At 44.7% G+C, this 72,089-nt stretch overlaps 3 protein-coding genes and 1 non-coding gene across 6 annotated transcripts in view; 3 read left to right on the forward strand and 1 right to left on the reverse strand.

Annotated features, from left to right (window-relative positions):
* LOC138980074 (phospholipid-transporting ATPase ABCA3-like) overlaps positions 1-9,509 on the reverse strand; it is a 13,750-nt gene extending 4,241 nt beyond the window's left edge. Inside the window, exons 1-2 of the mRNA XM_070352875.1 lie at positions 3,713-9,509; positions 3,050-3,329 (exon numbers count right to left, since the gene is read on the reverse strand). Of these exons, the coding sequence (XP_070208976.1) occupies positions 3,050-3,329; positions 3,713-8,448 (5,016 nt within the window). The 5' untranslated portion in view covers positions 8,449-9,509. The remainder of the gene's footprint in view (positions 1-3,049; positions 3,330-3,712) is intronic.
* Positions 9,510-18,933: 9,424 nt separating this feature from the next.
* Positions 18,934-58,520, forward strand: LOC138980075 (exocyst complex component 3-like). Of its 2 annotated transcripts, none has more exons than XM_070352876.1 (24): positions 18,934-19,015; positions 19,930-20,088; positions 20,490-20,546; positions 21,973-22,085; positions 23,036-23,126; positions 24,461-24,567; positions 25,703-25,784; positions 27,767-27,915; positions 29,379-29,492; positions 30,892-30,997; positions 32,680-32,763; positions 33,148-33,221; positions 34,905-35,000; positions 36,642-36,708; positions 45,463-45,555; positions 46,132-46,225; positions 46,679-46,749; positions 47,645-47,817; positions 49,303-49,380; positions 49,932-50,084; positions 50,745-50,850; positions 53,217-53,300; positions 54,932-55,024; positions 55,595-58,520. In XM_070352876.1, the coding sequence occupies exons 2-24, from the start codon at positions 19,963-19,965 to the stop codon at positions 55,667-55,669; spliced, it is 2,286 nt and encodes a 761-aa protein (XP_070208977.1). In that variant the 5' UTR covers positions 18,934-19,015; positions 19,930-19,962; the 3' UTR covers positions 55,670-58,520. The 2 variants fall into 2 exon arrangements, with proteins under 2 accessions (XP_070208977.1, XP_070208978.1); XM_070352877.1 differs by having other exon boundaries at positions 18,940-19,015; positions 19,924-20,088.
* LOC138980961 (5S ribosomal RNA) lies at positions 38,109-38,227 on the forward strand. The gene has a single exon (XR_011460527.1). It is a non-coding gene; the product is annotated as a 5S ribosomal RNA (ribosomal RNA).
* A 9,887-nt stretch (positions 58,521-68,407) lies between the features above and the next one.
* LOC138980076 (uncharacterized protein DDB_G0283697-like) overlaps positions 68,408-72,089 on the forward strand; it is a 17,252-nt gene continuing 13,570 nt past the window's right edge. The window contains exons 1-2 of one of the 2 annotated variants that reach the window (XR_011460232.1): positions 68,408-68,642; positions 69,817-70,432. The gene's annotated coding sequence lies outside the window, so the exon portion shown is untranslated. Of the gene's footprint in view, positions 68,643-69,816; positions 70,433-72,089 lie in introns of those variants that run through there. The other variant, XM_070352879.1, reaches the window with a different exon arrangement.

The raw sequence follows: 72,089 nt of genomic DNA on the forward strand, positions 1-72,089 counted from the left end.
TGCGTGCGTGCGTGCGTGCGTGCGTGCGTGCGTGCGTGCGTGCGTGCGTGCGTGCGTATGTATGTATGTATGTCTGTGGTAGAAACTTTAAAGCCATATGTACTCGATGACTATACACGCTAATTGCTTTACCAACAGCTGGAGACATGCTAAATTAAATTCCCTGCAAAATATTGTGGTCTAGGACCCCTTCAATGTTGAGATATGTTAATTTTCATTTTGATCTGGATCGTCCTATTTATAGATTTGGCAACACATGTAACGTTGATGCAAGGGAGCTAACACCGCGGCTTTGTTGACATCCTCACTTTTTCAGAGGCTAGAACAAGCTGTAATGCATGTATTATGGTCCGCGCATGGTGACATATCGTCATTATATGGTCTTATGGTGCGTTTGACATCGATTATGGGCAAACTACACTTTGTAAACACGGGAGTGCGTTAGTATGCCTTTAACATTTGAAGACGTCACAACATTTGAAGACGTCACATTATGACGTAAGAGGGTTAGACGTCACGCGAAGGAATTACTGAAAGTCTCGGTCAGTTATTGTGAGCGGGCCGAGACTATTTTTTCTTCGAAATCGGCCATTCAGATTTAGATCTAGTGTCTCGCTTTCTTGCACAGTGTCACCTACTATGCTTACTGTGTGTGTGTGTGTGTGTATGTGTGTGTGTGTGTGTGTGTATGTGTGACGGAGTGATTGAGTTTGTGTTACTGTTTGTCGATTTCTTACGTGAGCCTTGAAGGCTTCGCCTCTTGTTTTTTATAGCTTGTATTTCAGTCAAGACCCAGCGGGAATATCATCGGGATCCATATGATATTCATCCGCTGGGTCTTGGCTGAAATACAAGCCGAATAAAAATAAAACCAGTGTTGTAAGCTGTATATCCCATGCGTTCACCAAAGACAACGTGGACCACAACAAAGCACTGTAGTTGTCTGTGGTGTGTAAAATAGGGGAGCCAGCGAGGTGTGTTCCTCTTCACTACCCCATGCTAAAGCCACGTCGCTGAAGAAATAAAGTGCAAACAAGTGCATCCGTAAATGTGTGTTAAATCTACATTCAAACCACTGTTCGATTTGCTTTTGAATGCATCTTAGTAAAGAAAGCACTCACAATGAAAGTTTTCATTGAATCAAAGACAGTTTCGATTTAGGTTCTGAGTCCGTCCAAGGTCACAGTTCCAGGCTACGATTGCCAAAACCGGTTTGGTTAACTCGGATCCCAATTCTAGTTTAATTTTTGTGTTGGAGTGTAGAATTACGAAAATAAACTAACATTTTACTGAATAACTTTCTTTAGATTTAACCCGTAATTTCATGTACGTGAAATATATCTCTGAGTTAATTTGTTCGATCGTGCTTACGTTAATCAACCCATACTGGTAGCGTCAATTCTGTCTAAAACGATGTAATGGCCGCTCCTTGAAACTGCGTGTTGAATACCGTTTGGACTGATTTTACTCCATCAGGATGAAATACACGTTTGCTGAGCTCTTGGATACTTTCATATAACCATGAACTTACGTCAGTGTAAAGCAAAACAGTTGGACATGCTCGAAAAATGGATGAAACAGCCTGTGCTGGATGACGAAACGAAAAAGGTACACTCGTAACACTGACGCAGTGCATCTTTGCTTGTTGAACACACAGAGAGACACGAACACACACAGACACCCACCCGTACGCACACACACGAGGGAATTGCTTAGCTAGGTTGAATGTCAGATTAAAAAGATCTGAAACAACGTATTTGATTTTGAGCATACATCATGTGTTTAAATTGTTAACTTTGCAGAAGTTAGTCTCAGTTTGTTTGTTTGTTCGTTCATGGGCTGAAACTCCCACGGCTTTTACGTGTATGACCGTTTTTTCCCCGCCATTTAGGCAGCCATACGCCGCTTTCGGAGGAAGCATGCTGGGTATTTTCGTGTTTCTATAACCCACCGAACTCTGACATGGATTACAGGATCTTTTCCGTGCGCACTTGGTCTTGTGCTTGCGTGTACACACGGGGGTGTTCGGACACCGAGGAGAGTCTGCACACAAATTTGACTATGAGAAATAAATCTCTCGCCGAACGTGGGGACGAACTCACGCAGACAACGGCCAACTGGATACAAATCCCGCGCTACCGACTGAGCTACATCCCCGCCGTTAGTCTCAGTGTTCTGGCTGCAGATCTAAAGTCTGATCAAGCTTCAAGGTAATCCTGTCAGTGCTTCCCCTTTGCCTTTGGGTAACACCGACCGTGCCCGTGCCATTGAACGCTCAGAAATAACTTGCACACACACACACACACACACACACCACACACCACACACACCTTTTGGGAGGTTGAGGAATCTGTGTTGAATAATGGTAAGCTTACTCTGTCTGCTGTTGATTGTAGCTGTGGAGCTTGCTTTATTGTGTGGAAAAGATATTGATGCTGTATAGTTGGATAGTGGGCCTTTTAAAGAAAAAAGGAATGGAAGTGCTTGCTGCAGACTTCTTGAGTTCTGCACTGAGGTTGTTGCTATTGATGGGTGAATCATGATTGAATGTTTGCACCATGTTGTTTGTTTACATGGTTCAATCATTGTTTAATTGAGTGTCTCTGAATTTACCGAAGGTTGCAATGTAGATTTAAAATCAGTGCTGTTGACATTTGTATGAGCGCGTTTTAACTGCAGACGCTGCTCGCTACACAAGGAAAGCTTATTTACCTTGTAATTGTTCTGGCAATAATCCAGAGGAAAGTAGAAATCCAGTTTCCTCGAGGGGAAACTGGAATGCTACTTTCCCCTGGGGGAATCTCATATTCCTCTGGATTCCACTTTCCACTGTGGCGGTCAGGATTTATGAAAGTCGCTTCGTCATTTCAATGCTTGTTATTATCACAGGTGCCAGGAGAAAGGTTCCGTATAACTCTCGCTTACTCCATTACACATGTCGTATGCAAATAGAGCGCTTACTTCCCTTTGGTTATTTGATCTCATAAAACATTGTCTACACTTGAGATTTAAAAAGGTTTTAAAAAGGATTAGCAGGTGTGCACTTTACCTGAAAAAGGTCAGCCACGGACAACGAGGGGTCCGGCACCTGCAGGTCAAGAGAGAGGTTGTCGGAATCGAAGACGAGGGCCGAGGGAAAGCGCTGCTGGACGAAGGTTAAGAGGGGACCGGTGGGTGCAGGCTGACCGTCCTCCTGAAGCCCCATCCTGACCACCAGCGTGTAGCCCTGAGCGAACTTGGCCTTGAGGCGCTGGACGCTGCCCAGACACAGGAGTCTCCCGTTGCCCATGATGGCAACACGTGTGCACAGCGCTTCACACTCCTCCACACTGTCAATGAACACAATGTGAACACCATGTGAACATTATGTGAACACCATGTGAACATTATGTGAACACCATGTGAACACAACACCATGTGAACACCATGTGAAGACACATCCCTTTTAGCTACAGTGTTTTACTGAAATCTGTGAACACGTCTTTAACAAGTGAAATTGTGTACAGTTGAAAATGCAAACAAAAGTTAGCAAACACACACACACACACACACACACACACACACACACACACACACACACATACACATACACAAAAACACACACACACACACACACACACACTCACACGCACGCACAAACACAAACACAAACAACCACACACACACCACCACCACCACCATAGACTAACCGTCAAAACGAACTTTCACCAACCTGCGTGAAGTAAGCACCAGAGTCCTTCCCCCAGCCCTGACGGCCGACAGAATGCCCCACAGACGTCTCCGGGCAGCGGAGTCTAGCCCAGTGGACGGCTCGTCCAGCAAGATGACGGGAGGGTCACCGATGAGGGCCAATGCAGTGGTCAGCGTGCGCTTCACTCCGCCTCTAAGGGCTTTGGTTAGTTTGCTGGCATGTGGTGTCAGCGCCAGGATGTCCAGGAAGCCGTTGACGCAGTCTTTGATGTGATAATCAGGCACGCCCCGTAGCCTAGCGTAGAGCGTGAGCGTCTCCCTGCAGGTCATCTGGTCAGTGAGAGGGTCAGTCTGCGGGCAGTAGCCAATGTTGGACCGCACCTCCCGCAGCTGTCGCACCACGCTGTAGCCCTTGACGTAAGCCTCGCCGCGGGTGGGGACCTCCTCCCCGGTCAGCATCTTGAAGATGGTGCTCCCTCCCGCTCCGTTCTGTCCCAGCAGACCGAAGCACTCCCGCTCCCCGACTCCCACACAGACATTGTCCACAGCTATCATGGATCCATAGCTCTTGGTCAGGTTCTTCAGTAGCACAGAGTCCTGCAAGCAAAGCTCTGTGGCCGGCGTGTCTTTGATCCTCCGTTTCTCCTCGGCCACGTCGTTGTCCTCCGCCGTCGTGCCTTCCCCGCCGACGTTGTGACTACGCCACAAACCACGGGCGTTGAGGTACAGCAAGATCCGTTTGTAGCATCTCGACTCGATCAGGACAGTGAGGAGAAAGAAGACAAAACCTTGGAGCAGCAGAAACACCAGGAACTTGCCCACGCCGGGTGTGTCCCACTTCCAGTACTCTCCTGACAACTCGGTGCATTGTCCGTCACAAGCGATTTTGAAGTCTAAACAGCATCTCTTGCAAAATACCTTATTCAGATGCTCAACCTCACACTCTACCACGCTCATGTAAGTCACGGGTATCTGCGCCATAGCCATCACTAGATTGAACCCCGGGGACAGTAGTTTGCACAGCGCCCGTACTGTGGACCCCGTGACGTCATACGAGCCAAAGCCGTCAAGGAAGAAGCAAATAGGCGCAGCGACACCGCCCAGAAGGTGCAGGAAGAAGAGCACAACCATGCAGCTCCAGGGGGATGTCATAAGGAAGTGAATAGCGTAATTGTAAGGGAGCATTGCCCAGCTGTAGAGGAGCAGCAGCAGGAAGACAAGAATCGGTCGTGTCTCCTCCGAGTAGGGCTGGAAATCACTCGCCTTAAACACGATTAGCATGACCACAAAGGCTGGCAGGCAGGTGAACATATCCCACAGCAGGTTACTGAACCAGAACAAGAAAGGGCTCGCGCTGTTAACTCGCTGAAGGTGTTTCGATCCTACCTCTCGCTCTTTCATCAGAGAGAACACGAAAGTAGGGGCAAGGAAGCTCATTCCAATCGATATAAGCAAAACCATCACGTGAGTCAAATCTTTGCCGCGATTCTTCCTGAGTCTAGTACTTATAGCTTTAATCTTAGCACTATTTTGATCAAGTAGATCTTCGTATTCTCTGCGTGGAAATGGTCGAACTCCAGGGACAATGTTAATGCTAGCGTTGACGCGCTCCTTTGCAACTGCATTGAGGACGTAAGCACTTGCGATCAGTTTGGCGTAATACTCAGGGTTGTACAGCGCAAACGCAGCCAGATTTGAGGAATCTTCAGAGGTCTCGAAAGCAGCGCCGATGATCATCTTCGTGACAGAATCATAGAATCTAGTCCCTTTGATCAGCCTGTTCAGCTGGTCAAGGCTCTTAACTTCTGTGGGTCTGTGGCGGTCGTCAAATTGGGACAGATAGAGCTTCGGGAGATCACTTTCACCAGCAAGTTTCGTCACGATGTAGGGAACTATGGTCTCAGAAAAAGGCGCCATATCGAGGGTCACAGAGGGCTTTGAATCTGGCTCAGGAATCTCGATCTCAGGAAATGGCCGAAGCATGTCCGACTCTGTACAGACCAGTACAGAGAGCGTGAAGATCACAGGGAGGAGGATCTGCACGATGCTAGTGACCGGACTCCGCCAAGAGCAGATGGCCTTCTTCATCAACAACCCCCGTAGTTGTGACAGCTTCAGCCCCACCCCTGTCAGGTTGCTGTAGCCTCGCGACAGAGCAAGCAAGTCAAGACTCTCGTCGTTGGCATCAGCTTTGTTCCTTGCAGCACAGTCGGAGTTTTCCATTTCGCCTGACCACTCTCTTTCTGCTGCAGATACTGAGCTGCCCACAAAGCTTCCAACTTCAGACAGAGCTACGGCCTTGGTGTTGGTCTCTGCAGTGTCGTCAGTGTCTGATCTCTCTCCAACCTTGAGAAACACTTCCTCCATGGTTGTTGCTGTGACTACGAGTTTGCCGATACCCAACTGCTGCTCGCGTTTTTCAAGTTGGTGCAACAGCTCCGGGAATTTGGCTGACTGGTTGTCAGGTAGCAGGTAGCTTAGCTCCGATCTATCTTCTTTCTCAAAGTAAGCACTCGGAACCATTTCACAGATCGTGTTGGTCACACTGCTGACGTCACAGTCGATGGTTTTGACGACGGCGAGGTGGTAGCCCACGCCGTACAGCTCCTTGAGAAAGAGCGGCGTACCGCAGCACTTGACCACGCCCTGTGCCATGATCATGATACGGTCTCCCAGCACGTCCGCCTCGTCCATGCTCTGTGTGGTCAGCAGAATGGTGCGACCTTCACGCTGTTGCTTCAAGATGTGCCACAACTGACGCCGCGCTGCTGGGCCCAAGCCGGAGGAAGGCTCGTCCAGGATGACCACCTTGGACCCGTGTATCAGAGCAATGGCTACGGACATCTTCCTCTTCTCACCTCGCGACAAAGTGCCGGCACTGGTCTTCCTTTTGCTATGTAGCCCCGCCTCCTTTAGCATCTGGTCCACCTCTGACTGAATGAGTTTGCAAGGGCAGCCCTTGAGCAGGGCGAAGAACTTGAGGTTTTGCTCCACGGTGAGTGTGGTGAAGAAAACGTTGTGCTGTGGACACATGCCCATGCTCTGCCTGACGAGCGCCGTGTCCGTGCAGATGTCCATACCGCGGATGGTGGCAGTTCCGGAGGTGGGGGCGGTGAAGCCGGTCAGCATGGACATGGTGGTTGTCTTCCCTGCCCCACAGTGGCCCAGCAGCACAGTTATCTGCCCCTCGCACGCCTCCACGGACAGGTCTCTGACCGCCACGTTGTCCATGCCGTAGTCTTTACACAGGCGAGTCGTTCTGATGCCTGTGTCCAGGTCTGCAGGGGCAGGTTCAAAGAACTTCTCGTTCAAACACTCTGTTCCTTCTATCCTCTCGCAGTTGGGAGACTGGGTGCCACACCAGTAGGACTTGGTCAGGAAAAAGTGGAAAGGCTTGGGGATGCCAAAGTCCCCTGGAAAGACGTTGTCCAAGTACCACGTGACCAGCAAGTGGAGGGCAGTGTCCACCAGGAGCATGACCCACACATCCAGCATGGACAGGTCGTCAACAAACTCCAGCGGTTTGTAGAAGTTGGACCAGGACAGTCCCGCGTTGGTAACGTCAAAGTAGACTATCATTTTCACACCAAACGCCATGGCCTGGTTGAAAAGGAGGCAGGAGGCCAGTTTTTGCCGTCTTGTCAAAGTCAAGTAGATGATATCCAGGTGGAAGTGGAGCAAGACGGTGACCAAGAACAAGAATCCTGCAAGGACTCCTGAATACCTGGCTTTCTTCAGCACAGTTCCCATCATGAGGCAATAAGAGGCGACGGCTGCTGAGTAGATCAGTGCGAAGACCCAGAAGACGGAGACCTGGAGGAAAATGAACATCGTGTAACCAGAGGGAAAAAAGGGGATTGCCAGCATGGCAGTGTACACCGCCATGATGACGAACAGGTACACGTAGATGGTTGCAAACCACGACACCCACAAGGCTCCAGGTGATACGCCCATCATCTTGAAGCTCTCTTTCAGCTTCTCCTCCTTCTCGAAGACGATCTTCTTGGTGCTGTGGTAGACAAGGGGAACCAGTGATAAGACCAGAGCCAAGGCGAAGAATGATTGCATTATCCCGTGATACGGGCGATGAACGAAAGCAGGGCGCGGCATCTCAACATATCGCATTCCAAATTCGCTGCTCTTACCGCCCCATTCATCGATAAACGCTTTAGTCAGTAAAAGCTGAAGGTTTGCCAAGATTGAGGCTCGTTCATTTCCAACGTTTGGAAGAGGGGAGAAACGTCTTCGGTAGACGACTCCTGTAGTAGCATCCGTGTCACGGATGTCATAGCTGACCTGCAGGGGGAGCTGCTGTTTGTTGTCCATCCCTTTAAAATGCACAGCAAGCTGCATGGCCTTGCTTTCATGGTAGAAGTTCAGCATTGACTCCATGTCGGAAAACCCCTTCAGTAAACTCGCAGACCCGTTTCGGAACGTAGCGTTCGGGCAGAAATCCGCGACTCTGGACATAAGGCTGTTGGTTAGGTTAGTGTCTGGTGCGAAACCTATTATGCCTGGCGTGAAAGCCACTCCTGGGTGCTCTCTGCTAAAACCACAAGTCTTTCGAACCCAGGTCCAAGGGGAGTAACTATCTTGATTGTTGGTATGGACTGGTCCTACCAATAAGCCCAGTGCAAGGATAATCACCGCTGTCACTACCGGTATTATTAACGAAATTATAGTGGCGACCGCTTGGTTCTTCTGAAGCAGGAAGTTTTTGTACAGCAGCACCCCGACTTGTCTCAGAAACCCCGCCATGATTGACAAGAAGCTCAGACTGTATACGCTTCGTTCAGTATGCAAGGAAAGTCACCGCTGTCACTACAGGTATTATCAACGAAATTATAGTGGCAACACCTTGGTTCTTCTGAAGCAGCAAGTTTTTGCACAGCAGCACCCCGACTTGTCTCAGAAACCCCGCCATGATCGTCACAAAGCTCAGACTGTACACTCTTCGTTTAGTATGTGACGTCACTTCTGTGGAGCATATTCTGCAGAATGCTCCATTATCCCTTTCTTTTCCTTGGCTTAATATGTGTATTCTGGTGGGTACGGGGTTTTGTTTTTATATGGTCTTGTTCTTCACTATGTGTTTCTATCGGGTTGCTGAATAAAATATCTCAAAATGTCTTAAAGATGGTAAGTCGATTTGGGGTTATGGAGGGGTCACAAACGTCTTTGGGGCAGCCTCACCCATGCATTGCAGTCAATCACCTGTTTATTGTGACCACCGATGTATTGCAGTCAATCACCTGTTTATTGTGACCACCGATGTATTGCAGTCAATAACCTGTTTATTGTGACCACCGATGTATTGCAGTCAATCACCTGTTTATTGTGACCACCGATGTATTGCAGTCAATAACCTGTTCAGTTTATTGTGACCACCGATGCATTGCAGTCAATCACCTGTTTATTGTGACCACCGATGTATTGCAGTCAATAACCTGTTCAGTTTATTGTGACCACCGATGCATTGCAGTCAATCACCTGTTTATTGTGACCACCGATGTATTGCAGTCAATAACCTGTTCAGTTTATTGTGACCACCGATGCATTGCAGTCAATAACCTGTTTATTGTGACCACCGATGTATTGCAGTCAATAACCTGTTCAGTTTATTGTGACCACCGATGTATTGCAGTCAATAACCTGTTTATTATGACCACCGATGGGACCGACCAAAAGCGGTTGAAAAAGACAGGTAGTCGCTCTGGAAAGGTGAATTGGGATCCTCAGTTCGGAGTGGTCGTTAAGGCAGGTGCTCGCTTTCGAGAGGAGGTCGCAAGGGAAGCTTCGACTGTACTGCGCAATATCGCCCTCGTTCAGTGATCATCATCAATCTGCAACACACACATACGTCTGCATAATATATCCAGAGCACACACACACACACACACACAACACACACTCTCTCTCTCTCTCTCTCTCTCTCTCTCTCTCTCTCTCTCTTACACACACACACATACACACACACACGCACGCACTCACACAAACTAACACACATGCACACACTTACACACACACACACACATACACACACATATACACAGACACACACACACATACATACACTCACACACTCACACGCACTCTCTCACACACACACACACACACACACACACCTACATGTATACACTCACACACTCACACACACGACTTGAACACACACGAACACACACACGAACACACACACACACACACACACACACACACACACACACACACACTTACCTGCAAGCACTTCATCAAGAGAATAAACAGTTAGGTGAAGTCAATGAGACAAGGATTGACATACAATGGTATTCTCAAAACCGATGCAACGCAGCGAACAAATATCAGCCAGCGAGAAAGCTGCAAGTCTGCGCACGCTGCTGCAGCAACAGATTGAATCGATAGTACAGATTAAAGTGTGTTTTCAGTTTAGACACCCCTGAATCCCTCTACGCGCCGCTCAACCCCCCACCTCAACCGCCACCCCCCTCTCCCCTCCCCCCCTTTCGAACCTGCGCTTGCGCGCGCGGAGTGTGTGTGAGTGTGTGTGTGTGTATGTGTGTGTGTGTATGTGTGTGTTAGTGTGTGTTAGTGTGTGTGTGTGTGTGTTAGTGTGCTGGCGTGCGTGCGTGCCGGTGCGTGCGTGCCGCGTGTGTGTGAGTGTGTGTGCTTGCGTGTGTGTGCCAGTGTGTTTGTGTTTGTGTGTCAGAGACAGAGAGAGACAGACACAAAAGAAACAAGTCGCGTAAGGCGAAAATACAATATTTAGTCAAGTAGCTGTCGAACTCACAGAATGAAACTGAACGCAACGCCATTTTACTCGTAGTATCGTCAGGCCACCGCTCATGGCAAAGGCAGTGAAATTGACAAGAAGAGCGGGGTAGTAGTTGCGCTAAGAAGGATAGCACGCTTTTCTGTACCTCTCCTTGTTTTAACTTTCTGAGCGTGTTTTTAATCCAAACATATCATATCTATATGTTTTTGGAATCAGGAACCGACAAGGAATAAGATGAAAGTGTTTTTAAATTGATTTGGACAATTTAATTTTGATAATAATTTTTATATATTTAATTTTCAGAGCTTGTTTTTAATCCGAATATAACATATTTATATGTTTTTGGAATCAGCAAATGATGGAAAATAAGATAAACGTAAATTTGGAGCGTTTTATAAATTTTTATTTTTTTTTACAATTTTCCGATTTTTAATGACCAAAGTCATTAATTAATTTTTAAGCCACCAAGCTGAAATGCAATACCGAACCCCGGGCTTCGTCGAAGATTACTTGACCAAAATTTCAACCAATTTGGTTGAAAAATGAGGGCGTGACAGTGCCGCCTCAACTTTCACGAAAAGCCGGATATGACGTCATCAAAGACATTTATAAAAAAAATGAAAAAAACGTTCGGGGATTTCATACCCAGGAACTCTCATGTCAAATTTCATAAAGATCGGTCCAGTAGTTTAGTCTGAATCGCTCTACACACACACACACACACACACACACACACACACACACACACACACACACACACACACATACACCACGACCCTCGTCTCGATTCCCCCCTCTACGTTAAAATATTTAGTCAAAACCGATATTCTTTGACGCAGTAAACACACTTGTTTCTCACCTCTCGTTCTTGGCGCGTGTTTGGTTTTATCCGGAGCGTTGCACGTGCGCAGAGTGTACGGTAAGTTCAAATCCCTGTCATCCACACAGGATAACCCACCAGCCGATGACGTAATCCGCAGTCCAATGAAAATGGCAACTCTCAGTCCCCGCCAGTACCCTGCGAATCTTGTGTGATGTGATGTTCGGCAGCTTTCCTGCACTCTCGTCTCATATCGATCGCCATGACCCAGATGTAACGTTCATGTCAGTATATTAAACAGCTTCAGCAAACAAATCCCATTGAAAACTGCCACAACACCAGCAGTTAGCAAATCCTATTAACAAATAAGTTCACTTACTAGAGCAGAGAGCACGCCAACTCCGACCGGCTAAACGGCAACAACACTATTCTTCGGGCTTCACGTGTGAACATGAAAACTGCGTTACCAACTGTGTGTGCATCCACTGTGTTGCTGGAAAATCGGTTGTACCGGCCAAGATTCGGGGCAAGATCGTCACACGGCTTCAGCGAGAGAGAGTATTCAATTATCGATTTTCGTTGCACATTAGAGAGAGAGAGGGGGGAGAGAGAGAGAGTGAGAGAGAGAGAGAGAGAGAGAGATGCCGATGCAACGTGCCAGAACGTCAGTCCACTGTGACCCTCTTAGAACGCCCCCCGCGGGACAATTTGGTTAACTGATATAGAGCTCCCCGTGACGTTAACTGAAAGGTCAATGAAATCCCAAATGGTCTTCTCCCGGCCCAAGCCCCCCCCCCCCCCTCCCCGCCCCTTCACGCGTTTTGTTTCCCCTTTGCTAATCAATCAATCAATCAATCAATGAGTCTTATATCGCGCATATTCCGTGGGTACAGTTCTAGGCGCTCTGCAGTGATGCCGTGTGAGATGAAATTTTATACGGCCAGTAGATTGCAGCCATTTCGGCGCATATTTACCTTTCACGGCCTATTATTCCAAGTCACACGGGTATAGGTAGACAATTATTAACTGTGCCTAAGCAATTTTGCCAGGAAAGACCCTTTTGTCAATCGTGGGATCTTTAACGTGCACACCTATTCTTCTGTTCCGTTTGGTCCGCCACCCCCCACCCCGTTTCTCCCTCTCAGTCATCATCTTCATCATCATCATCATCATCATTGTTGTTTTTCTGCAACTATTTTTATTTCTACGTGTTTAAAGGCACCGTAAGCCTCCCGTAAACCATCACAGATACTGTCAGGCTTTTACACACAGTACAAACACCCTTTCATTTTAAACACTCACCGCTTGAGAACATCCTAGGTGCCCTCTGTAAAGAGCGAGCAATTTTCAAAGAATTTATTTTTGCGTGGTTTATCTTACCCCTGAGCCATCGTGAACCCGTGTGATCCAGTTTCCTTTTTTTCACAATGTAGTCGTCAGGTTGTGATTTCAATGCGACTCGCTGTAAGCTTATCTCCAATAGCACGTTATTATGTACCTCTGAATCTAAACGCAACAAACGGCTGCGATTCACACGAACTCTAGCGATGGCTTTTGACTGTTCAGAGGAACTGGCGATGTAGGCGGCATTACCGTCGTCTGCTACGAGAACCACGACCTTGCGTGACCCTGCTTCCGGGCTTTTCTTTTTTTAAACTTTCAAAACTTCGAATTGTACTGATCTTGTCTTGACGAAAAAAGAATTCTTTTATGATTTAAGAATGTTTGTGTAACAAGCTGTCAATTTATTATTTAGACCCCCTGTGATTTAGATTTTAAAAGGTAGGTCCACCGCCAAAACGCACCGTCCGATTGTCTGATCAGACAATCCGCAAAATTAATTCTTTGAACATTGCTCGCTCTTCACCAGGATGTTCTCAAGCGGCGAGTCACGTGTTTAAACGAAAGCCGTGTTTGTACTGTGTGTAAAAGCCTGACAGTCGCTGTGATACTGTGCCTTTAATGTTTATTTTTACACCCCCGGTATAGGGGTGTGCATAGGATTCGGTCGATGTGTTTGTTTGTTTGTTTGTTTGTGTGTGTGTTTGTGTTCGCATATAGATCTCAAGAATGAACGGACCGATCGTCACCAAACTTGGTGAACAGGTTCTATACATTCCTGAGACGGTCCTTACAAAAATTGGGACCAGTCAAACACACGGTTAGGGAGTTATTGGTGGATGAAGATTCTACAAGGACTTATAGGGGACATATTAATGGTCAAAGGGAAATAACCTTCTCAGTTGGTGGCAGTGAGAATGGTTATTTCCCTTTGACCAACGGGGGTGTTTTTCCTACCTCGGAGGAATTTCTTGTTCTTATTGTGTTTCTATGCGTCCCAAGGACAGATTGTAAGAAAAGGCCTAGCCTTATTATCTTTCTAAAATAAAGTTCAATTCAATACATTTCAATGATTCCGGCTGCGCGCGAGCCCCCCGCGACCTGTTTGTGTCACTGTTTGCTCCACCCCATCCCCCTCACTGACACACACACTAACACACACACACACACACGCATGTGACACGAAGTTCACCGGGCTCAGTTCATTCACTGGTGACTCCGCCCTGAGTTGGGCAATCAGGTCGGAAATTCAACCTAGCGCACCAGGCTCAGTAAAACCGGCGGAGGTACTGAGAAGGGGGGAAATAACTAACTTAACGGACGAAAAAGCAACTCATATGTGAGAATCGAAACCAATAAACGAATTTGAAAAATTATAAACACATAAAACAAGCGTATTTTGAGAAACCCGGCTGGGCAGCTGCCCTCCGGAATGCCGACGACTTGCCTACATCTCCCTAATCAGATCTGCCCTAGATGTGGGACCCGTACAGTATGGGACCCGTACTTAGCCAAACTGAGACCGAAACAGACTGAAGAGAGTCCAGAGACAAGCCGCACGCTTCATAAAGAGGGACAACTATGTCCAGAGACCCAGGCTGCGTAAAGCTGGGTTCAAGTGCTAGTCTTTCGGATGAGACGAAAAACCGAGGTCCCTTCGTCAGTTCGTGTACACTACATTGGGATGTGCACGTTAAAGATCCCACGATTGACAAAAGGGTCTTTCCTGGCAAAATTGTATAGGCATAGATAAAAAAAAATGTCCACCAAAATACCCGTGTGTCGAGGGGGAAATATGTACACAGGCGAAAGATGAAATCGTGACACCGGACTGTCCACACTCAGCCTGGTACAAACACGCAGAAAACAACAGCGCCTCGAGTCAAAACCCTATATAACATCATAGAGGGACATACTCCAGCTCTACTCCCGGAGAAATTTCTGAACCCCGCGGACACTGCATGAGAACAAGAGGCCGAAAATCCGTCAAGGACATTCTCAGTGGCCACGTGGCAAGCAACATCGGACATCATCGCCAAATACTCGACAACAGCCGAGGCTACAATTAAGTCAGTCCCTCAGTGATGCAAAAGTCAGTTGACCGAGTGAGCAGTACCAATGCTCCTAATTCTTGGAGTGCAGACCGTAGCAGAGTGGAATAATTTCAAGTGGAGGATCCGGAGAAGGTTGTCCAGGCAAGCTCTGCCGTTGCATTTCAGCAGCAGTTAGCAGAAGTGCCAATATTGGCCCAATGTCGGAATCCGATATCGACTCCCCGGATATCAACCCATACCGATTTGCAATCTGATATCGGTCCAATATCGGGATCCGATATCGACCCGACTGATATCGGGCCAATATCCGTGTGCTGGTTGGGTCCGCACTAGCGCCAAAAATGTTTTTAACCTGCATTTAAATTTGGTTAGCCAGGGATAGGATTTAGGGGGTTCAGTGCCGGGGGGAGCTGCGTGTGGGGTCCCGGACCGGAACGGCCGGCTGGGGGTGTCACGCCGGAGTGCTTCCTGTCAGTCTTCAACCGCCCCCCCTAACCCCACTAACTGACATCCCTAGAAAAAGAGGATATGCTAGGATCAAATAATTCCTATTATTACATTTTTTTTTTAATTTTGGGGGTTGCGCTCTCTCGTTTCCGTTGCGATGATAACCTAAATAGGTTCCTGTAGGCCGGCTCAGTTCGGCCGCGATGATCCTGATCGTGACTATCCCTCGTTCACGATGTGCCAATGCTGCACAGTTTTCTGCGTGTGTGTACTGTTATATTTACTACTCACATAGAAATCAAATCAATATCAACTAGAGCATATCTTTCACTTTGTGTCTTCCTGATCGTCGGACGACTAGAGAGCACAACCGTTCTAACCGGTGTGACGTTTTCATCTTTCGCCGTGTTGATATTTCGCTTCTCGGCCTCGTTAATCTAGTATAAACTCTACACTGAACAAAAAAACACCCTTCGATAGTACTGATGAGCGACCTTGTGTACCTTACATTCATGGGGCCAAATTTGTCCGACCAATTTGTTTTATCCCAGCGAAGCTGGAGGTATCCCGTGAACGCTATACTGTAATCGATTTGAGAAATGTGCATACCGAATAATACATGATAAAGAAGGATTCTTTGTGCCCGAAAATGGGCCACAGTTGGAGATGGAAGTTCACCAAAAATTGGGACCATACTAACAAAAATACGGTGGGTAAAATTGGCGCCCCCATTTTTTGAGCAAACGCCACCCAAGGCCGCTTTGGACGGGTAGAAATTCCGTAGTTTCCAAGTCTATGGATAAAGCTCGCGTAAGAAGAATACGTCACGGTCGAAAGTCTTTGACGTCAATTAATGCATCATGACGTCATGCCTCCCTGTAGTCTTTCTCTCTCGCGCGGTGTGTGTGTTTGTGTTCATTTTGTGCACATGTGTTAGTGTTACTGTTTGTGTGTGTGTGTGTGTGTGTGTGTGTGTGTGCGCACGCGTGCATGAGTCTGTACTCGTGTGTGTGTAAGTGAGAGTGTATGTGGTGTGTGTGTGTGTGTGTGTGTGTATTTGTGTGTGTGTGTGTGTGTGCGCGCACGCGTGCATGAGTCTGTACTCGTGTGTGTGCGCACGCGTGTATGAGTCTGTACTCGTGTGTGTGTGTGGGGTGTGTGTGTGTGTGTGTATTTGTGTGTGTGTGTGTGTGCGCGCACGCGTGCATGAGTCTGTACTCGTGTGTGTGTGTGTGTGAGTGTGTGTGTGGTGTGTGTGTGTGTGCATAAGTGTATGTGTGTGCGTGTATGTGTGTTTGTTTGTAAAGGTGTGTATGTCCGTCTGTCCATATGTGCGTATGGGTGTGTGTTTTGTGTCTATGAAGTTTTTGTGAGAGAGTGAGTGAGTGCGTGTGAGTGAGTGTGTGTATGTGTGTGTGTGTGTGTGACTTGGGTGTGTGTGTGTGTGTGTGTGTGTGTGTGTGTGTGTGTGTGTGTGTGTGTGTGTAAGAAAGACTGAGAGAGAGGGAGAAAGAGTGTGTGTGTGTGTGAATGTGTGTGTGCATGAGTTTGTGTGTATGTTTGTGTGTGTATGAGTGTGTATATGTGTTTGTTTGTAAAGGTGTGTGTGTCCGTCTGTCTATGTGCGTATTTGTTTGTTTGCTTAACGCCCAGCCGACCACGAAGGGCCATAATTATCAGGGCGGTGCTGCTTTGAGATATAAAGTGCGCCACACACAAGGCAGAAGTCGCAGCACAGGCTTCATGTTTCACCCAGTCACATTATTCTGACACCGGACCAACCAGTCCTAGCATGCACTAACCCCATAATGCCAGACGCCAGGCGGAGCAGCCACTAGATTGCCAATTTTAAAGTCTTAGGTATGATCCGGCCTGGGTTCTAACCCACGACCTCCCGATCATGCGGCGGACGCCTTACCACTAGCCCAACCGTGTATGTGCGTATGAGTGTGTGTTTTGTGTGTATGAGATTTGTGTGAGTCAATGTGTGAGTGTGTGTGTGTGTGTGTGTGTGTGTGTGTGTGTCTGCGGGTGTGTGCGTGCGTACATGCGTGCCTATGTACATGTGTGTCTGTGTGTGTGTGTGTGTGTGTGGGTTTGTGTCTGTTTGTATGGGTGTGTGTCTGTTTGTATAAGAGAGAAAAAGAGAGAGAGAGAGAGAGAGAGAGAGAGAGAGAGTGGGTGGGTGTGTGTTTGTACGTGTGCGTAAGTGTATGTGTGTGTATGTGTGTTTGTTTATATGTGCGTATGGGGGTGTGTTTTGTGTGTATGAAGTGTGTGTGAGAGAGTGAGTGAGTGCGTGTGAGTGTGTATGTGTGTACGTGTGTAACTTGGGGTATGTGTGTGAGTGTGTGTGTGTGTGTGTGTTCGTGTGTGTTTGAGAGAGAGAGAGAGAGAGAGACAGAGACAGAGACACAGAGAGAGAGAGAGAGAGAGAGAGAGAGAGAGAGAGAGGTTTGTCTTTCGCTGGGGTATGCAGTGCCTTGGCGTTGCACATCTACTTAATCCCAGCGAAGCTGGAGGTATCCCGTGAACGCTATACTGTAATCGATTTGAGAAATGTGCATACCGAATAATACATGATAAAGAAGGATTCTTTGTGCCCGAAAATGGGCCACAGTTGGAGATGGAAGTTCACCAAAAATTGGGACCATACTAACAAAAATACGGTGGGTAAAATTGGCGCCCCCATTTTTTGAGCAAACGCCACCCAAGGCCGCTTTGGACGGGTAGAAATTCCGTAGTTTCCAAGTCTATGGATAAAGCTCGCGTAAGAAGAATACGTCACGGTCGAAAATCTTTGACGTCAATTAATGCATCATGACGTCATGCCTCCCTGTAGTCTTTCTCTCTCGCGCGGTGTGTGTGTTTGTGTTCATATTGTGCACATGTGTTAGTGTTACTGTTTGTGTGTGTGTGTGTGTGTGTGTGTGTGTGTGCATTTGTGTGTGTGTGTGTGTGTGTGTGTGCGCACGCGTGCATGAGTCTGTACTCGTGTGTGTGTGAGTGTGTGTGTGTATTTGTGTGTGTGTGTGTGTGTGTGTGTGTGCGCACGCGTGCATGAGTCTGTACTCGTGTGTGTGTATTTGTGTGTGTGTGTGTGTGCGCGCACGCGTGCATGAGTCTGTACTCGTGTGTGTGTGTGTGTGTGGTGTGTGTGCATAAGTGTATGTGTGTGCGTGTATGTGTGTTTGTTTGTAAAGGTGTGTATGTCCGGCTGTCCATATATGCGTATGGGTGTGTGTATGAAGTTTTTGTGAGATAGTGAGTGAGTGCGTGTGTGTGAGTGTGTGTATGTGTGCGTGTGTGACTTGGGGTGTGTGTGTGTGTGTGTGTGTTTGAGAGAGAGAGAGAGAGAGAGAGAGAGAGAGAGAGAGAGAGAGAGAGAGAGAGAGAGAGAGAGAGAGAGAGAGAGAGAGAGAGAGAGAGAGAGAGAGAGAGACGGACGATTGGTCTTTCGCTGGGGGTATGCAGTGCCTTGGCAATGCACATCTACTTAATTTAACTTAGAAATGTGATTCATCCTAAAATGTTTTTCTTCTTACTCAAGGGACGTAACCACATTTTGGGGGTGAAATCTATTAAATTTTACCACCAATTTTCTTCACATGCAAGAAACTGACATGCTTTTCGTCCATAAATAATTTCACTTCTTAATTTTACCAGGAAACAACCGTGTTTCAGTCTTGTATATGTCGAGGGGGAAATATGTACACAGGCGAAAGATGAAATCGTGACCGGCTTTTTTTTCTGAACGAGCAAATTACTTCCCTTGTTAGATCTCATTCGAAAAGAAACCAATATCAGAGATGGACATTTTCAACATGGCGGCGAAAGCTGATTTGACTTGGAATCTTTAGAATATTTTGTGGGCATTCGGAAAGCTGTCGAGAGGTAATCTAAAGATAGGTATTTGCAGATAGCCAAGATGACTAAGCAAAAAGCATGACATTTGTGAATGTGCCAGAAGCCCTAGATTAAGGAGCGCGAAATGAGTTAAATGGGCGTATCTGTTCATGTCGTAGCAGACGATTTTTCTGTCATTCCGGTGTTGTCATCAGATGACAGCACATTAGATATTCACAGATGATGTGCTATACGTTAGTGGTATATCAATGCAATTTTGACTTTCAATGGTAATGTTGAACTTTAGCGCTTTCAATTTCTATATAGGGTTATACTTATAGTAGGGATACCGCATTGATGCTTCACGTTAGTACACATACATGTTGATGTTCCATCGATACATTTCCTGCTTTTGATCATTTAAAACCCCTTGCCTTGATTATCGGGGATTTTAGTCTGCTCAAAACCTGTGTGATTAATTAGGATTCAAGTTTTTCAAACAACCGAATAGTCAAAACATTTCTATATCAGCTTGGGTTTGTGATTCAGTGAAGACATAAAAAAGGTAGGTTCACCAAGCATACTTACACTATAGTTACTTACAGTGAACATTTTCTTTTAAGATTTTAAAATGTCTGAGAAAATCATGTCTTTCAAAGAGAGGGAGTACGAGTCTTACAATGGGGGTAAATATACAGATGTTATTAACACACATGAAATGAAAAAGTAAGATCTTAAAGGGAGGGAGGTCTTGAAAATTAGAGGTACATATGTACCTTGTAGAACTAGAAGGGGTGTGGGTGCCAGGGGTCCGCTAGCATAATCAGACTAGTATCGTGCATTGCGGGGTCATGCAGTCATTGCTAGTGAAAATGGTCAAATTAAATCCCAAATTCGGTCTGACTAACTTATTCCAATAACATCCTTGTTGTTCACATATAATTGTTTCTTTCTAGTTTCAGTTTAACAAATAAAGAAAAAGACCGTGCATCAAAATGAGTTTTGACGAGGATCCTCCGCCGGAGAGCCGACTGGGTCCTGCACCAGCTCCCCTTGACCTCGGCAGACTAGAAATGGACGCTCGTGCAGCCGCTGCCAAGCATGTTGCTAGACTGCTGCAGGTGAGATTGTCTGGCAGCAGAGTCACGTTTGCTTCCAGGATTTGTGTTTTTCCTTGATTGGGGGGTAGGCCGTCCTTGTTGATTGTGATGAATTTCACTTCAGCGCATTTTTAAAAACTTTAAAATAGTCCAAAAGTGAGAAATGCAATGAGGTATCTGTTGGTGCACATGTACCTGTTTTTTTCTAAGTGTTATTGTTAGTGGGTGTGTGTGCGCGTGCATGTGTGTGTGTGTGTGTTTGAGAGAGAGATAGAGAGTCTCAGAGATGACTATTGTAATCTTGTTATAATTATATTTGCTACGTACACTAGAAGATGCATGTTCAGTGGAATGAATGTAAAAGACAAAAGGCTTCGCAAACAAATTATTTCTGGCTTTTATATTTATTGATAATTTTGCAGAGACCGGACCAGCTGGATAAGGTGGACCAGTATAAGAGGAGAGTTGCGCGAAAAAAGGTGTGGAATATCAGTCATCATATTTTTCATTCTAAGACTAAGAGTTTTTTTATTTAGTCAGTTTGATCGGACTGGGTGGCCGAGTGGTAACGCACTTGCGCTCGGAAGCGAGAGGTTGCGAGTTCGACCTTGGGTCAGGGCGTTAGCAATTTTCTCCCCCCTTTCCTAACCTAGGTGGTGGGTTCAAGCGCTAGTCTTTCGGATGAGACGAAAAACCGAGGTCCCTTCGTGTACACTATATTGGGGTGTGCACGTTAAAGATCCCAAGATTGACAAAAGGGTCTTTCCTGGCAAAATTGTATAGGCATAGATAAAAATGTCCACCAAAATACCCGTGTGACTTGGAATAATAGGCCGTGAAAAGTAGGATATGCGCCAAAATGGCTGCGATCTGCTGGCCGATGTGAATGCGTGATGTATTGTGTAAAAAAATTCCATCTCACACGGCATAAATAAATCCCTGCGCCTATATGTGTGTGATATAAATTGCATAAAAATACAAAATTAAAATTAAAAAAATAATAATAAATCCCTGCGCTTAGAACTGTACACACGGAATACGCGCGATATAAGCCTCATATTGATTGATTGATTGATGGATAGATTGATTGTTTGATTGATTTGGCCCGGAAAAAAATGACAATGTTTGTTTCCGATGGCAAGGCCAAAGAAATTAGAGTGCAAACAACGCTAAGTTTAACAGAAAAAATTGTTTAGGATTAAAGTTTTCTCTTTTTTTTTACCCAGGCACATGTGACTTTTTATTGGCCATAAAATATGTCAGCTGTGTCACATGGATGTCATGGAATGATTGCAAGTTCCTTGTTAAGTCAGCAAAATTGTGACCCTCCACCACGGAATGAGTCGCATGTCACCTTTGCATGATTTCCATATTTTTACATTTTCCTAAAGAGTTATTTATGCTCTTTCCAGTGGTGAAAACCGTTTTAGAAAAGAGCGAAAACTTTTTGAGTTATAAGCCTGTGACTAAGGCGACCCTCACACTGTTACCTGCAGACACCCCCCAGACTTATAATTATGCCTAGTGCAGAACCGCGTGAGGTGACATGCGACTCATTCCGTGGTGGAGGGTCACAATTGAGTGTTAATTTGCACTTTAAGTTGATTCAGGCAATATTTTGGCACAATATTATAGAACAGTATTGGCAGACTCCAATTACACTTAAACTGTGAAATAAACGCAGAATTTGTGGACAATATTCAACTGATTTGTGGACTGTGCTAATTAGTGGACAATATTCAACTGATTTGTGGACTGTGCTAAACTTTTTACAATGAATTAAACACAGAATTAGTGGATTAATTCAACTAATTTGGGCACTGTGTTGAACGATTTACAATGAATTAAACACAGAACTTGTGGACAATAGTCAACTGATATGTGGACTGTGCTAAACTTTCACAGGCGTCAGTGGAGGCAATGCTGAAGACTGCTGTTCAATCCCAGCTGGATGGGGTTCGGACAGGGTTGAATCAGCTTCAGAGTGCTCTTCAGGATGTGTATGAAATCAAACAAAGGTAGGTTTTTTTCTCCCTATCAGGGCCTATTTCTCTCCTCTCTAGCGCCATTCTTACCTCGAATTTCATGGAACATTAACCAATGTTTTATAAAGCAGGTATTTAAACATGAAGCTCGACAGCTATATATAATATATACGATGTATACATAAGGGATTGACTCAGCTACGTTTTGCCATATGAATAGTGAAATCAAAATGATAATGTACGTGTTGATGTGTGCACATGTTTAGGTTAATGTGTGTATAAATTCTGTATCTCTCTGCATGCATAATGCATGTCTCTCCAGTATGTGTGTGTGTGTTGGGTGCTTATAAGTATGTGTAGTGTGCAGGGCCGGACTACCGGGGGGGTTATGGGGGTTGCGCAACCCCCCCCCCCCCCCCAGCCTAAACATGTACCTCACTTATTTAAAGCATTTTTTATTATTGTTTATTTTATGCCGTTTCATGCAAGGAGCGACCATTTTGCTATCTCAGAATATGACCTACCCATCAGCTTCAGGGGGCTTTGCCCCCTGACCCCCACTGGCAACCCCCCCCCCCTCCTCTTAGCCTAGTCCGGCCCTGGTGTGTGTGTATGCACCTACCTGTGTCAATGTGTGCATGTGTGTGCACTTATGCACACTGTTGTGTCTGGGCACACATACACACAAACAGTTGAGGATTGCCTTTGTGCCTTTGCTTAGTTAGTTAGTTGTTGGTTTTTGGGTCCAGCGGACCATATTGGCCAAATCAGGACCCCTGCCTTTGCTTGATTGTGTGTATAATTTGCATGAGTTAAATACAGTGGCACCCCATTTTAAAACCTCAAATAGTATGAGAAAATCAGGTCTGACGTAATGAACAGAAAGTCTGAGAAAGCAGGGTCTTAAAATCGGGAACTGATCTTGTAGGAAAAACTGTTGGCCAAACCACCCAAGTTGAATGCAAACTTCTTTCTTTTTGCAGCTTAGACCAAGTTGAGGAGGCCTACAACACAATCCAACCTCTACACACATCTCTCAAAGACTTGATGGAAGAAAATAGCCAGTTTTGTCAGGTTAGTAACGTACGACACTGAAAACCTTTTCACCAGTTTCTGTGTAAATATATATCCACATTGTAGCTGAGCTGTGCAGTGGAACACCCTTTTTAAGACCTCCAAAAATCTGAGAAAATCAGGTCTTAAAATGGAGGGAGTCTTAAAATGCGGGTAAATGTACAGACATGAAGAAGAAAAATCGGAGAAAAAAGGGTTTTCTTCTTCTTCCCCGTTCATGGGCTTAGACTCTCACGTTCACTCATGTTTTTAGCACGACTGGGTATTTACGTGTATGACCGTTTTTACCCCGCCATTCCTGCAGCAGAAGCCGATTTCGGGGGAGGCATGCTGGGTATTTTCGTGTTTCTATAACCCACCGAACTCTGACATGGATTACAGGATCTTTTTCATGCGCATTTGCATGTACACACAGAGGGTGTTATTAGTCACAAGCAAGTCTGCACATAAGTTGACCTGGGAGATCGGAAAAATCTCCACTCTTAACCCACCAGGCGGCATGCAGCGACCGGGATTCGAACTCACGACCTCCCGATTACTGGCCGACGTCTTACTACCTCGCCACTGCGCCCGTCAAAAGGGTTTTAAAAAGAAGAAGTTATTAGTCTGCCGATCACCTCTTCATAACGACCACCTGCTCATTGCGAGCACCCTATAAGATCCCCAACGAGGTTTGGTTTAAACAAACAAAAAATTCATCTTTCCATTGCAACCATTTGTTTGTTGAGACCACCTTTGGTCAGTCTGTCGTGTGTTCGTTATTATAGACAGGTTTTACTGTAATGACTGGAACCCCCTTTTAAGACTTCCAAAAATCTGAGAAAATCAGGTCTTATAAGAGAGGGATCAGTCTTAAAATGGAGGTAAATTTACAGAGGTTGTGAACAGAAAATCAGAAAAAGCAAGGTCTTAAGAATTTGTTTGTTTGTTTGTTTGTTTGTTTGTTTGCTTGACGCCCAGCCGACCACGAAGGGCCATATCAGGGCGGTGCTGCTTTGACATATAACGTGCGCCACACACAAGACAGAAGTCGCAGCACAGGCTTCATGTCTCACCCAGTCACATTATTCTGACACACCGGACCAACCAGTCCTAGCACTAACCCCATAATGCCAGACGCCAGGCGGAGCAGCCACTAGATTGCCAATTTTAAAGTCTTAGGTATGACCCGGCCGGGGTTTGAACCCACGACCTCCCGATCACGGGGCGGACGTCTTACCACCAGGCCAACCATGCGGGTCAAGGTCTTAAAAAGGAAGAAGTCTTAAATTGGGGGGTCTTAAAAGGGGGGTTCCACTGTAGTGTAATTCAGTTTTCCTGTTGTTTTCTTACAGCTTGCGGCAGCACAGGAGAACTTGAAACACATCTTTACCGTACCGGAGAGTGTGAAGAAGACCAAGGATCTCATCTATGAAGGAAAACTACTGCAGGCCCACAAACAGTCAGTTTAGTTTTTTATGCTATTTTTTTTTCTGTTTACTTTTTTCTTTGTTGGTTAAATTGAAGAGCAAGCTAGAGAGAAAGGTTGGGAAAACTGGATCTAAAGTTTATAAATCTCGAGTTACCAAACCTAAGGGCTATGTGTCCCAATATGGAAGTGACGTCACAAGAGTTGAAATTTTGAGATTCATTCAGTGGCTTTCATTAGGATTGTATAGCCACGATTGTATAGAATAGACAAATTCCAAAATTAACTTTGTCGGGTTTGTGTATGGGTGGTGGAAGAGTGAATACCCTTGCCAAAACCTCTGACAAACATTGGAGGGGCCAATCATTAGCGAGGGGTGCGTTAAAAACACATGCTCCTGTCCAATGTTTTTTTGGTTTTTTTTCGTCTTTACACCTGTTCCTTGTCCCGTTGTGCTCTCACACCGCCCCGTCCCTGCACTCACTGCTCCAACCACCTCTGAATTTCGTTTCGCTGCCAGACTTGTCGATTTTACAGACGCTCCTGTCCAATGTTTGTCAGAGGTTTTGGCAAGGGTATTCACTCTTCCACAAACCTGACAGAGTTATTTCCACAAATTGTCTATTAGTAAGGGATCTGTATGCCAATTAATGAATTCATTAAGTCTGAAATTAGTGTCTTCTTTTTCTGCGTTCGTGGGCTGAAACTCCCACGTACACTTGTGTTTTTGCACGAGTGGAATTTTACGTGTATGACCGTTTTTACCCCGCCATTTAGGCAGCCATACGCCGCTTTCGGAGGAAGCATGCTGGGTATTTTCGTGTTTCTATAACCCACCGAACTCCGACATGGAATACAGGATCTTTTCCGTGCGCACTTGGTCTTGAGCTTGCAAGTACACACGAAGGAGGATAAAGCACTAGCAGGTCTGCACATAAGTTGACCTGGGAGATCGGAAAAATCTCCACACTTAACCCACCAGGCGGCCGCGGCCGGGATTCGAACCCTCGAACTTCCGATTAAGAGGCCGACGTCTTACCACCCCACCACAGCGCCCGTCTGAAATTAGTGTAATCGTAGCAATTTCTTTTCCACATGAATTCTGGGTTGAACTTTGTCCCATGTATAATATTGCGCTGAGTAAAGTTTTTTTCTGTTTTGGTTGCAGCCTGACAGATCTGGAGATGTCTCGTGACGACCTGTTACTGGCGATGCATCGTCAGCCCAACAAGAGCCCCACAGATAATAACGTAAGTCTGATACAGTGGAACCCCCCTTTTAAGACGTCCTAAAATCTGAGAAAATCAGGTCTTATAAAGAGGGGAGTCTTAAAATGGGGGTACATTTACACAGGTTAGGAACAGAAATTCAGAAAAATCATGGTCTTAAAAAGGAGGAAGCCTTAAATTGGGGGGTCTTAAAAGGGGGTTTCACTGTAGCTGTGGGGATATAGCTCAGTTGGTAGCTCGCTGGATTTTTATTCAGTTGGCCGCTGTCAGCGAGAGTTCGATCCCAGGTTCGGCGGAAATTTATTTCAGAGTCAACTTTGTGTGCAGACTCTCTTCGGTGTCCGAACTCCCCCCCGTGTACACTACATTGGGTGTGCACGTTAAAGATCCCACGATTGACAAAAGGGTCTTTCCTGGCAAAATTGCTTAGGCACAGTTAATAATTGTCTACCTATACCCGTGTGACTTGGAATAATAGGCCGTGAAAGGTAAATATGCGCCGAAATGGCTGCAATTACCGGCCGTATAAAATTTCATCTCACACGGCATCACTGCAGAGCGCCTAGAACTGTACCCACGGAATATGCGCGATATAAGCCTCATTGATTGATTGATTGAAGACAGATAGATTGCCAGTGTTCCCAGGTCAAACTCAGCAATTGGGAAAGGTTAGCAAATGAAGCTTGTAATTCGAAACACAGAACTTTTCCACAGCTTTTTGTGAGCTTGTTTCAAAACATGTTGGGCTGACACAGCGGTGTCTGTGACGTCCGGCCCCTCCTATCAGAGGACACCTTCCTTGAAAGGACACTTTCTGTTGTTCTTTTGTGTATTATCTCCACTACAATGTACCTTTCATGACAGGCCACCCACAATGTAAGGACATTTTGACTGGTCGCAAGTAAGTGTGTTCTTTCATTACAAGTACCACTGTAGTTATTTACTCAGATGCTAAGGGCATGATTTTCAAAACAAAAAAACCTGGGGGAGGGATTGGGAAGTGGCATGTTTTTAGACTCTTTTACAGTTCCAAGATCTCATGCCTGTAGTGTCTTTGATACTGTGGAACCCCCCTTTTAAGATGTCCAAATCCCCCCGCGAGTTAGGGGGAAGAATTTACCCGATGCTCCCCAGCATGTCGTAAGAGGCGACTAACGGATTCTGTTTCTCCTTTTACCCTTGTTAAGTGTTTCTTGTATAGAATATAGTCAATTTTTGTAAAGATTTTAGTCAAGCAGTATGTAAGAAATGGTAAGTCCTTTGTACTGGAAACTTGCATTCTCCCAGTAAGGTAATATATTGTACTACGTTGCAAGCCCCTGGAGCAAATTTTTGATTAGTGCTTTTGTGAAAGTGGCTCTATCCCATCTCCCCCCCTTTCCCCGTCGCGATATAACCTTCGTGGTTGAAAACGACGTTAAACACCAAATAAAGAAAGAAAGATGTCCCAAACTCTGAGAAAATCCTGCATCAAAAGGGAGGGACGCGAGTCTTAAATTGGAGGTAAATTTACCAGCAAGTCTGAAAAATTCAGGTGTTAAAAAGGACGAGGTCTTAAACTAGGGGGTCAGGGCGGGGATGTAGCTCAGTCGGTAGCGTGCTGGATTTGTATCCAGTTGGCTGCTGTCAGCGTGAGTTCGTCCCCACGTTCGGCGAGAGATTAATTTATCAGAGTCAACTTTGTGTGGAGACTCTCCTCGGTGTCCGAACACCCCCCGTGTGTACACACAAGCACAAGACCAAGTGCGCACGAAAAAGATCCTGTAATCCATGTCAGAGTTCGGTGGGTTATAGAAACACGAAAATACCCAGCATGCTTCCTCCGAAAACGGCGTATGGCTGCCTTAATGGCGGGATAAAAAACGGTCATACACGTACAATTCCACTCGTGCAAAAACACGAGTGTACGTGGGAGTTTCAGCCCACGAACGCAGAAGAAGAAGAAGAAACTAGGGTGTCTTGAAAGAGGAGTTCCACTGTATTTTGTTTTTGTGAACGTGCAGATGTTGGGTCGCTACTTCACAGAGGTACAGGAGCTGTCCAAAGAGCTGGGCAAACAGCTGTGGGTCATCCTTCAGAGAATGCTCATTTCTGTGCGCCGAGAGCCAACGCTCATCGTCACATCTCTCAGAATCATTGAACGAGAAGAGAGGTGGGTAGGCCTGGCGCGTGTTTCTTTCATGCAAGACTTGCTCGCCATTTTTTTCCCGCATAGCTCAGCACCTCCAAGGCATGCTAGCATTCTCTCGTCAAATGCTATAGTGTTCCTCGCGGCGAGAATTGCCCAAGAAACGGTACTTCCTCGCCCAACCGGCTTCACTCGCCAATTCTTGCCTTAAGAAACAGGGGACAGCACTGTGCAAGGGCCATGTTCTCCAGAAACGTCCATTACAGTTGAACCCCCATTTTAGACCTCAAAAAGTCCTAAGAAAATCAGGTCTTTTAAAATTGAGTTTCAGTGCCTGTTATTCTCACAGGTGCCAGGAGATTGTTTTGAGAGAATAATGCATCAATTCTTTCAATTTCATCGAGTTTCAATGCTTGTTATTCTCACAGTTGCCAAGAGATTGTTTTGAGAGAATAATGCTTCAACGCTTTCAATTTCATCGAGTTTCAGTGCTTGTTATTCTCACAGTTGCCAGGAGATTGTTTTGAGAGAATAATGCTTCAACGCTTTCAATTTCATCGAGTTTCAGTGCCTGTTATTCTCACAGGTGCCAGGAGATTGGTTCCGCAAAAGTCTCACTTTATCTTTTTTCACATGTCGTACTACGCATTGAGAGTGCTTACTTCCCTTTCTTTCTAAGATCTCAGGAGACTTGTTTTGCAGGTGTCTCTCTCATTGTTATTGTCTGTATTAAGAGCGATTACTTCCCTTTGTTTCTTAACATTATTTTTTTGGATAATGTCTTTGATGATGTCATATCCGGCTTTTAGTGAAAGTTGAGGTGGCACTGTCACGCCCTCATTTTTTCAAACAAATTGATTTATCATTTTGGTGAAGCAATCTTCGATGAAACCCGGACTATGGGATTGCATTTCAGCTTGGAAGCTTCAAAATTAATGCAGGAGTTTGGTCATTAAACATCTGAAAATTCTAATTAAACTTAAAATTTTAGTTATTGATTCAAAAAATTATTTCATCTTATTCTTTATCATATTTCCTGATTCCAAAAACATATAGGTGTGTTATGTTTGGATCAAAAAGATTAGATAGTAAAAAGAATATAGAAAATTGCGCTTTTCTGTGAAGCGTTATAATTATGCTACTGCGCTATGCTGGCTTAATTGTCACTTCAAGCGACTGCAAGCGAGCCGGGTGCAGGTTCTCCCCATATCGCCATTGCTGCAGCAGGTCACTCAGAATTGTAGTACATGTGTAGAAACTGTGTATCAAGTGTTAGATCGACAGGAAGCGACTGAAGTGACTGTGTGTACGGATATATCCGTACAAGGTCAGATAGAGCCATATGAGTGGGTACGGATATATATCCGTACCTAGGAGACAATGAGTTAATGAATGCCGCAGTGCATTCAGTTTCATTCTGTGAATGCTACAGATTGACTAAATGTATTAATTTAGCTTCACGCAACTTGTTTTTTTGTGTGCTATAGGATGGACAATGCGTGGAGGAAGAAGCAGGAGCAGACTGGGTTCATGCCCCCCGGGCGCCCCAAGGAATGGAGAAAGCAGTGTTTCAGTGTTTTGGAACAGAGCATTGCTGCCAGGTAGGTGGATTGTTTGATAATAAGTGTAGTGAGTTACCCCCTTTAATTAACAGGAGCAGACTGGGTTCATGCCCCATGGGCGCCCCAAGAAATGGAGAAAGCAGTGTTTCAGTGTTCTGGAACAGAGCATTGCTGCCAGGTAGGTGGATATTTGATAATAAGTGTAGTGAGTTACCCCCTTTAATTAAGAGGAGCAGACTGGGTTCATGCCCCCCGGGCACCCCAAGAAATGGAGAAAGCAGTGTTTCGATGTGCTAGAACAGAGCATTATTTGCTGCCAGGTAGGACAGTGGATCGTTTGATAATAAGTGTAATAAGTTACCCTCTTTAAGAGGAGCAGACTTGGTCCCCCGGACGCCCCAAGAAATGGAAAAAGCAGTGTTTCGATGTGCTAGAACAGAGCATTATTTGCTGCCAGGTAGGTGGATCGTTTGATAAGTGTAGTGAGTTACCTCCCTTTTAAGACCTGTCGGGTTACTAGTATTCTTGTAGAGAGCAGTGTTACAAAGTTCTGGAAATGTGAGTCTTGTTATTGGAACGTTATATTTGTAACAAAACAAAACGTTATGTTCACATATTTTTGACACAGCTGACAGACAGACAAACACTTATCACACAGAAAATAAACTTATCTGACAAATTGTCCAAAGCTCACTCGGAAGACACAAGCGAGATAATGATCGTCATTATTACTGAAGAAAGGACAAAAATGACTTCCAAATTTTGGATTTGTTGCCATGTAGGCAAATGATTCAATCATTTTATTAATAATAATAATAATAATAAATGAGCATTTATATAGCGCAACATCATAACTTTACAATTATGCTCTTTGCGCTTGACACATTTAAAATTAAAACACAGTAATACAAGCATTTACAACTAACATTCATAGTCAACAACGCTTAATTAAAAGCATACACCATCAAACATACATTACAAAAGATTCTTCCACTAAGTAATAATATTATTGTCATGGTTACGATCATAAAGATGAGGAGACAGAGGAGGAGACAGAGGAAGGTAAAGTTTTATAAGGATTATATCAATCAGGGTAAAGAAGAGAGAGCATAACTTTTGTCGGATATAACAGTCTATTAGCATTGATGATGACAATGTTGACGACAGTAATGATCTTGAGAAATGACGATGGTAATGAAGATGATGACGAACGAGGACGATGATGATGATGATGATGATGATGATGATGATGATGATGATGATGATTAAAATGAAGAGATAAGTGTTGAAATCATGATGATGACAACGATGATGATGATGATGGTGATGATGATGATGATATGAACAAATAATTCTCCCAATTGAGCTTTTTCTTATAGTTCAATTGACAGATTTAATCAATTCATGACATCTTTTCTGGATTTGTGTTTGTTATCAGAATCGAAGGGAGCCAGTTAGAATCTCGTGACGAAAACAAGATGTGGCTGGTGAGGCACCTGGAGATCACTCGTCAACTGATGATCGACGACCTGAAAGTCGTCAAGGTAGGTGTTGATTTCTACCTGAAACTTGAACTGAGAAACTAAAGGACGTAAGCACTCCAGAGGCATATGACATTTGCAACAAGAGTCAGTGAGCGTTAGTATGCAGTACCAATCTCCTGGCACGTATCTGAGAGAATAATGCTTCAATGCTTTCAATTTCATTGGGTTTTTTTGTTGTTTTTTTTTGTTTTGTTTTTTAAACGCCCAGCCGACCACGAAGGGCCATATCAGGGCGGTGCTGCTTTGACATTTTAACGTGCGCCACACACAAGACAGAAGTCGCAGCACAGGCTTCATGTCTCACCCAGTCACATTATTCTGACACCGGACCAACCAGTCCTAGCACTAACCCCATAATGCCAGACGCCAGGCGGAGCAGCCACTAGATTGCCAATTTTAAAGTCTTAGGTATGACCCGGCCGGGGTTCGAACCCACGACCTCCCGATCACGGGGCGGACGCCTTACCACTAGGCCAACCGTGCCGTTCAATTCAATTTCATTGAGTTTCAATGCTTGTTATTCTCACAGGTGCAAGGAGACTGGTTCTGCACGACTCTCCTGGCACCTAAAAGAATAACAAGCTTTAAAGGTGGTCGTCTACATTTCTGCTTTTTTTTCAATAATCTTATGGTTAGATTTCGATACAAAATTATGTCAAATGATGAATGAACCCTGGGGAAAAAAGTTATATAGAAAAAAAAATATATGTAAAAAAAGATTTTATTTTTGGGTAGCGTGACTCACGCTTCCAATATTTTGTTTGCTGAGAACATGTGCTTTGCCTAAAAATACTGACCAATCAAATTCATGTCACTATGCTTATAGCCACGCCCAAACAAGTGCAGCAACAGTTTGACACTGGAGCGCTGTCCACGCTTTTTTTTGAAACGCACAAAATGCATGGGATTTGAGAGGAGTTTTGCGCTTGGCATTTTCCAAATAAGGATATCCTACTATGAGTACTACGCTGGAATACTACAATGAATTTTCAAACGGCCACACTGCAGGCTTCGTCTTTCCTGATCGAAAGGGGGTGTATTGTTGATATTTGTAGATAATAGACTCTGCATTGTAATGGTCAAATGGCGATTTTGGTATAAAAATGTAGACAAGGACCTTTAAAATGAACAAGCAAATTTCATCCTCAATGGGGCTCTGGCTCATTTGATTGAGATACTATCGGAAACTTCCTTCAATGAACTGCAAACAAAGATGCAAACCGACACAGGATATAGCTCAGTTGGTAGCGCGCTGGATTTGTATTCAGTTGGCCGCTGTCAGCGTGAGTTCGATCCCAGGTTCGGCGGAAATTTATTTCACAGAGTCAACTTTGTGTGCAGACTCTCTTAGGTGTCCGAACCTCCCCCCGTGTACACTACATTGGGTGTGCACGTTAAAGATCCCACGATTGACAAAAGGGTCTTTCCTGGCAAAATTGCTTAGGCACAGTTAATAATTGTCTACCTATACCCGTGTGACTTGGAATAATAGGCCGTGAAAGGTAAATATGCGCCGAAATGGCTGCAATCTACTGGCCGTATAAAATTTCATCTCACACGGCATCACTGCAGAGCGCCTAGAACTGTACCCACGGAATATGCGCGATATAAGACTCATTGATTGATTGATTGATTGACAGGTCTGTGCAAACTAAAAAGTGTTGTATTTTTTTGTGTTTCAGACTCTACTTCCACCAGTGTGTCCGCCAGAATACAACATTGTGAAAACATACACTTCCATGTACCACAAGGCTCTTTCACAGCATGTGAGTGGATTCTCATGTTGAAGTGTGTGTGTGTGCTTGCGTGCATGTGTGTGTGTGTTTGTGTGTGTGTGTGCTTGCATGCATGTGTGTGTTTGCATGCATGTGCATGTGTGTGTGTGTGTGTGTGTGTGTGTGTGTGTGTGTACGTGTGTTTGTGTTTGTGTGTATGCATTTAAGTGCGTGCGTGCATGTGTGAGTGTGTGTTTTTGTCCGTTTGTGTGTGTGTGTATTTGTGTGTAAGTGTGTGTGTGGTTGTACATTTGTATAAGCGTTTGTGGTGTTCATTTGAGTGTAATGTCTTTGCAAATGTTTTTGAATTTAACTGGTATATATAGCCTAGCTAGCAATTTACTAATAAACTGCTATTTTCTCATTACCAAACAGCTGCAGGAACTGATCGCTCAGGAACTTGAGGGCAACGAGATTGTGTCTCTCCTGCAATGGGTCGGAGCTTATGAGTAAGTTAGCATTCAATATTACTCCAGACCTGGGAACCCATACGACTTCTCCGTATTCTGTACGCTTGATTGTCTAGAAAACGATCAGTACGGTCAGTGGAAAAAAATACGACGAGAACAATTCCTAGATTACTTTTCTACACACGCGAATCCCGAAGCCGATCCAGTATTTTGACACATGATTACAGTTTTTGTGAGTAAACACTAAAAGAAGCATTTGTTTTAAATGTATTGGTAAACTGAATTAGCGGTGCGACGGACGCGTGTGAAACATGTTTAAATTATGAATGTTCAAATGCTGTGTGCATGGAGTGTGCTAATTTTTCTGAAAATACAGCAAGTTTGTTTGAGAATTACTCCAAGTGCAAAACAGGGGTTCCTAAGTCTGTTACTCTTTTTTGCACCTTACTTTGTCAGGTATGGGAATAGACAAATTTCAAAAATAACTTTTTCGGGTTTGCATGGGTTTTTACTCAGACGAACATTGGAGGAAGCCATTATCACTATCGAGGGGTGTATCGGAAACATGGAGACAGGAGCATGTGTGATTAGTTCTTTGTCAGAGGAAAAACAAGGGTACTCGACTCTTTCACATCCTCCCGCGGGTTAGGGGGAAGAATTTACCCGATGCTCCCCAGCATGTCGTAAGAGGCGACTAACGGATTCTGTTTCTCCTTTTACCCTTGTTAAGTGTCTCTTGTATAGAATATAGTCAATGTTTGTAAAGATTTTAGTCACGCAGTATGTAAGAAATGTTAAGTCCTTTGTACTGGAAACTTGCATTCTCCCAGTAAGGTCATATATTGTACTACGTTGCAAGCCCCTGGAGCAATTTTTTGATTAGTGCTTTTGTGAACAAGAAACAATTGACAAGTGGCTCTATCCCATCTCCCCCCTTTCCTTGTCGCGATAACCTTGAACGGTTGAAAACGACGTTAAACACCAAATAAAGAAAGACTCTTTCACAACCCATATAAACCAAACAGACTTATTTCCGAAAATCAGAAATTTTCTGTGTCTGTGAGAAAAATAATTTAGGGTTATCAGCTTACTCTGTATGTGTGTGTGTGTGTGTGTGTGAGTGTGCATGTTTGTGCCCTAAAGGTTCTATTTTTGACTTTTTTATGAAGCACTTTATGTTATATGTCTATTTAAAACCTGAAAAATAGGGAGGATAAGATGTATATAGCCCTGCGAGGTTATCCTCATGGAAATTGGTATTATTGCTTTGAACTTGAGTTCTTTATCCTGCACATGAGTGCATCCGCGGCTGTGTGGACACCGAGGAGAGTCTGAACAAAGCTGACTCCAGGAAATAAATCCCTCGCCGAATGTGGGGATCGAACCCATGCCAATAGAGCCAACTGGTTTTGAAGCCAGCGCCGCGACCGACTGAGCTATCTCCCCACCCTAAATACATAATAAATTTGTTATCATAAGGGGCAAATTATACCTGCGCAGAGTCAGCGGCACTGCATGCTGCAATTATAGGGATTATTACGAGTACTTGGCCTGTTTTCTTTTCACGCAACGCGTAGCGGGCTGGGAAAAAAAATTACCTCAATAATCTGCAGTGTGTCATCTGTGCCGCTGACTGTGCACAGGTGTAATTTGCCCCTAATACATTTGTGAATGATCATCTTGGGTGTGTGTGTATTCATGATAAACTTTCACCCTTTTCAGCTCGCCAGAATTAATGAGACACCCGGAGGTCAATATGGATGCCAAGGAGTTTGGTCCCCTGCTGGAACATAACTTCATCGTTCGCTTACAGAATGAGTAAGCAACTTCAGGCTTTTTTGTCTTTTTGTAAACGTCTGGTTTCCCCAGAAAAGCATTCTTTTTACCTGTGGAAGTTAACTGTAGTTCGAGGTGTGAAAGAGAGCAATATTTTGGCTGAGTTTACACATATGCTGGTTGTATTTTCAAGAAAATTGAGTTTCAAAAAGCAGCTAGTTTGTTATAGAACACTGAAGGGGGTAACAGATCTGGGAACCCATAAGATTTTGTCATATTTTGTACTCTAATTGTTTTTGGCTCACGTAAGTGTAGCCTATGCGATCGTAACTTTGTCTGTCTGTGCGTGCGTATGTGCGTGCGTGTGTATGTCTGTGGTAGAAACTTTAACATTTCGTCATTTGAAGACGTCACATTATGACGTAAGAGGGTTAGACGTCACGCGAAGGAATCACTGAAAGTCTCGGTCATTGTTATTTTGAGCGGGCCGAGACTAGTTGGCAGTCGTGTCCCTGTAAGTAGGCTACATGCAGACAGACAGATCTAGATCTGTGTGTGTGTATGTGTGACGGAGTGATTGAGTTTGTGCTACTGTTTGTCGATTTCTTACGTGAGCCTTGAAGGCTTCGCCTCTTGTTTAAAATACAGTCAGTGCCATTGGGAAAAACATGATCTAAGGGAAAAATGTCTTGACTAATTTTTCTCATGAGTATTTTTAGGATGCCATTCCAGTATTTTGATATACATGCAGTTACAGTGAAATCTTGATCTCCAGAAATCTGAGAAAATCAAGTATTAACAAGTCGCGTGAAGCGATATAAAAACATTTGCAGTCAGTCGGTATCAAACTAAAAGATCTGAACACCCAACGAAAGCGCAGTGAAGCTGACTTATAATGCTCTCAGAGTATAGTGTGGGGAACCCAAATGAGCTCACACGTGACCAGAGTTTCTGGAACGCTGAAGAAGAAGACAAAAGATCAAGTCACCACAAAACTTGACTAAATGTAAAAAGGAGGGAGTTGTAAGTAAAACCTAGGGACATTTACAGATTTTTATCGCAAATCCCAGTAAAAAAAACCTGTCATGCAACATATCTTCTTCTTCTTCTTCTGCGTTCGTGGGCTGAAACTCCCACGTACACTCGTGTTTTTGCACGAGTGGATTTGTACGTGTATATGGCCGTTTTTACCCCGCCATTTAGGCAGCCATACGCCGCTTTTGGGGGAAGCATGCTGGGTATTTTTGTGTTTCTATAACCCACCGAACTCTGACATGGATTACAGGATCTTTTCCGTGCGCACTTGGTCTTGTGCTTGCGTGCAGGCCGGCGATGTACACACGAAGGGGAATAAGCCAGGTTGATCTGGGAGATCGGAAAAATCTCTACACTTAACCCACCAGGCGGCCGCGGCCGGGATTTGAACCCTCGACCTTCCAATTAAGAGGCCGACGTCTTACCACCTCGCCACAGCGCCTGTCATACAAAATATCAACCATAGGCAATTACAACTGTACGCTGATTTCATTTGCAGTATTTTCCATTACAGTATTTTTCATTCATGTGGGGTGGTTTTTCCCCAGGTACAGTTACTGTTCTCCATGGAAACGACTTCCTGCCTGTCCCTCAGGTTATTATTGAATGTATAATCATAGATTCTATGCTTGATTTATTTGCGTGTAGGTACATGAAGACTATGCGACAGAATATTGCAGAATGGAGCAGAAACACACTGCGCTCAGATGTCAAGGTACGAACATAAGCTAAATTGTTCCTCTTTTGTTTTTTTCTTTTCTTTTTTGCATTTATTCAATTTTGTTGTTGTTTTACCTGTCCAAAGATGTACTGGCCAATTGGTTGCATGAGGATGAAGAAATCAACTACATTGGAACCCCCCTTTTAAGACTTCCAAACATTTGAGAAAATCAGGTTTTATAAAAAGGAGCTAGGGAGTCTTAAAATGGGAGTCAATTTGTTTGTTTGTTTGTTTGTTTGTTTGCTTAACCCCCAGCCGACCACGAAGGGCCATATCAGGGCGGTGCTGCTTTGACATATAACGTGCGTCACACACAAAACAGAAGTCGCAGCACAGGCTTCATGTCTCACCCAGTTAAGCAAACAAACAAACAAACAAACAAAATGTCTCACCCAGTCACATTAGTCAATATAACACTTACCTCGACAGTACTATTCTTGCACATTATCTATTATAGGCCGAAAAAATTGGACAAAACGCTGAGTGGGTACAATTATCTCCCATAACCATGCGCCACCGTGGATCCCAAGCACTGTCCGAGTGCTTCCCCCTTACAGGATGTAGGTGGCGCGTCCTCTTTCTTTTTTCGCGCGTGTCAGACCGGCTGTGTTTCTGCTACGCTCCCGGATTATTTTGGACTAAGAGGCTTCTTTTCTGTGTGGACTATCACCTGTTGGATTATTGTGTGTTTTTCCACTTCTGGCTTGAGGCTACGTTGTGTTTCCTTCAACTTGTGCCTCCGTTTTTGTGTGGCGGACTCGGCGTGCCTCCCGTCCTACTTCGTGGTGACCGGTCGTCTGCTTCTCGTTTCGCCGCATTCACTTGAGTATTGACCTAAATTTTCTTTGAATTTTGTTAATTCTCGGTCTTTAAGGGTACGTACAGGGCGAGGTAGGATGTCTCGTCCTGTTTTGGGCTCTGGTTCTACGGAACCAGAGTCTGCCGGGGGCAACCCTTCTCCGGGCGCCCAGCGTCATGTTTTACGCACGGAGAAGGGGATCTTTCGGCGCTCCGACTCTCCCTCCCCAAACGCTTTGCGTTTGCGGCGAGGGAGGGCGGAGAAAGCCTGTTTGAGCAAGCTCAATGCGAGCTTGCTCAAACAGGCTGGGCTTGAGCCTGGGACTTCGGGCGGGGCTGCGCCGTCGAAGGTTCGGGGAAGGTCGAGGGGAAAGAAAAAGCTTCTTTCTCCTTCTCCTTCAGTGGAACAAGCTTCCCCCCCTTCGACGCCGTTGTCCGGCCCTCAGTCTCAGACTTCAGCTCCTCCCGGTTTCAAGCCTGGGGGGAAGGTTTCCTTCTCCTCCCTGGCTCGAATCCGGGGGCAGGTCGATTCCCAACCCTCTTTGGGGGTTGGTGAATCCGATCTAGGGGCTACTGGAGAGACTCAGGTTTTGACAGCCAACGGCCATACCACGTTGTAAACACCGGTTCTCGTCCGACCACCGAAGTTAAGCAACGTCGGGCCCGGTTAGTACTTGGATGGGTGACCGCCTGGGAACACCGGGTGCAGTTGGCATTAAAATCTTCCTTTTCCGGTGCCTCTCCTGTGCCCTCCTCGGTTTCCACCGCTGTGGAAGCCAGGAGGGACACGGGTCCTCCTCTGAACTCCCTCGCTGGGTCGTCTGCTGCTGTTTCGACAGTAGTTTCGGCCTCCTGGGGGGGGAGATCGGAGGAGATGACGGGGTCTCTGAATTCCCTCCCCGCTGGGGTTGGGATGCGAATTGACCCCGTTCAGGGCGGTCCTGTGGGGGCAGGGGTTTCAGGCTTCGTGCCTACGACCACTGCTACTACGGTTCCCTCTGACGTCCGTGTGACTGGTGGCTGTCCCTCTTGATAAGACGCTCCGGCCGACTAGTTACTGGACGTGGAGGTGTTCGACAGAACGTGGTACTTCTGTCGAATGGTCAGGGCGACGGGAACATTGTTTCTGTTGCTCAGACCGACACCTCCGACCGGACCGTCTTGACCCCACGCCATTCCTTAGCGTCTGGTGTTCGGGTGACGGATGGTCCGGACCAAGGGTCCGGAACGTTCCAGGCTTACGGGTCGGGATCGAACCGGACCCACGGGTCCCGACTGGACTTGACCTCCGGGTTTGGTCCGGACGGGACCCATGGTACGGGACCGTACCGGACCTTAGGGTCCGGTGCGGGACAGTACCTCTGGCCCTTGCCGGACCCCCGGACCTACGGGTCCGGATGGTACGGTACGGGACCAGTGGTTCGGTCGGGACCGGACCACCCGACCACCTCTGTTGGTCTGGGTGGTCTGGCACCGAACCGGAACACACCGGACCTACGGGTCCGGATGGTACGGTACCGGACCAGTGGTCCGGTCGGGGCCGGACCACTCGACCACCTCTGTTGGTCCGGGTGGTCTGGCACCGAACCGGACCATGCCGGACCTACGGGTCCGGATGGTACGGTATGTCCACGTCCGACCGAGCCACCCGAACACTTTTGTGGGTACGGATGGTTCGGTACCGAACGGGACCTCCGGATGCTACGGGACCGGACCGAACCTACGGGTTCGGATGGTCCGGTACCGGACCAGTGGTCCGGTCCGAACCGGACCACCCGACCACCTCTGTTGGTCCGGATGGTCTGTCACCAAACCGGACCATACCGGACCACCGGACCTACGGGTCCGGATGGTACGGTAGGTCCACGTCCGGACCGAACCACCCGAACACTTCTGTGGGTACGGATGGTTCGGTGCCGTACGGGACCTCCGGATGGTACGGGACCGGACCACAGGACCGGAACACCGGACCACCCTATCGGATCGGTCCGGACCACCCGACCACCTCTGTTGGTCCGGATGGTCTGGCACCGAACCGGACCTACGGGTCCGGATGGTACGGTATGTCCACGTCCGGACCGAGCCACCCGAACACTTCTGTGGGTACGGGTGGTTCGGTGCCGAACGGGACCTCCGGATGGTACGGGACCGGACCGAACCTACGGGTTCGGATGGTCCGGTACCGGACCACCCGACCACCTCTGTTGGTCCGGATGGTCTGGCACCGGACCATACCGGACCACCGGACTTACGGGTCCGGATGGTACGGTGTGTCCACGTCCGGACCGAACCACCCGAACACTTCTGTGGGTACGGATGGTTCGGTGCCGAACGGGACCTCCGGATGGTACGGGACCGGACCGGAACACCGGACCGGAACACCGGACCACCCTACCGGACCGGTCCGGACCACCCGACCACCTCTGTTGGTCCGGATGGTCTGGCACCGAACCGGACCTACGGGTCCGGATGGTACGGTACGTCCACGCCCGGACCGAGCCACCCGAACACTTCTGTGCGTACGGATGGTTCGGTGCCGAACAGGACCTCCGGATGGTACCGGACCTACGGGTCCGGACCTACGGGTCCGGATGGCCCGGTGCCGGACCACCCGACCACCTCTGTTGGTCTAGATGGTCTGGCACCGAACCGGACCATACCGGACCACGGGTCCGGATGGTACGGTATGTCCACGTCCGGACCTAACCACCCGAACACTTCTGTGGGTACGATGGTTCGGTGCCGAACGGGACCTCCGGATGGTCCGGCACCGGACCGGAACACCGGACCACCCTACCGGACCGGATCGGCACCCCCGACCGGACCGGACCATTTCTTTTCTGATCAGACCCGATGGGTTCCTGTTCAGTCTATAAATGGCGGGGGTTCGTTGGCTGGGCTGACCCAACAGTCGCAGGGTTGTTGTTTTTCTCCCCCTTCGGCTGCTGGAGACGTTTCGTCTTTGGGGCAGGGGTCTTCGCGGCCTCTTGCTTCTGTGGGCGTTTCTTCACAGCCTGCTTCATCGCTTTCGGCTCTTCCCCCTCAAGCTCCCTACACTCCTGCTTTTGAGGAGTTGTCGGGAAGTGAAGAGGAGAGTGAGTCGGAGGACGATAGGGAGGAGGATCAGGGTCGCCTTGAGGTTAACACTGATCCTCTACCCTTGCCGGTTTCTGATGGAACTTCCGAAGCTATGCTTCGTACTTTCCAACAGTACATGACAGACATCACGCGGCGTCTTGACGTCACGGATGCCTCTCTTAAGCGTCTGTCGTCTAGTGTTGACACACAGGACCTGGACCCGGGGTCTGAGGACGAGAGGCAGGAGGCTCGTCCTCGCACAGCTAGAAGGACGTTTGAACAGTTTCAGGACGTCCTTCCCTGAGACGCCCTCTCGTCCTTTGAGTCCGCTTCGGCCCGGGCGCGGGAGGCTCACGCCGCGTCTGCCGGCGGCTCGTTTTATGAACGATCCGTCCGCCGGCAATTCGCGTTCCACCCTAGTCTTAGTGCCACGGTGGAAGCGGCAGCACATCGCCTGAGGAGTACAGATTCACGTGCAAACGCGACCTATGTTCCTCGGGAGGACGCGGGTTCAGTGCCATGCTTTCCTTCGGGAGGCGCACCTCCACTGTTTCCTCGTGTCCAATCTGTTTCGTCCCTCCCTTTTCCCTTTGACTCTCGAACTCTCCCTTTCCAGACTTCGAGTGTTTAGGGTGGGGCTGACGGTGATGTGTTCGTTGGGGAGGTGCCTTCGGTCAAGAAGGTGGAACTGAGCTCTGCTTCGTTCCACAATCTTGAGGCCACCGTTTCTTCCACAGTCGAGGCCCAATCACAGGCCTTGACATGGATGAGCACGCTGTCCACACTGTTGGACCCTCCCGATCGGGCAGAGTCCGATTCCACTCGGGTCCTTGACACGGTTCGAGTGGATCGGGCTTTGCATGCCGTGCGATCGTGCGTGACGTCTGCGGCAGAATTGGCCATTGGAACACGGGTCCACTTTATTGGCCCTGTTCCGTGATCATTTTCTGCCTACTTCTATAGTGCCTCCGGATATGAGGAAGAGTCTGAGGAACACGTTTCCTCAGCCTTCTTCCCTCTTTCATCCGGACACTGTTCGTTCTGTGGTGGAGTCCACACGCCAGAGGAACACTGATTCTCTGATGGTTGGCCTCGCTGCTTCGGCGACGGCGGCGGGGAGTAAGAGAAGTGCTACAGTCACCTCCAGCTCCCAGCCTCAGAAGAAGAAGAAGAAGAAGCCAGTTTCACTGCCTCCTTCTTCCTCCTCTTAGGCGCCTGTTGCGTTCCCAAGCAAGACGAAGGGTGCTCAGACAGGTAAGGGGAAGCAGCACCACCAGGGGGGGTGGTCGCAAGCCTGCGCCTGCCCGCCAGCAGAATTTTCAGTGAGTCCCGGCCCTACGTTGACGCCCCCTCAAGTTGCCCCTCTTTCGTCCGTCGGTTCCCTTTTTCGGGCCCGCGGCATGTGGGGCAGACTGGTCTCCAACCAGTTTTTCTTGAGGGTGGTGTGGTCGGGGTTTTCTCTACCGCTGTCGTCACAACCTCCATTGTCCGCTCTACCCTGGACGTTCCCCCCTCCTCGAGACCCTGCCAGATGGCAGGCTCTTCAGGACGAGGTGAACTCGTTGGTCGAGAAGAAGGCGGTCTACCCCCTTTCTCAGCCTTCTCCGGGGTTCTGCTCCCGCCTGTTCACCGTCCCCAAAAAGGACGGCCGGTTCAGGCCGGTGTTGGACCTCTCCACCTTGAACTTGTACCTTCACAGGTGCAAGTTCAAGATGGAAACCCCTTCGTCGGTCCGGTTGGCCATCCGGCCAAACGATTGGGCCATGTCTGGGACCTCCAGGATGCTTACTTCCACATCCTGGTGGCCCCGGGGTACCGACATCTGCTCCGGTTCGTTTGGGAGGGCACAGTGTTCGAGTTTCGGGCCCTCCCATTCGGCCTGTCCTTGGCCCCTCTGATTTTCAACGGGGACAACAACACCACATGCTTAACTTACCTTCGCCACCAGGGGGGCACCAATTCTCGGTCCCTCTACCTGTTGGCGGAGGAGATTCTGCTCTGGTGCCAGACCAATCAGGTCCGGATGTCAGTCCAGTTCGTTCCGGGGAAACTGAACGCCCTGGTCGACATTCTCAGTCGGGGCGATCAGGTTCTCTCCACAGAATGGACCATCGCTCACAACGTTCTACAGCGTCTGTGGGCAAGGTGGGACCGTCCTCTGATCGATCGGTTCGCAACTCGATTCAGCGCTCGGCTTCCCAGGTACGTCAGCCCCTTTCGAGACATGAATGCGTTCCACTTGGACGCATTCACTCTCTTGTGGAGGCTCCTCGATGCTTACGCCTATCCCCCGACATCTCTGATTCCGAGGGTGCTGGCAAAATATCTGCAGGAACGACCAAGACTGATTTTGGTCGCGCCTTACTGGCCAACAGCTCTGTGGTTTCCAGATCTTCGCGGTCTCACCCACGTAGACCCTCTACCTCTGGATCTGGACGGGGGAGGTCTGCTCCAGCCTCGATCATGCCTCCCTCATCCACGTCCAGAGAGTCTGTGCTTGACCGCATGGCTCTTGTGCGCTCCAAACTGCTTGCACTAGGATTGCACAAGAGTTCAGTAGAGTTTTCCTTGAACGCTAAGAGGCGATCAACTAATCAGCTCTACGACTTACGCTGGAGAGCTTGGGCCACCTTCGCCTTGTCCAAGGGGATAAAGCCGCTTTATCCCTCAACACAGGACTTGGCCAACTTCCTGGTGGAAGTGTATCAAAAGAAGAGTCTTTCTTCTAAGACTCTTCTTGGATACAGATCTGCCATCGCTTCCACGATTGCGGCCGCTACTGGTCGCAGACCTGAACACTTGATCAGGTCCTCCCTCATCGCTAATGTCCTTTCGGGTATTAGCAATGCAGCGGTGTCTAAACCTCGGGTTTCATTTCCCAAGGGGGATGTCTTTCTGGTCCTCAAACTCCTGCGTAGCAATGAGTTTGAACCCCTGGCAGGCATCAGTATCAAGTTGCTGATTTTTAAGACTAATTGTTCCTCATCGCTTTAGCCACTTGCCGTAGACTCAGTGGTATTCAAGCTTTGAGTGGCCTGGACTTTGACATTGAGTTCACCACACAGCAGTGGTTGCCAGCATGGTCACGTCAGTCTAAGGTATGTTTCTTGGGTATATTTTCTTTTACGGTAGTACTGTTCGAAAATTGCCTGGGTATCTTAATCCTTGGATTTAAGTGATTTTGATTAAGGAGTTTAATACTGACATATCACCCTCACACCACTCTGGTATTCTGTGCAAGAATAGTACTGTCGAGGTAAGTGTTATATTGACTGTAAGGCTTCTTTTTAAGCCTACTGTCTATATGATACTTACCGAGACAGTACTATTAGAGTTTCCCTCCCGCCTCCCCTCTTGATATGTTATGGGCTTTTTGAGGGTCTGCAGCTCATAAAGAAAGAGGACGCGCCACCTACATCCTGTAAGGGGGAAGCACTCGGACAGTGCTTGGGATCCACGGTGGCGCATGGTTATGGGAGATAATTGTACCCACTCAGCGTTTTGTCCAATTTTTTCGGCCTATAATAGATAATGTGCAAGAATAGTACTGTCTCGGTAAGTATCATATAGACAGTAGGCTTAAAAAGAAGCCTTACATTCTGACACCGGACCAACCAGTCCTAGCACTAACCCCATAATGCCAGACGCCAGGCGGAGCAGCCACTAGATTGCCAATTTTAAAGTCTTAGGTATGACCCGGCCGAGGTTTGAACCCATGACCTCCCGATCACGGGGCTGACGCCTTACCACTAGGCCAACCGTGCCGGTGGGAGTCAATTTACAGAGGTTATGAACAGAAAATATGAGAAAACAGGGTCTTTAAAAGGAGGGAGTCTTAAAAGGGAGGTTCCACTGTATTCAAGTTTTGATTGTTTTCTTCTTCTTCTGCGTTCGTTGGCTGAAACTCCCACGTACACTCGTGTTTTTGCACGAGTCACCAGGATTTTTACGTGTATGACCATTTTTTACCCCGCCATTTAGACAAACGAAGAACTTTTCACTCATTTCCATTTAATTATTCAATTACCATGCCTATGGTGCGTTATCGAGAAATTTTGCCAGTGTGCATCTAGCTTAGGGTACAGTGGATTACCCAGATTCTTCAGATTTGTCAAATTCGCCACCTCCCCTCAATAGGTCAGATCAATTAATTTCCCTTTAAGTGAGAAGGGCACTGTGATCTACTATGCACATTTGTATGAGTTTGTGTTCCGTTACAATCACTGGCAAAGTGGAGATAATCTGGAAAGGTAACCTGAGTTTAGACAGTGAATGCACCTAGAGGGGGGGGGGGGTTGATGGTGGATATCAGAGAGAGAGAGAGGAAGGGTGAGAAAGAAAGAAAGTGTGTGTGTGTGGGTCTGTGTGTGTGGGTCTGTGTGTGTGTGGGTCTGTGTGTGTGGGTCTGTGTGTGTGTGGGTCTGTGTGTGTGTGGGTCTGTGTGTGTGTGGGTCTGTGTGTGTGTGGGTCTGTGTGTGTGGGTCTCTGTGTGTGGGTCTGTGTGTGTGTGGGTCTGTGTGTGTGTGTGTGCCTGTGTGGGTGTATGTGTGTGCGTGGGTCTGTGTGTGTGTGTCTGTGTGTGTGGGTCTGTGTGTGTGTGGGTCTGTGTGTGTGTGTGGGTCTGTGTGTGTGGGTCTGTGTGTGTGGGTCTGTGTGTGTGTGGGTCTCTGTGTGTGTGGGTCTGTGTGTGTGTGGGTCTGTGTGTGTGGGGGTCTGTGTGTGTGTGGGTCTGTATGGGTATGTGCCTGTGTGGGTATGTGTGTGTGTGTGTGCTGTGAGCTTTTGGCAGAAGCCTGAGTGCTGTTTAAATTTCTATTGAATTAATGATGTTATTTCTGAACATCGTCTATTCTTGCTTGTCACTTCTGACAGGACTGGCAAAAGGAGGGACCACCAGAGGCTGACGGGGATGGATACTACAACACTCCTCTGCCTGTCATCATTTTCCAGATGATGGAGCAAAATGTGAGTGGTGATGTGGTTGTTATGGTAACGATGGGAGATGATGTTTGTGTATGTAAGTGTGTGTGTGTGTGTGTAAGAGAGAGAGAGAGAGAGAGAGAGAGAGAGAGAGAGAGAGAGAGATAGATAGTCTGTGTCAGTGTGTGAGTGTGTGTGTGCGTGCATGCTTGTGTGTGGGGATTCATGCATGCTTGTGTGCATGTGTGTGAATAAGTATGTGTGACTTTGCAAAGCTAAGATGAAGAAAGTAATTTTATCTTATTTCACACTCTTTTTTTTAAACGTATTGTGCATCAATGACAGTTTTAAAAAAAAAGCAAACTAAAAACATCGTTTTATATTATGCGCCAGAAGATTAGACTACCATACATCCAAAGAGAGTAGTCTAGTACCTGCTGTTCAGACTTTGTCGTGGGACAGAGTTTTCTTCCACATGAGATTATGTTGATTGTTTAAAGAAGCTTTCAGTTTCTCTCATGCTTGAGTTACAAAGGGCAAAGAAGGTAAGCATGAGATATGAAACTATAATTGTTTTGCCCATCCCATTGTGGAGTGATGTTGCCATGGTTTCTCTTACAGATGCAAGTGGCACAGATCATCGGCCAGGAGTTGGTGAAGAAGGTGCTGGAACTCTTCACAGATGAGCTCAACCGTTTTGCACATGAATACAACAGTGAGCCATTGTTTTCTTTGACTTGACTTGGTTCAGTGTCTGCCTGTGTAAAGTTTGTGGACATGTTTTTCTTGTTGTTGTTGTTGTTGTTGTTTTTGTTGTTTTTTGGAAATAAATCTCATGTTCTATGGAGCTGAAAATGTTTGTTGTTGTTGTTGTTGTTTGTTTGTTGTTTGTTTGTTTGTTTGTTTATTTTTAATGAGGCACAAAGTTGAAAACGTTCAGTTTGTTTTGAATTGATTGTGAGAATGTCTGCATGTCTGCATGTGTGGTTTGTCTGTTTGTGAGTGTCTGTGTGTGCATGTACAGTCTGTCTGTATTGACAAAGAAACCTATTAGAAACCTTCATAATTGCCACTTAATTGAGTACAAACAGTTTGTGTTTAGTTGTGTGCATTTTTGTATGTGGAATTGTCTGAATCAAACTTATGGCATTGATGAAATGTTTTCCAGATGAGATCAAGAGCTATCGAGAGAAACATCTGGGAGACAGAAAAGAGCCCAAGTTCTTTGTGCATTATATGGTGAGTGCAGTTAGTGCATGCACACTATATATTTGTTAATTAAAAAAAAGTTTAAAAAATAAAGCAAGGTTAAAGTTTGTTACTGTTTAATTCAGGACAAAGCAAAACATTGTGTGTTTTAATCGAGATCGATGGGCTCAAAATGCATACATTACAATGTTGTAATTGTGTTTTTTTGCAGTCATTTATTTGAAATTTGTGCACATTTTATGCCAAAACTGTACAACACTTATCTTAGCAGGTATTTACATTACTCATTATTAGTGTCCAACATTTTATGAAGATGCCAGATATTCATTCGACAGTTTTTACACACCATGCGCCCCCTAAAGAAAGAACCTCCCCCCCCTTTAAGAGCCCCCAGTTTAAGGCTCCCTCCCTTTTCAGACCGCAGCCGTTTTCTCAGACTCTCTGTTCATAACCTCTGTAAGTTTTACACTACATTGGGGTGTGCACGTTAAAGATCCCACGATTGACAAAAGGGTCTTTCCTGGCAAAATTGTATGGGCATAGATAAAAAAATGTCCACCAAAATACCCGTGTGACTTGGAATAATAGGTCGTGAAAAGTAGGATATGCGCCGAAATGGCTGCGATCTGCTGGTCGATGTGAATGCATGATGTATTGTGTAAAAAAATTCCATCTCACACGGCATAAATAGATCCCTGCGCCTTGAGTCCGAGTCTGGAGATACGCGCGCGATATAAGACTTCATATAATAAGTTTTTCCCCATTTTAAGACTCCCTGGTGTTTAAGACCTAATTTTCTCAGATTTTTGAAGTCTTAAAAGGGGGGGTTCCTCCACACCAGAGATTCAGTTTTGTGACACCATTGCACCCCCTTAAGAAAGACAAGTGTACGTACAACCTCGTTTCTTATTTTTTTGCTTTTTAGATTGCCAACATCAACAACTGTCTGAGTTTTGGCGAGTACATGAGGATGCTTCGTCGTCGCTACCTGAAGAAAGACGAATACGAAGAGGAGGGGGCGGAGGAAGACACGGAAACTATCCGCAAAGATCGCTTCCAGCAGCTGACGGAGCACTTTACCACAATTGCCAACAGCTGGTGTGTCTTTTGTACATCTACTGTTTTTTTAACACTAAATTTCTTCTCATGACTGTCTGCATTACAGCAGAAACCCCCTTTCAACCCTAACACTGGTGCAATTCTGTAACACATGTTACACAGCCACTGGTGAATTAACAGAGAGAAAAATAAAGAAAAACGGTCTTATAGGTTTTCGCATCCATGGGAGGTAATCGGAACGGACCAAACAGACTGAGCCAGTAGCGCGACATATGCCGTGACAACCAGGTGACAGTATACGTAAAGTAGCGCGACATATGTCGCGACAACCAGCCTAAGGGTTAAGACTTTAAAAACTACCGGCACGGTTGGCCTAGTGGTAAGGCGTCCGCCCGTGATCGGGAGGTCGTGGGTTCGAACCCCGGCCGGGTCATGCCTAAGACTTTAAAATTGGCAATCTAGTGGCTGCTCCGCCTTGCGTCTGGCATTATGGGGTTAGTGCTAGGCCTGGTTGGTCCGGTGTCAGAATAATGCGACTGGGTGAGACATGAAGCCTGTGCTGCGACTTCTGTCTTGTGTGTGGCGCACGTTATATGTCAAAGCAGCACCGCCCTGATATGGCCCTTCGTGGTGCAGCTGGGCGTTAAGCAAACAAACAAACAAACAAACTTTAAAAACTCTGAGAAAATCAGATCTTAAAAAAGAAGGAGATTTCAAATGAGGTACAGTGGAACCCCCCTTTTAAGACCTTCAGTAATCTGAAAATCAGGTCTTAAAAAGGAGGGAGTCTTAAAATGGGGGTAAATTTACAGAGTTTATGAACAGAACATCTGAGAAAACAGGGTCTTAAAAAGGAGGGAGTCTTAAAATGGGGGTAAATTTACAAGGTTTATGAACAGAACATCTGAGAAAACAGGGTCTTAAAAGGGAGGGGGTCTTAAAAAGGAGGTTCCACTGTAAATTTACAGAGGTTATGGGTATAAATGCCCGTGATCTTTAGCGTTGTAAATTCATAGCTCACAATCCAGTGCCATTATTGACTTAATTTTAATACAAGTCCCTTTAATCAAATCAGGAATAAGTGTGCCTTTAAGGCTTTTTGTCTAATTTGATACAACTGTGACTCAGACCTATGAGTGTCAAACTCACAGTGAGGTATAACTATTTTCTTTAACATTTCAGAAGTGGAAAATAACTGATAAAACACATCTTAAAAGTGGCAGTCTGTCCTATTCTGTATATGATCGATTATCATTGTTTGCTTTGCTGTAGCAGTATAAAATTCAAGACAAGGGATTACAGTGCAAATCCCCTTTTGATAACGCCTAAACCACGCACACACCTGGGTAGGGTGACTCTGTTGCTGTTAGCTTTCCTCTGAGAGGAAGCAATTAACCCAAATTTCCTATCAATGGCACAATAAAGTGATAAAAATAAAACAATAAAAAAACAATACCTCAAGGACGGAGTGGAACACTGGGAATTGTTGTTTTTATGTGACTACGATTTATTTGTTTGCAACAGCTGCGGTTTGCTTCTGGATGAGATGTTCGTGGATTTGAAGGAGAGCAACGCCCTTAATGAGCTGATGACTAGGAACTGGTAAGATGTTGCTGCATCATTTTGTGCAGAAGTGTGTGTGTGTGTGTGTGTGTGTGTGTGTGTGTGTGTGTGTGTGTGTGTGTTTAACACTAATATGCATTGTAGCAAGCATAGTTTGCAAGTGACACTAAATATCTGTGCGTGTCCCATTGACTGTTGTTTCATTATCTCTTCTTTTCAAACAACAAATGTTTACAAAATGATCAACACTTCCCCCAGGCTGTGCACACATACATGCACGCATGCACGAACGCACCCACACACACATGCACGAACACACACACACACACACATGCACGAACACACACACACACACACACACACACACACACGCGCACACACATGCACGCACTCTCTCTTTCTCTCTCTCTCTCTCTCTCTCTCTCTCTCTCTCTCTCTCTCTCTCTTTTTCTCTCACACACACACACACACACTCACACAATGTAAGTAATCTGGGAGAGATATAGTATTCAGAAGACAAGTCTATGCTTTGTTTTCATTTTTGTGAAGCATTCCGCACTTAAACTAATTGATTGAATATCTTCTCCCAGGATGTCCAACTCCAATGCAGTGGACACAATCTGTGCAACATGGGCCGACTACGGTCAGGACTTCGTTCACATCAAGCCGGCCATGTTCAACTCGCTCATTGAGGAGGGCCAGAAACGAATCCTGCGTGAATATCTGAGGGCTCTGCTCTCTCGGTGAGCATGCACTGCTGATCTTTTGTGTGATATGTCAGTTTATGTTTGTGTGGGGTTGGTGTTTGGGTGGGTGGGTAGGAGGGGGGGGGAGGAGCGAGAGAACGCACAACGCAGAATGGTTTATTATACGAAGGCAACAGACCCATATACAAACCAAGGGGGACGGGGGATAGAAAAAGTCGGGGAAAAACAAACAATCAAACAAACAAAAACATGAAAAAACATAGTTATAAAACAAAGGATTACTGTACTCACCAATACAAAGACGACACAAGACGATTACGAATTTTCGCTTCTGGAAGCTTCATCAGGAAAAGAACACAAAAGACAACAAAAAGCAGACGCAACACGGAACATAAGATGTGAAAAACCATGAAAAATAAGTGGGAAAAAATTTGAGAGAGAGAGTGACTGTGTGTCACAGTATCTGTGTTTGTGTGCGTGACCCGGGGATAGGTGGGAGTGGGGAAGGGGAAGGATGGTTGGATGAATGGATGGATCATTGTACTAATTAACAGGGGGAAGTAGAGAGTTTGTAGATGGTTTTGAATTGTTCATCATAATTATTGTGACACATTATGCCAAAAAATCATGTACATATATAGTGTTCTTCAACATGTTGTTCGTGTGGTTATAAATAACTTTTATCTGCTGTTGCAGGAAATTGTCGTTCAAGAACTACGACGAGAGAAAAGTGTCAGCAGAGAAAATCTGCAAGGAGGCCAAGATGATGAAACAACAGTTTCTGGAAATGGCACCAGGACAGGTCAGCTTGAACTTTTTTTTTACTTGGAGTTGGAATGTATTTTCTGAATTAATTATAAATCAGTGGAACCCCCCTTTTAAGACCTCCAAAAATCTGAGAAAATCAGGTCTTAACAAGAGGCGAAGCCATCAAGGCTCACGTAAGAAATCGACAAACAGTAACACAAACTCAATCACTCCGTCACACATACACACACACACACACACACACACACACACACACACAGAAAGAGCATAGGTGAAACTGTGCAAGAAAGCGAGACACTAGATCTAGATCTGTCTGTCTGCATGTAGCCTACTTACAGGACACGACTGCCAACTAGTCTCGGCGCGCTCAAAATAATAATGACCGAGACTTTCAGTACTTCCTTCGCGTGACGTCTAACCCTCTTACGTCATAATGTGACGTCAATGTAATGTGACGTCTTCAAATGTTAGAGTTTCTACCACAGACATACACACACACGCACGCACAAACACACACACACACACACGCACAAACGCACAGACAGACAAAGTTACGATCGCATAGGCTACACTTACGTGAGCCAAAAAGGAGGAAGACTTAAAAGCGGGCTTCTCCTGTAGTGAAAACATGTTCATGTCAACTGTCCTTGGTTTCAAGGTTTTATTATGAGAGTTTGTGTTTTTCAAGTCTCATGTCGAGGCAAAAGACAAACCCTGGAAATAACTCTGTCAGGTTTGTGAAAGAGTTAATACCCTTGCTTTTAGTGAGGCAAGCTAGCTTTCAACACGTGCTCCTTGTCCACTGGTCGATAGCGTCACGTGAAAAGTTTGACTTGCTTAAAGCAAGAGTATATATTCACACTTTCCCAACCGTACGTTAGTTCCAGAGTTCATCTATTACCCTGGGCTAGTGGTGATAATGACGGGTGCTGTGGCGGGGTTGTAAGCCTCTTAATCGGAAGGTCAAGGGTTCGAGTCCCGGCCGCGGCCGCCTGGTGGGTTAAGTGTGGAGATTTTTCCGATCTCCCAGGTCAACTTATGTGCAGACCTGCTAGTGGCTTATCCCCCTTCGTGTGTACACGCAAGCACAAGACCAAGCGCGCACGGAAAAGATCCTGTAATCCATATCAGAGTTCGATGGGTTACAGAAACACGAAAATACCCAGCATGCTTCCTCCAAAAGCGGCGTATGACTGCCTTAATGGCGGGGTAAAAATGGTCATACACCAACAAATTCCACTCGTGTAAAAACACGAGTGTACGTGGGAGTTTCAGCCCACGAACGCAGAAGACGAAGAAATGGTGATAATCCCCCTTTTGAGACCACCTGCTTTGAGACATCCCCGTTATAAGACCTTCATGCTTTTTCAGATTTGTCCATCATATAACCTCAGTAAATGTACCTCCATTTTCTTCTTCTTCTTCTGCGTTCGTGGGCTGAAACTCCCACGTACACTACGTGTTTTTTGCACGAGTGGAATTTTTACGTGTATGACCGTTTTTACCCCGCCATTTAGGCAGCCATACGGCGCTTTTGGGGGAAGCATGCTGGGTATTTTCGTGTTTCTATAACCCACCGAACTCTGACATGGATTACAGGATCTTTTTCGTGCGCACTTGGTCTTGTGCTTGCGTGAACACACGGAGGTGTTCGGACACCGAGGAGAGTCTGCACACAAAGTTGACTCTGAGAAATAAATCTCTCGCCGAACGTGGGGACGAACTCACGCTGACAGCGGCCAACTGGATACAAATCCATCGCGCTACCGACTGAGCTACATCCCCGCCCCACCTGCATTTTAAGACTCTCTCAAATTTAAGACCCATTTTCTCAGATTTAAAAGGGGCCTGGTTCCACTGTTACCTGGCAAAAGACAAACTCTGGAAACATTCTGTTGGGTTTGTAAGGGTTGTGAAATATAGTGAATACTGTTTTCTATAACTGAGGCAAGCTAAATTCCAAACATTGCTTCTTGTCCACATGTTTCTGACATAGTACCCCTCGATGCTCCAGGCCTGTAAATGTAACGTGAAAAAGTTTAACTCAATAAAAGCAAGAGTACTGACTCTTTCACAACCCATTACAACAGTATTGGCGTTAACCGGTAATTATCAGTATTTTACCGGTTGAAATGAGAAAATACCGGAACAAAAATGGCTGCCGGTATGACCTACCGGTTGATTTTTCAACTACCGGGTTTTTTTTTATGGTAAAACAACAAAACCAGTTGTCTGAGTTGGACTCTTACTGGTTCCAATGACCAGCCTACCGTTTTTTTCAGGACTGTTTGCATCATTAAAGTTTGCGTACCGGTTTGAAAAAATGCTAGCGCCATCACTGATACAAACGACAAGAGGTAATCTGTTGATCGAAACCATCGGCATGTTTCAATGTTTCAGGATGGAAGTCACTTTGATGTGCTGCCGGCATTGGCAGAGGTCCTCAGACTGCGTGACACGTCTATGCTGGCACTCGAAATTACTGTGAGTTAAACTTGCTAACAGTGTACAATACACCCTTTCGGAGTCTCAGGCGAGAGCAAATCCCATTGCATGCTGGGATTGCAAATTGTACCAAACACGAGGTCTTCAGAAGAGGTACATTGCCGATTGCGTTCAAGTTTTTCCTCGTAAGCTCTTATCTCTTTGATATTTCTGTGGTTTTTGTCCCACGATAGTCACTGCTCTTTGTGTACGGTACACTGCCGAGTGTTTGGTACAACGGAGCGCCACCTGCCGCCAAAAATGTGACTAGCCGCGCATGCGCACTCGAAACTCCGAAGGGGTGTATTATTTAAAACCACAGAAATTGATGATTAACCGGATAGGCGCTGTGGCCCCGTTGATATGACATCAGCCTCCTAATAGGAAGGTCGTGAGTTAAAATCCTAGCTGCGGCCGCCTGGTGTGTTAATGGTGGAGATTTTTCCGATCTCCCAGGTCAACTTATGTGCAGACCTGCCAGCACCTTATCTCCCTTCGTGTGTACACACAAGCACAAGACCAAGTGCGCACGGAAAAGATCCTGTAATCCATGTCAGATTTCGGTGGGTTATAGAAACACAAAAATACCCAGCATGCTTCTCCCAAAAGCGGCGTATGCATGGCTGCCTGAATGGCATGGTAAAAATCCACTAGTGCAAAAACATGAGTGCATGAACATGGAAGTTTCAGCCCATGAACGAAGAAGAAGAAGAAAACCACATGCACAGAAATTGATGATTAGCCGTCACGACACTAGGGCAGTGAGGACTTCACCCGATTGAAAACTGTAGGGGATGATAGTTCTTTACTCAGATGCTAAAGGATAATTCACTGTGTGTGTGCTATTGTGGAGAACCATAACATGCATCTTGGCTTTTTATTTTAAGATATTTGAGAAAGGGTGGAATCAACCGTTGCCATTGCCAAGGTTTGAAGGTGTGCACTGAGGTATCTTACGTACAACGGCGCCTGAAAGTTTATCAAGATTAATTGCAGAAAAGTAGCGTTTTTCTAGTTACTTTTATTATTCTTGTTTGCACGGTTGTTTGCTGAACAATTAGATATTATTACCAACTCCTGATGCAGACTTTCCAGTTAAAAAACAAATTCAGTTCCAGTGTGTGTGTGTGTGTATGTGCATGTATCTGTGTGTGCACGTGTGTGTGTGTGTGCATGTGTGTGTGTGTGTGTGCATGTGTGTGTGTGTGTGCATGTGTGTGTGTGTGTGTGTATGTGTGTGTGTGTGCGTGTGTGTGTGTGTTTGTGCATGTGTGTGTGTTTGTGCATGTGTGTGTGTGCATGTGTGTTCATGTGTGTGTGTTAGTGTGTGTGTATGTGCGTGCATGTGTGTGTGTGTGTGTGTGTGTGCATGTGCGTGTGTGTGTGTGTGTGTATGCGTGCGTACGTGCGTGCGTGCGTGCATGCATGCAAACGTGCCTGCGTCACCTTTCAAACTGTGTTTAGTTGTTTCCTTTCAGGAAAGACTAAGTACTACAATTATAGCTGGTTCTGGTGTCCGTTATTCCTCTGTTAGAATTAACATTTGATTTAATTAGTTCTTTGTTTAGTTCCAGGTATTTTCTTTGACTTTGTTTAGGTTTTGATTTTATTTATTTTTCTGTGTCTTGTAGGGCTTTGCTCAGAAGTACCCTGACATCCGCATGGAACAGCTGGTCAACTTGATTCTGTGCCGTGGTGATACCAGTCGATCTGATGCCAGACAGGTATGTTGACTGTTTTATTTTTCTTTCTTTTTTTCTTCTTTTTTTCTGGCAATCCTTTTAAAGATTAAGTCCTGGTGACTCTTTACAAATCTTTCAAAATTACTGGTTAAACGAGAGGGAATGGAGGTAAATTGAATGATTTTGTGAACAGAAAATCTGAATTGCATGTAAGGTCAAAAGAAGTGGAATTAGTGTTAAACGCTAGGGTCTAAAGAAGAGGGTTCAACTGTACTAATGTTGAGCCAAATACATATACAGTGGAACCCCCCTTTTAAGACCCCCCAAATTTGAGACTCCCTCCTTTTTAAGACCTTGTTTTCTCAGACTTTCTGTTCGTAAGCTCTGTAAAATTACCCCCATTTAAAGACTCCCTCCTTTTTAAGACCTTGTTTTCTCAGACTTTCTGTTCGTAAGCTCTGTAAAATTACCCCCATTTAAAGACTCCCTCCTTTTTAAGACCCGATTTTCTCAGATTTGTGGAGGTCTTAAAAGGGGGGTTCCACTGTACCAATTATGTTTCTTGCATTTTTCGCTATTTACCAACAGGATTTTCTTTTCTTTTTTTCGCAGTTGGCCCTGGACACGCTTGGTGAGGACAATCTGGTGTCAAAGCCAAAAGGCATCTTTACAGAACTTCTCACATGAGCGTTCAAGCAAGTGGATTTCACATCCTTCAGGAGGAGATGAACACTTTACTTGAAGTTAATTAACTTCACAATTGTAAGCAAGGGAAGTAGATTTCACATCCTATGGAAGGAGATGAACTATTTACTTGAAATTAATTAACTTCACAATTGTACACAAGGGAAGTACGGATTTCACATCCTATGGAAGGAGATGAACTATTTACTTGAAATTAATTAACTTCACAATTGTAAGCAAGGGAAGTAGATTTCCCATCCTATGGAAGGAGATGAACTATTTACTTGAAATTAATTAACTTCACAATTGTACGCAAGGGAAGTACGGATTTCCCATCCTATGGAAGGAGATGAACTATTTACTTGAAATTAATTAACTTCACAATTGTAAGCAAGGGAAGTAGATTTCCCATCCTATGGAAGGAGATTAACTATTTACTTGAAATCAATTAACTTCACAATTGTACGCAAGGGAAGTACGGATTTCACATCCTATGGAAGGAGATGAACTATTTACTTGAAATTAATTAACTTCACAATTGTAAGCAAGGGAAGTAGATTTCACATCCTATGGAAGGAGATGAACTATTTACTTGAAATTTATTAACTTCACAATTGTACGCAAGGGAAGTACGGATTTCACATCCTATGGAAGGAGATGAACTATTTACTTGAAATTAATTAACTTCACAATTGTAAGCAAGGGAAGTAGATTTCACATCCTGTGGAAGGAGATGAACTATTTACTTGAAATTAATTAACTTCACAATTGTAAGCAAGGGAAGTAGATTTCACATCCTATGGAAGGAGATGAACTATTTACTTGAAATTAATTAACTTTACAATTGTACGCAAGGGAAGTACGGATTTCACATCCTATGGAATGAGATGAACTATTTACTTGAAATTAATTAACTTCACAATTGTAAGCAAGGGAAGTAGATTTCACATCCTATGGAAGGAGATGAACTATTTACTTGAAATTAATTAACTTCACAATTGTACGCAAGGGAAGTACGGATTTCACATCCTATGGAAGGAGATGAACTATTTACTTGAAATTAATTAACTTCACAATTGTACGCAAGGGAAGTACGGATTTCACATCCTATGGAAGGAGATGAACTATTTACTTGAAATTAATTAACTTCACAATTGTACGCAAGGGAAGTACGGATTTCACATCCTATGGAAGGAGATGAACTATTTACTTGAAATTAATTAACTTCACAATTGTAAGCAAGGGAAGTAGATTTCACATCCGATGGAAGGAAATGAACTATTTACTTGAAATTAATTAACTTCACAGTTGTAAGCAAGGGAAGTAGATTTCACATCCTATGGAAGAAGATGAACTATTTTCTTCAAATTGATTAACTTCACAATTGTACGCAAGGGAAGTACGGATTTCACATCCTATGGAAGGAGATGAACTATTTACTTCAAATTGATTAACTTCACAATTGTACGCAAGGGAAGTACGGATTTCACATCCTATGGAAGGAGATGAACTATTTACTTCCAATTAATTAACTTCACAATTGTGAGCAAGAGAAGTGAATTACGCATGTGGCAGATCAATCAATCAATCAATGAGGCTTATATCGCGCATATTCCGTGGGTACAGTTCTAGGCGCTCTGCAGTGATGCCGTGTGAGATGAAATTTTATACGGCCAGTAGATTGCAGCCATGTCGGCGCATATTTACCTTTCACGGCCTTATTCCAAGTCACACGGGTATGGTAGACAATTATAAACTGTGCCTAGGCAATTTTGCCAGGAAAGACCCTTTTGTCAATCGTGGGATCTTTAACGTGCACACCCAATGTAGTATACACGGGGGGTGGTTCGGACACCGAAGAGAGTCTGCACACAAAGTTGACTCTGTGAAATAAATTTCCGCCGAACCTGGGATCGAACTCGCGCTGACAGCGGCCAACTGAATACAAATCCAGCGCGCTACCAACTGAGCTATATCCCCGCCCCTGATGGCCATGAACAATTTGGGAAAATGATGCCGCAGTTGCAGACGTTGATCTGTTGTAATTTTCACACTGCAGTTTGACATCATTACATTTAGCTAATTAAATTCATGAATTTGCTGTTTTGAGTTGCTTGGATTTAGAGAAGTGCATAACAGGATATTGTTGATATATTCAAAGAAATCCCTGTATGCTGGTTTAATTGTTTAAACAAGGGAAGAGCTGCACTATTAATGTACGTTGCTACAACACTGCCTGAATATCTTTCTAGTCTGTGTGAAAGAGGTATATGCAGTGTTTTACGAAGATGCTTAGTAATTTTGTGTTTATAGTTCAGGGCAGATTTCCATGTAGAGATGCCTGTATAGGTTTCTGAAAATACCATTGAGTCATTTTTTGTTCAATGTTACACTTTTTACACATTTTCAATGTTAAAATACGCTGAGCAAATTTTTTTGTTCTCTAGCCATTCATGATAGAAACAAACAACAAAACACACACATCAGCTAATAATTATAGTTACAGGGGATTCTGTTGTGTCCTGGGTATCTATGTCAAGCTGAAGAATTTGTAACAATCTTTTGTTTCTCTTTGTTGTTTTGTACTTAAAATGGATTATTTAGGGGCATGATGTACATGTTCTTTTTTCGTGTTAAACACTCACACACACACACACACACACACACACACACACACACACACACACACACAAATGCACACACACACACACACACACAAATGCACACACACACACACACACACACACACACACACACACACACACACACACACACACACACACACACACACACACACACACACGAGACGAACAAGCAAACAAAATGAAAAAGTGCAATAAATGGAAAACTGTTACCTTTGATTTGAAAGTGTTTCTTTGAAAGAATGCTGTCTGATGCAAACAGTTTTAGCACCATAACTGTTTATTCAGAATATCAAATGCATCTTGAAGCTTTATGGCAGTAAGAGTTCCTTTGAGTTACTTTACGTCGTTGACCGATTTTAAATCGATGGATTCCAGAAATAACTCTGTAGTGTTCTTTATTGGCGGTGGAAGAGTTATGCCTCTTCAAAACAGCGAGGCAAACACACTTAGCCACTGATCAGTGAATGGCACTGATCATGGCTTCAGTGAATAGTGACCTTCAATGAACGTTTAAAAAAACAAAAACGTAATGACATGTCGAGAGTACACTGCATAACTTCTTCATCGCAGCTTATTCTTTTTTTGTGGCGCCGTAAACATTGGCCTCCACACTGGCCCCCCGTTCGTTTCACCTAGAGCTAAGAGGGTCCCGGGACCCCCTCTTTTAACGTTCTGGGGTCCATGGACCCCCTCAGTGGAGTTTAAGAAGGCCCCAAAAGTATTGGTGAGTACCAAAGCCGCATTATACTCAAAACACGTGATCACGTGTAGTTTGATTTAAAGTGTGCTAAGTGTATTTATCGGAATATTTCGGGAGGACATTTCAACATTACCTTATTGAATAATAAACATAAACACGCGCACACACACACACACACATCTAAAAACACAAGCACACACACACACACACACACTTGGTATTTTCGTGTTTCTATATACCACTGAACTCTTGACATGGATTACAGGATCTTCCGTTTTCGTGCGTGCTTGTGTGTACACACGAAGGGGGATAAGGCACTAGAAGGTCTGCACATAAGTTGACCTGGGAGATCAGAAAAATCTCCACCCTTAACCCACCAGGCACGTCCGGGATTCGAATCCTCGACTTTCCGCTTGGGAGGCCGGTGTCTTATCCACTATATAGGCCACTGCGCCCGTCACGTTTGTCAGTGAACACGATTGTGTACGCCGGAAGGACTGTGCCTCCTAATATCAACACCCGGAAGGGAACACTAAGGGTGAAAGGAACCTAATTCAAATTCGAGCTTGTATACAAAAACAAAAATTCAAACCAAAAATCTCCAATCCTGTTTTCAAAATCAATGCACTAGAAACGATCTCCCTCGAAAGCGGCGTATGGCTACCTGAATGGCGGGGTAAAAACGGTCATACACGTAAAAACACACTCGTGCGAAAACATGAGTGAACGTGGGAGTTTCAGCCCATGAACAAAGAAGAAGAAGATCAACTGACCTGCAACATCTTTACAATTTGAGAAATGGTTTTATCCTACATACGTGAGAGAGACATGCATGCACCCGTGAGATAATAATCGTTCAAATCACGTACATGTGTGTATGTCACACGCTTTCCTTCTTTGCCACTACTAAAGCAAACGTGTGCAAGATTGCATGTTACACGCTTTGGAGCATGTGCAAGAACGGATTCAAACTCGAAATCGTCCCCCCAAAAACCCCAAAATGCACACACGACTTTTATTTCTCCTGCTGTTATCGTTTCTTCTCTTTACAAATTCTTCAACGCTCAGACTACTGAAAACGGCATCCCAGACGACAGTACTGTTTCCATACGCGAATTTAGCTGCCCTTGGAAAGTGGCTCGCTCAGGAGGCCTGTTAGTCTGACACTATAAGGACAGAGTTCAGACATAGATGACAAAGATCCCGGAAAGAACAAACATTTCGCGGATGCAGACACAGAAAGACGTCATGAAGATTGCGATGCTTCAAAAGATACAGACTGTGACGATGACTGTGACGTCATTCACATATACCGAGATGTCATTTATAGTTGTTCGGTCACTTTCGTAAAAAAGTAGATCTCTCCACAATGGCTGCTCCTGTGTTTAGGTTTATCAAGCGTGAGTACGCAAAACGTGTTTGTTCTCTCCTCTGTTGAAGCTGTGAGACATAATCGCCATTACGAGCTAGTCGTGTGACAGAGAGTTTTCTTGCACACTCGACTGCTGCTGTTTCACTCCGGCTAAAGGCCCGTCCATACACTCCCGTCCGACCCTGTCCACATTTGAGTTATGCTCAAAACGGCCCACGCGGGAGCGCCGTAGCGTGCCATGATCGCGAAGCGTTATTTGCAGAAGAATAGCGCGTGTTCTAATTTCTATGACACAGGCATAGAACGACGGAAATTTGACCAATCAGAGCAAACCAGAGCGATGACGTCAGCTGCTCGCGGCGCGGCAGTCGAATGCATCTCTCTGAAACTGAACCTTCTTGTCAGCTCACTGATACCGCGTTGTGAAAAAAATCGTCGATGTGTGGCCACTCGGCAAATTCCGCGCGACGCACAAAACGGCATGCGGTGCATAGAGCGTAAAACGGCGTCCAAATGTGGTCCCCGCTTAAAGCCGTCGTGAAACATCTACAGTCTCGTGTGCAAGAAAACTCTCTGTCGCACGACTAGCTCGTAATAGCGGGTAATATCATGTCAATGAGGTCATGTCAAGCAAGTCTGGCGGGGACCTGTATTTCCACTGCTTATGATGCCAAAGTCACCGAGACAAACGTCATAGAAAACAAAATTGCGCTCGCTAATTACCCTCGATGATTATTTAGAACTACCACGTCACGCCACACTTTCAGAGTGACGTTTCTTTGCTTTGACGTAATAGATTGCACGAGGCTTTAGAAGAGATCGAGGTTCCAAAACAAGCGTCTTCAATTTAGCTGCCTCGACTGCAGGACATTTTCAGTGAAATACACGTAAGTACAGTATGTAGGATAAACAGAATACTACATGGCTTGCTGTGTCGTACCAGATTTACACTCGTTGCTTTTTCAAATAGTGAACAGCTCGCTTTCGCTCGCAGTTCAATATTTAAAAAAAACAACTCATGTAAATCTTGTACGACACAGCAAGCCATGTAGTATTCTCGGGGTCGGCCCGCTATTGCGCGAGGCCGCTATTGCGCGAATCTTTAGGGTTAGGGTTAGGGTTAGGGTTAGATTCGCGCAATAGCGGCCCCGCGCAATAGCGGACCCGCGCAATAGCGGCCCAGCCCCGTATTCTCTATGTAGAACATGTCCTGATCCAGACATGCCCAACCTTTGCGGACCTGAGACACGAATTCTGGCCAGAGATGGTGGACCTGGAGAATAAACTGTGGGATCCGACGGATTCCCAGCGCCGAAGTTCAAACTTTATCTTCTTCTTCTTTTGTGTTCGTGGGCTGAAACTCCCACGTACACTCGTGTTTTTGCACGAGTGGATTTGTACGTGTATGACCGTTTTTACCCCGCCATTTAGGCAGCCATGCGCCGCTTTCGGAGGAAGTATGCTGGGTAATTTTGTGTTTCTCTAACCCACTGAACTCTGACATGGATTACAGGATCTTTTCCGTGTGCACTTGGTCTTGTGCTTGCGTGTACACACGAAGGGGGATAAGGCACTAGCTTTGGAGGCCGGCGTCTTACCACCAAGTCATTGCGCCCGTCTCAAACTTTATCTCATCAGCAGCTTTGACAGTCTAGTATGACGACAGTAACACAGATGAAGAAGGAGAAGAAATAAACGGCAGGCACGGTAATGCAAATTTGACAAAAATCACGATTTTTTTATCATTTTGGAATGTGCCAGATTTTATCAGAAGAAAGCCTGTTTTACAAATGACATAATAACTATGTTCCATGTCACAGAGAAGCCCTTTACTTTGTGAAATCGACCATGAATTTCAGGACAAATTCCAAGGGCTGTCATGCTATATGGCGAAATAAATTCTTGTTCTTGTTCTAGTTATGAATCTTATTTTCTCGGCGGCCTGCTCAAGGCGTTCTTACAGAAAACGTGTGCCGTTCAGATTTTTTCCAATGAGGCTTTGAGATGCTGGTTTTTACATTTAGTCAAGTTTTGACTAAATGTTTTAACATAGAGGGGGAATCGAGACGAGGGTCGTGGTGTATGTGTGTGTGTGTGTGTGTGTGTGTGTGTGTGTGTGTGTGTGTGTGTGTGTCTGTGTGTCTGTGTGTGTGTGTGTGTGTGTGTGTGTGTGTAGAGCGATTCAGACGAAACTACTGGACCGATCTTTATGAAATTTGACATGAGAGTTCCTGGGAATGATATCCCCGGACGGTTTTGTCTTTTTTTCGATAAATACCTTTGATAACGTCATATCTGGTTTTTGTAAAAGTTGAGGCGGCACTGTCACACCCTTATTTGTCAATCAAATTGATTGAAATTTTGGCCAAGCAATCTTCGACGAAGGCTGGACTTTGGTATTGCATTTCAGCTTGGTGGCTTAAACACTAATGAATGAGTTTGGTCATTAAAAATCGGAAACTTGTAATTAAAATTATTTTTTTATTAAACGATCCAAAAGCAATTTCATCTTTTTCTTCGTTATTTTCTGATTCCAAAAACATATACATATGTTATATTTGGATTAAAAACGAGTTCTGAAAATTAAAAAGATGAAAATTATGATTAAAATTAATTTTCCAGAAATCGATTTAAAAACAATTTCATCTTATTCCTTGTCGGTCCCTGATTCCAAAAACATATAGATATGATATGTTTTGATTAAAAACAAACTCAGTAAGCTAAAAAGAATAGAGATACAGAAAAGCGTGTTATCTTGCTCAGCGCGACCACTACCGCACTATTCTGGCTTGTCGATTTCACTGCCTTTGCCACGAGCGGTGGACTGACGAAACTACGAGTATGCGGTCTTGGTGAAAAAAGCAGTGCGTTCAGTTTCATTCTGTGAGTTCAACAGCTTGACTAAATGTTGTTATTTCGCCTTACGCGACTTGTTTTTTTTTTAACCAAAGAACATGTCATTTGGGCTGCCCGTTTTCAGTTTATGCCCATGACAGGATGGATGATTTCAAAACTCACCATGATGAGTCCTCGCTGCCTTGACTGTTATGCAAAGGCTTGTGAATTCTTATATTTTTATTTTGTTAATACTACACAAAACTACTATACATTTACACAAAACTACTAAAATTTCCCTACAAAATGTAAGGCAAAGAACTGCACTCGAATATGTCCATTGTGCTGATTTTAAAAACAAAACAAAAAGACTTTTTTATACTGTTTGTTTGTTTGCTTAACGCCCAGCCGACCACGAAGGGCCATAATTATCAGGGCGGTGCTGCTTTGACATTAATTTAACGTGCGCCACACACAAGACAGAAGTCGCAGCACAGGCTTCATGTCTCACCCAGTCACATTATTCTGACACCGGACCAACCAGTCCTAGCACTAACCCCATAATGCCAGACGCCAGGCGGAGCAGCCACTAGATTGCCAATTTTAAAGTCTTAGGTATGACCCGGCCGCGACCCGGCCGGGGTTCGAACCCACGACCTCCCGATCACGGGGCGGACGCTTTTATACTGTTGGTCCAAATGCGACGGGTGGGCGTTTACAAGGTAGAGTATGTAGTTTTTGACCTAAAGTAGGCCTAGGAGGTGGGCGTTAACAAGGTAGAGTATTTAGTTTTTGACCTAAAGTAGGCCTAGGAGGTGGGCGTTTACAAGGTAGAGTATGTAGTTTTTGACCTAAAGTAGGCCTAGGAGGTGGGCGTTTACAAGGTAGAGTACGTAGTTTTTGACCTAAAGTAGGCCTAGGAGGTGGGCGTTTACAAGGTAGAGTACGTAGTTTTTCACCTTAAGTAGGCCAAGGGGGTGGGCGTTTACAAGGTAGAGTACGTAGTTTTTGACCTTAAGTAGGCCAAGGTGGTGGGCGTTTACAAGGTAGAGTACGTAGTTTATGACCTAAAGTAGGCCTAGGGGGTGGGCGTTTACAAGGTAGAGTATGTAGTTTTTACCTAAAGTAGGCCTAGGAGGTGGGCGTTTTACAATACAATACCATACAATAAACTTTATTAATCTCTAAAAGAGAAATTGCATTGCTGAGCTTTTGTGTCCGTAATAAAACATACATAAAACATTCAAAAATAAACATTTGTTCTTTGTCATTCATACATTCTTGTGTTCTTATATATTTCTTCAATTCATACATCAATATTCTATCATAATTATGTACATACATTTATTCTCTTTTAACAGTCTGTCTTCAAACGCATCACAGAGAGGAAGGCTAGAGATTTGTGTTGTGCCAGAGGTAAAATCATGTGCTTAGCTATGAAGTAATGTTATCACATGTTATTTAAGGAAAATGAGTCAATATATGTACAAAGCGTATAACATCAGCAAAACTGAGAAAATACAGCACATTGGTTATCACATAAGAAAGTATATTAAAAATAAATTAACATGCATTCACCATCAACAATGCACAAACGAAAGTCAGCACCTTGCCGGTAATCACATATTGTCTAAGAGAGTAGAATAAGAGTATATAATCACGCAAAACAAAATCAACAATACTGAAACAATACAGAAACACTGACCAAGGTAGAGTACGTAGTTTTTGACCTAAAGTAGGCCTAGGTGGTGGGCGTTTACAAGGTAGAGTACGTAGTTTTTGACCTAAAGTAGGCCTAGGAGGTGGGCGTTTACAAGGTAGAGTACGTAGTTTTTGACCTAAAGTAGGCCTAGGGGGTGGGCGTTTGCTCGATACTGGGCACTAACACGGTAGTTTACGGTATACAGACATAATAATATGAATACACGTTCTGTTCCTTATCCCGCCTACCGTCCTGCACGCAATGTACTCAACATTCTAAATAGTCTCCTGTCCGCCCAGCCGACCTTCCCCTTGACCCTGCTTGTGACCTCGATGTTTGATGCCCCCGCAAGGGGCACGGTACTCTCTAAGCACCCAAAACCTCAAAGAGAGATAACTGGCGGAAACCTTCCTATTGTAGTCTCCTGTCCGCCCAGCCGACCTTCCCCTTGACCCTGCTTGTGAGACCTTGATGTTTGATGCCCCCGCAAGGGGCACGGTACTCTGTAAGCACCCAAAACCTCAAATAGATAACTGGCGAAAACCTTCCTATTGAAACTTAATCTTTTTCCTGTCTGCACAAGTTGCTGAACTTTTCCTCTTCTCAATATATGTCGATTTTGTCCGGGTCGATTTTGGCGTACCCTCATTAATTTTGATCGGTTGTCACGGGTCCTCTTTATAAGAGGACTGGGTGGCCGAGTGGTAACGCACTTGCGCTCGGAATCGAGAGGTTGCGTGTTCGACCCTGGGTCGGGCCGCTATTTTCTCCCCCCTTTCCTAACCTAGATGGTGGGTTCAAGTGCTAGTCTTTCGGATGAGACGAAAAACCGAGGTCCCTTCGTGTACACTATATTGGGGTGTGCACGTTAAAGATCCCACGATTGACAAAAGGGTCTTTCCTGGCAAAATTGTATAGGCAGCTAAAAATGTCCATCAAATACCTGTGTGACTTGGAATAAAGGCCGCGAAAGGTGAACATTCGCCTAACAGGCTTGAGGTTTGCTGGTCGATGTGAATGCGTGATATATTGTGTAAAAAATTCCATCTCACACGGCATAAAAGCGCTTTGAACTTCGGATAAGGCGCTATATAAATAAAGAGAATTATTATAAGAAACCTTCAATCCGAAAGGTTTGCCAGACAGCCAAGTCCACTGTCTTTTGGAACTAAGAACATTTCTAATAAAATAACAAGGTTGTGATTTTTTTAGTCGAGAATCAATCAATCAATCAATCAATCAATATGAGGCTTATATCGCGCGTATTACGTGGGTACAGTTCTAAGCGCAGGGATTTATTATTTTATTTTTTATTTTATTCAATTTATATCGCGCACATATTCAAGGCGCAGGGTTTATTTATGCCGTGTGAGATGGAATTTTTTTACACAATACATCACGCATTCACATCGGCCAGCAGATCGCAGCCATTTCGGCGCATATCCTACTTTTCACGGCCTATTATTCCAAGTCACACGGGTATTTTGGTGGACATTTTTATCTATGCCTATACAATTTTGCCAGGAAAGACCCTTTTGTCAATCGTGGGATTTTTAACGTGCACACCCCAATGTAGTGTACACAAAGGGACCTCGGTTTTTCGTCTCATCCGAAAGACTAGCACTTGAACCCACCACCTAGGTTAGGAAAGGGGGGAGAAAATTGCTAACACCCTGACCCTGGGTCGAACTCGCAACCTCTCGCTTCCGAGCGCAAGTGCGTTACCACTCGGCTACCAAGTCCTCAAAAATCAAAAAGGGGTACCGGGTACACTGCTTTTGGGCCAAGTTTATAAGTTAAAAGATGACGAAAAAACAAGAAGATAACTTTGTTGACGTTTTCGTATGAATTTAATAAGATAGTATAGGTAATAATGACAAATCAGCTTCAAATGTAAAAAGAAACAAGTCGCGTAAGGCGAAATTACTACATTTTAGTCAAGCTGTCCAACTCGCAGAATGAAACTGAACGCTTCGTAAATCCCCGCGAGAAGTAAATCGCTCGCCTCCCACGTGCAAAACGCAGTGAAATTCACAAGCCAGAATAGCGCGGTAGCCTATTGTACTAAGGAGGAAATCGCGCTTTTCTGTATTCTTGTTAACTTTCTGAGCTTATTTTGAATACAACATATCATATCTATATGTTTTTGGAATCAGGAAATGGTAAAGAATAAGATGAAATCATTTTTGGATCGATTTCTTTAAAGTTTGATCGTAGTACTAATTAATCTTTTTTCGTTAATTGTGATCACATTTTAAGAGTAAACATGACATATGTATATATTTTTAGATTAAGAATTTGATGAAGAATACGATGGAATCAATTTTAAATCTGTTTGCGAGAATTCGATTTTAATGACAACTTTAATGAGCAAACTCATTAATTAATTTTTAAGCCTCCAAACAGAAATACAATACCAAAGTCAAGGCTTTGTCGAAGATTACTTGAACAAAATTTCAACCAATGTGGTTTCAAAATGAGAGCGTGACAGTGCCGCCTCAACTTTAACAAAAAGCCGGATATGACGTCATCAAAGACATTTATAAAAAAAAATTAAAAAAAATAAAAAGCGTCTAAGGATATCATACCCAGGAACTTTCATGTGAAGGGTCATGAAAATCGGTTTGGTAGTTTTCTCTGAATCGATCTACACGCACTCACACACATACATACACACACACATACACAACCACCCTCGTTTCGATTCCCCCTCTATGTTAAAACATTTAGTCAAAACTTGACTAAATATAAAAAGAAAAAATGCTGATGCGTGAGTAAACATTCAGTCAATCAAAGGCTGCTGTTCATTGTGTTTGATTCAAAACAAATTAAAGATATGTTTAAAGTAATGACTTCGGTAAAAGGTACAGCTCATTTACGTGCGAAATCGGAAGAGTAGAATAACAGTACGTCAAAAGGTGAAAGATCGCTAAAAGTGGTCGCCACAGTGCACACAATGTTTTTAACGGATATGACATCAAAACCATTTATCGAAAAAAGTGAAGAAAAAACTGTAGGGATATTGTCTGGAAGAATTCCCATGCAAAGTCCAACAATCGTCTGTTCCGTAGCTTAATGAGAATCGCTGTTCACACGCACACACAGAGACACACAGACATACATACATCATCGGCACGCTCACTGTCATAGTCTACAGCAATGCAACAGTCAAATCTTAACTGAACGTTAAAAAAAAAAGATTTTCCGGTACGGTAATGTGGTTTTGAGAATTTCGATTAATTGATACTTTCACTTCTTCAAATAAAAAGGGAAAATTTCATTCCGTTTCCTTCTACTTTGAACAATTTCTTGAATTAACTCATTTCCAGCACGAAATCTTTCCTGGACAGAAAATATCTCGAGTTTACTGCACTTGAATAACTGTGAAGTATTCACAGATCTTGAGGAGAAAGTGAGTGGGAATTCTTCAAAAAACGCTTTGCAACATGAAAAAGCTGCCACACCCAGATGAAGAATTAAAAAAAAAAGTATAGCCTTTAAATCTCTGCTTTATACAGACACCGAATACATTCAATTGGTGGAATTAGTCACTGCAGTATCAGTCTGCGGAGTATAGGGTGGAAGGCTAGGCGCTTATTCCCCAAAGAGACATATACTATATATTATATCAGCTATATCTTCAACATCCGACTGGACAACGTTATACAGACAAGCAACTCGGAAAAATTCTGCACATTCGACGCTGTCGTCAAGTCTAAAAGGTAACTACAAAATGTTATTTTCTTTCGCATGAAAGTGATTATGTAAACAATCAAAATCCTGTTTAAGCTTTTACATGGGATAAGACATCCACTTTCACTTATATCAAACGTAAAACAATAAAGCAGTTTGCTCTGCAAAGTGAGACTTTATTTTTCGTCTTAAGTAATGTTGCAGGTAATCGTTGCCGTGAGGTAAGAAATTAAGAAGTCTTTTAAAGATGCTGCTACGCCCAAAGCACTGCTGAAGCAACAGTTTGTCTTTTTGTCACAAATAAGAATATAAGCAATCCTATGACGGGTTTTAAAACGTTTTTCGGAACATTGCGTAACACCTGAACAAGTACTTGTAACATTGAAACATTTTACTCGAAGTACGTCTGGTATATTGGCAAGACATTCTGAAAGTGTAATAGCTATCCACGTAGTCATTGCTGAAATACAGCGCTTTTTGTTACGATACTCCTGAAAATTGACGCAAAACGGGGGCGCTCCTGCGATGGTTTCCTGCTTCATTAGGAAAAGCACAGCACACAAACAACATGAGCTAGCGAAATGTGTCACATATTTTTTGTGTGAAGTTTAGTATATGAGTTCAAACGGCTACAAGTGAACATTTCACATAAATCATGATAGGATGAAGGGACGTGGAAAAACAATACAGAATACAGAATACAGAATACAGTATTTATTGAGCCAAGTGACATTAAAAAACATTTAAAGCACAAGGAATTTAGCGTAGTGTTGGTAAAATCACGCACACACACACACCCACACACACACTGACACACACACACACACACGCCCACACATACACTGACATACACACCAACACACACACGCCCACACTACAGCAGTCACGATCACACCATCACACGCAGGGCAGACATGAGGTAAAACAAATGACAATCATCTATTAAAAGAAAATGTACAAAGAGTGGTCTAAGATGCTGGTGGAAGGGTCTACACAGAATACAATTTTATAATCTAATGCATAGTTAGAACTAGCCCATCCCCTCCACCCACCCACTCATGAATAACTAAAATAATGCAGCTAAAAAAATTTTTTTTTAAATCACACATCAAAGTCCCACTCAACCCCCCCCCCCCCCCCCCCCACCCACCACCACCACCACCACCACCTAACACTGAGCATTGCCTCTTGTTCATGTTGCAGAAGTCAGTATGAGCAATGCACCTAGCGAATTGAAAATGACTCGAGGTACCAACAAGAAAATCGCGGCGAAGGGGAAGGGTGCCAAGGCGAAGAAGACTGGGACGAAGAGAGATGAACTCGGCATGGAAAAGGCGACGAAGGGGAAGGGTGAACAAACGACGGAGAAAGTAAAGACAAAGGCGAAGGGTGTGAACAAGAATAAGACAAAGACAACGGAGAAAGGAAGAAACGTGAAAAAGGATAGGAACAGGGATGGAGAAGAAAAGGAAGATGAGAAAGAAGAAGAAGATGATGAAGATGAGAAAGAAGAAGAAGACGACCAGGAAGAAGAAAAAACCGAGGAAGAAGAAGAAGAGAAAAAAGACGATGACGGAGAAAATACGTGCAATATCCTTCTATGCTTATGCAAATGTCTGCCTTTTTAAAATATGTGCAATGTGCTATCATACATGTTCCAAAGTGGTCGATTGATACTCATGCATTCGTTTTCAAAAAGGCATTGAATACTTTATCATGGATGTTTTTTTAAAAGGTGAACCAATCAACCGGTTTTACCTTTACCTCCACATGTGTATTTCAATGACTATAATAAACGCTCTGCCTTTGTGGATGCTCATTGCAAATTCTTTAAGTTGTGAGGATTGAATGTGTGTGTGTGTGTGTGTGTGTGTGTGTGTGTGTGTGTGTGGTGTGTGAGTGTGTGTGTGGTGTATGTGTGTTTGTGTGGTGTGGTATGTGTGTGTGTGTGTGTGGAGCTGTGTGTGTGTGTGTGTGTGTGGAAGTGTGTGGTGTATGTGTGTGTGTGGAGGTGTGTGTGTGTGTGTGTGTGAATGTGTGTGTGTTTGTGTGTGTGTGTGTGTGTGTGTGTGTGAATGTGTGTGTGTTTGTGTGTGTGTGTGTGTTAATCTGTGAAGTATGAGTGTTGTATCATGTGTTTAATATTCATTGTTCTTCATAGTAAGTGTTTTGAGTGAAGGCGTGTGGGGACTCTGTAATACTTACGTGATATAAACTTTGTGTACGAACCAAAATATACATTCCTGTATGTACAACCAGACACAAGAAGTTGCATGGAATTAAACTGAATTGAATTGAACAAAACTGAACTGAACTGAACTGCACTGAATTGAACTAAACTGAGCCGAAAAATTATTGCACCCATTTTCGTACCCCAACTAAAGCATTTATTCCCGTGTCATTTCATTCAAACTTTAAATGCCATTAAAGGCCTTTTACTTGGCTATCTTGCACACTTTTCGGATCAAAAATTTCTGTTTTAGGTATTACGTAACCGCCGCCGAAGTAAGGGTACCTCCAAAATCGACCTGACAAAAACGTCAGGTACCAATTAAAAAATCGACAAAAAACGTTTACAACGATGAAAAAGCCAAATGAATTATCTATTCAGAACAGGTTGTTTTGTTTTGCTATCTTGTGTATCTCTTGTGTATCTCTTGCGTAGTGTCATTTCTACTGATGCAGGTGTGGACCGCATGCATGAGCAGTAGAAAACAAGAGGTTTTTGCGTCCATTTTGTGGGGTACCATGACAAAAAGTGCTGTATTTCAGTAATGTCTAAATGGATTGCTTTAAAACGTTCAGGATCTAAAGTCTACACACGAAATTTACACTTGGTAAAGGCCTTTAATGGCATATAAAGTTTGAATGAAATGACACGGGAATGAATGTTTTAGTTGGGGTACGAAAATGGGTGCAATATTTTTTTTGCTCAGTTTAAATTGAACTGAATTGAGCGCAATACATAGTCGAGTCACCCATGATCATTGTAGGTCATGAATGTGGGTCACCTCGCTCCTATTTCGTATCATGCGCGCGTATTAGCACAACATCAGTACAAGAAGTCGGCCTCCCTGGGAAGAACGCTGCATGTAGCCGTAATTGTTACCATTCATTGTATAATTGCTCAATTTAAATGTGTCAAAAAGTACAAATGTGTTTCAATAAATCTTTCCTTTGCACCCAAGGGCGATAATTGTCGTCTTGCAAAGCTAAGAGAAGATAATTCAAAACTCGAACATGTTTTTCCAATTGGACTGTTAATTTCCTTAACATTGATAAATATAGTGCCGTGACTTTGTACTGTAGGAATATAATATTTGCCAGTTTGAAGTGAGATGCAACATTCTCAATCATTTTTGGACTGATATACATCTATTGAGTTTTGGATTTTGGAACTGATAAGGAAAACAATGCAATCATTTTTTTTTATCTGTTTTGTGAAAACTAAATGCACCCCTAAAATCCGGACTAGG

Source organism: Littorina saxatilis, linkage group LG11, assembly GCF_037325665.1.
Source record: "Littorina saxatilis isolate snail1 linkage group LG11, US_GU_Lsax_2.0, whole genome shotgun sequence".
Lineage (NCBI taxonomy): Eukaryota > Metazoa > Mollusca > Gastropoda > Littorinimorpha > Littorinidae > Littorina > Littorina saxatilis.

Excerpts from the sequence above, each read along its gene's own strand:
- LOC138980075 (XM_070352876.1), top strand. The coding sequence starts at position 19,963 with ATGAGTTTTGACGAGGATCCTCCGCCGGAGAGCCGACTGGGTCCTGCA. Across the intron at positions 29,493-30,891 it reads GAACAGAGCATTGCTGCCAG|AATCGAAGGGAGCCAGTTAG; the intron begins GTAGGTGGATTG and ends GTTTGTTATCAG. Across the intron at positions 55,025-55,594 it reads GTCGATCTGATGCCAGACAG|TTGGCCCTGGACACGCTTGG; the intron begins GTATGTTGACTG and ends TTTTTTTCGCAG.